At 41.5% G+C, this 72,089-nt stretch overlaps 3 protein-coding genes and 2 pseudogenes across 3 annotated transcripts; all 5 read left to right on the top strand.

The window, feature by feature from the left end:
• The first annotated feature begins 3,424 nt into the window (after positions 1-3,424).
• Positions 3,425-4,206, top strand: LOC129553737 (olfactory receptor 5B2-like; annotated as a pseudogene).
• Positions 4,207-16,968: 12,762 nt separating this feature from the next.
• On the top strand, positions 16,969-17,910 carry LOC129554172 (olfactory receptor 5B3-like). Its single transcript, XM_055422788.2, has one exon. The coding sequence runs from the start codon at positions 16,969-16,971 to the stop codon at positions 17,908-17,910; it is 942 nt and encodes a 313-aa protein (XP_055278763.1).
• An 11,466-nt stretch (positions 17,911-29,376) lies between these two features.
• LOC129554171 (olfactory receptor 5B3-like) lies at positions 29,377-30,324 on the top strand. Its single transcript, XM_055422787.2, has one exon. The coding sequence runs from the start codon at positions 29,380-29,382 to the stop codon at positions 30,322-30,324; it is 945 nt and encodes a 314-aa protein (XP_055278762.2). The 5' UTR covers positions 29,377-29,379.
• An 11,065-nt stretch (positions 30,325-41,389) lies between these two features.
• Positions 41,390-47,347, top strand: LOC129553741 (olfactory receptor 5B3-like; annotated as a pseudogene).
• Positions 47,348-68,202: 20,855 nt separating this feature from the next.
• On the top strand, positions 68,203-69,144 carry LOC129554170 (olfactory receptor 5B3-like). The gene has a single exon (XM_055422786.2). It carries the CDS (start codon positions 68,206-68,208, stop codon positions 69,142-69,144), a length of 939 nt encoding a protein of 312 aa, XP_055278761.2. The 5' UTR covers positions 68,203-68,205.
• Positions 69,145-72,089: the final 2,945 nt, after the last annotated feature.

Raw genomic sequence — 72,089 nt, 5'->3', positions numbered from 1 at the left:
AACTCGTCGCATGAGGTGGCCAAAGTAGTGGAGTTTCAGCTTTAGCATCAGTCCCTCCAATGAACACCCAGGATTGATCTCCTTTAGAATGGACTGGTTGGATCTCCTTGCAGTCCAAGGGATTCTCAAGAGTCTTCTCCAATGCCACTGTTCAAAAGCATCCATTCTTCGGCGATCAGCTTTCTTCATAGTCCAACTCTCACACCCATACATGACCACTGGGAAAACCATAGCCTTGACTAGACAGACCTTGGTTGGCAAAGTAATGTCTCTGCTTTTTAATATGCTATCTAGTTTAGAACGGTTTTATATCTTGATTGCAGTAACGTATAACCATACACATTAGGCCAAAATTTAAAATCTATATGCAAAAACTGTAGCTTTTAATATTTGTGAATTACGTATTTAGAAAAACTCAAGAGGAAAGAACAATACCAAAGTATGCATACACACTCATATGCAATAAGGTCCCCACAGGGTGCTCAGTTGCTTCTTCCCTGGGAAGGTGGGCTGAGGAGCTGTAGGTGGTCCCATGGGGGCATCCCCGGAGAGCTCCATGTCTCTGTAATTCACTCCTGGTTCCCTTGCGCCAGCCTCTGGTGCAACAACACTCCAAGCAGCATCAGTTTAGAGGGGACTGACTGCATGCCAAGCTCCTTGGTCATCGTACACTCAGCCGAATGTTAATCATTGTCCTTGCACACAGGTCTCCCTCCTACCTGAGGAATTGCTATGAGCCTACAACCATGGCCAAGAAAACCACCTCTATGTAAAAATTATGTCAGCCTTCCCTAATTTGCTACTTACAGAGACTAGATCTGTAAATTATGTGAGAGAAGTTATTTTAGTATGTTTGTCTTACAAATGAGGGGCGGCTAAGTGACTCCTTCCAGGGCACAGTAAGAACGGATGACGGATTTGAGCTTTGAACTCGGGCTCCTCCGTCTTTGTTAGTTTGTTTCCTCCTTATTTCTCTGCTTTAGAGAATTTGGAGGAGAAGGCAATGGCAAGCCACTCCAGTACTATTGCCTAGAAAATCCCATGGATGGAGGAGCCTGGTAGGCTGCAGTCCGTGGGGTCGCTAAGGGTCGGACACGACTGAGCGACTTCACTTTCACTTTTCACTTTCCACTTTCACACATTGGAGAAGGAAATGGCAACCCACTCCAGTGTTCTTGCCTGGAGAATCCCAGGGACGGGGGAGCCTGGTGGGCTTCCGTCTATGGGGTCACACAGAGTCGGACACGACTGAAGTGACTTAGCAGCAGTAGCAGCAGAGAATTTGGAACCTTTTGAGCACTACCTAAAACACAGATCCTCTTTCATTACTGATGAACTATTTTATGGCTGAATTTCTCACTTCACACTCACTATTCAAAATTGATTGTCCCTTCTCGTCAAGGATGAAGGTAAGCTGTTATATTCCATGCATATCAATGTGTGTGTGTGCTCAGTCTCTTGGTCATGTTTGACTCTTTGCGACCCCATGACTATAACCTGCCAGGCTCCTCTGTCCAGGGAATTTTTCTTTATTTCAATTTTATTTTATTTATTTATTTTAATTGGAGGCTAATTACTTTACATTATTGTATTGGTTTTGCCATACATTGACATGAATCTGCCCCGGGTGGACATATGTTCCCCATCTTGAACCCCCCTCCCACCTCCCTCCCTATCCCATCCCTCTGGTTCATCCCAGTACTCTGAAGTGGTTGCCATTTCCTGTTCCAGGGGATTTTCCTAACCCAGGGATTTTTAGTAAAAAGTGTAATCCATGTAAAAGGTGTGGGGAAACTATGCATACAATGAATTATTAGGGCACAGGAACAGATGCTTTGAGTATTTTTATAATAGTATGTAAGTAGAACCTGGAGTATAAATGTCAAAACATTAGTTAGTAAGAGATTTGGTGATAATTATGAATCCTGCTGCTTCCTGAATAAGTGAAAGTGAAAGTCGCTCAGTCATGTCTGACTTTTTGTGACCCCCATGGACTAAACAGTCCATGGAATTCTCTAGGCCAGAATACTGGAGTGGATAGCCATTCCTTCTCCAGGAGATCTTCCCAACCTAGGAATCGAACAGGGGTCTCCTGCATTGCAGGTGGATTCTTTACCAACTGAGCTATAAGGGAAGCCCTGAATAAAGAGAAGTTAAAAAAATAAGATACATGATACATTGATTGTGTAGGCATTAATTTCAGCTGGTCTCCCATTGGAGGTTTAAAACAAAAGCATGTGTGTGAAGTGATCACTTTTAAAATGCACAGGGAACCAAATGATCCCTAGCAAGATCAAACTGCAGTGTAACCTTTTCCCAATAACCTCATCCTTATTATTACAGGCAACTTTAAGTATGCTGACAATGGAGTGTATAAATGCACACATATTTTTTATTATATTGAAACTGGATTTCAATCTTGAATCCTGAAATTTCTTCATACAATGAAATTGTAGAATATCACATAACTTCTCAAATCTCTAATTCTTGCAGTGGTAAAATAAACATAATAACACTATCCACTGTACCCACATATATACATACACACACATACATATACACATACATAGAGGTGTGTGCATGCTAAATTGCTTCAGTTGTGTCCAACTCTTCGTGACCCTATAGACTGTAGCCCGCCAGGCTCCTCTCTCCATGGGATTCTCCAGGCAAGAATACTGGAATGGGTTGCCATTTCCTTCTCCAGGGGATCTTCCCAACCTAGGGATCAAACCCACGTCTTTCAGTCGCTCAGTCGTGTCCGACTCTCCGCGACCCCACGAATCACAGCACGCCAGGCCTCCCTGTCCATCTCCAACTCCCGGAGTACACTCAAACTCATGTCCACAGAGTCGGTGATGCCATCCAGCCATCTCATTCTCTGTCGTCCCCTTCTCCTCCCGCCGCCAACCTTTCCCAGCATCAGAGTCTTTTCCAGTGAGTCAGCTCGTCGCATGAGCATGGGTAGGTGGGTTCTTTACCACTAGTGGCCACATGCATGGGGAACACATGTACACCCGGGGCAGATTCATGCCAATGTATGGCAAAACCAATAAAATAATGTAAAGTAATTAGCCTCCAATTAAAATAAATAAATTAAAAAATAATAAAAATAAATAAATAAGAAAATAAATGTAAACTCTTAGCATTAAATCAAGATAATTTTGAAGTACAAATTATTAATGACATAAGGCACCAGGTAATCAGGCACTTCCGTTTCATTACAATTTATTATTTTGGGGGTCACTTTTCCCTTTATTTCTCATCACCACAGGACATCTCATGATCCCCAAAGAGCACGGATGGGAACAAGACGGAAGTGACTGTGTTCATCCTCCTCGGGCCGTCCCGTGCCCCCGGGCTCCAGAGCCTCCTGTCAATCAGGCTCACTCTCATTTACCTCGTCACTCTGGCCGGAGACCTGGGAATGGTCACGCTGATCCTCCTGGACTCTCGTCTGCACACTCCTGTGTACTTTTTCCCCAGTGACCTGTCTCTGGTGGGCTTCGGCCACTCCTCGGCTGTCACTCCGAAAGCCATGGCGGGGTTACCTATAGGAGACAAGTCCATCTCCTACAATGCATGTGCTGCTCAGCTGTTCTTCTTTGTCGCCTTTGCCACTGTGGAAAATTATCTTTTGGCCCCAATGGCCTATGATCGCTACGCAGCTGTGTGCAGACCTCTGCATTATACCACAACCATGACAACAAGTGTGTGTGCGCATCTGGCCATAGGGTCCTACATCTGTGGGTTTCTAAATGCCTGCTTCCATGTTGGAGACATATTCAGTCTTACTTTCTGTAAGTCCAACACAGTCCATCATTTCTTCTGTGATGTTCCAGCTGTCCTGGCTCTCTCTTGCTCTGAAAAACACATTAGCGAGGTGGTTCTTGTTTTTATGTCGAGCTTTAGCGTCTCTTTTGCCCTTCTGGTTATACTGATTTCCTACCTGTTCATATTTGTAAACATCTTGAAGATGTCAGCTCAGGGTCACCAAAAGGCTTTGTCCACCTGCGCTTCCCACTTCACCTCTGTCTCCGTCTTCTACGGGACGGTCATCTTCATGTACTTACAGCCCAGCTCCAGCCACTCCATGGACACAGACAAAGTGGCCTCTGTGTTCTATGCCATGGTTATCCCCATGCTGAACCCTGTGGTCTACAGCCTGAGGAACAGGGAGGTCAAGAGTGCATTCAAGAAGGTGGTTGAGAAGACGAGTATTTCTGTAGGGCGGGATTGTAGCATTGTCGTAAGCACAGCAACCTTATTTAACTCCTCTCAGACTTTCCCCGTGTAACTTGCTGCTTTTCAAGTCCACACTGCATTTACATTTTTGAGGTGACATCTTTATCTCTTTAAAAATCTGTCATCCAGCAAAAAATAAAACAGATTTAAAATCTAAAACCTGAATGAGAATGACTAATGGGAAGCTTTAGAAATTTTAGGACCTGCTTGTCAAAGCTTATTGATGCTATTTGATTTATTCACCTGTTTCACTTACATTTTGTTGACTACCTGTCAATGCAAACATACATGTTAAAAAACAGGAGTACAGTCAAGCCCATAAACAAAGGTGCAGGTGTGTGTCTCATGTGGGCGCATACACACTGGAAAGGGAAATTTGTTAAAGGTAAATGAAGCGTGGCTGGCATAAGAAAGAACAAAATAATGCCGTTTGCAGCAACACAGAGATTGTCATAGTGAGTGAAGCAATTCAGACAAAGAAAGACAAACATATGTCATTTGTACGTGAAACCAGAAAAAAAAAAAATGGCAAAATGGACTCATTTACAGAAAAGAAACAGGTTCTCAGGCTTGAAAAACAGACTCATGGTTACTAGGAGGGAATGGGGAAGGGAGGGATAAATTGATCAATTGGAACTGACATATACACACTGCTGCTGCTGCTGCTGCTAAGTCACTTGAGTCGTGTCCGACTCTGTGTGACCCCATAGATGGAAGCCCACCAGGCTCCCCCGGCCCTGGGATTCTCCAGGCAAGAACACTGGAGTGGGTTGCCATTTCCTTCTCCAATGCATGAAAGTGAAGAGGGAAAGTGAAGTCGCTCAGTTGTGTCTGAGCCTTAGCGACCCCACGGACTGCAGACTACCAGGTTCCTCCATCTATGGGCTTTTCTAGGCAAGAGTACTGGAGTGGCTTGCCATTGCCTTCTCCGATATACACACTACTATACGTAAAATAGACAGCTAATAAGAACCTACTGGGAAATAGATGGAAAAACAGTGGAAACAGTGTCAGACTTTGTTTTTTTTGGGCTCCAAAATCACTGCAGATGCTGATTGCAGCCATGAAATTAAAAGACGCTTGCTCCTTGGAAGGAAAGTTATGACCAACCTTGATAGTATATTAAAAAGCAGAGACATTACTTTGCCGACCAAGGTCCGTCTAGTCAAGGCAATGGTTTTTCCCGTGGTCATATATGGATGTGAGAGTTGGACTGTGAAGAAAGCTGATCGCCGAAGAATCGATGCTTTTGAACTGTGGTGTTGGAGAAGACTCTTGAGAGTCCCTTATACTGCAAGGAGATCCAACCAGTCCATTCTAAAGGAGATCAATCCTGGATGTTCATTGGAGGGACTGATGCTAAAGCTGAAGCTCCAATACTTTGGCCACCTCATGAGACGAGTTGACTCACTGGAAAAGACTCTGATGCTGGGAAAGGTTGGGGGCGGGAGGAGAAGGGGACGACGGAGAATGAGATGGCTGGATGGCATCACCGACTCTGTGGACATGAGTTTGAGTGTACTCCGGGAGTTGGTGATGGACAGGGAGGCCTGGCGTGCTGTGATTCATGGGGTCGCGGAGAGTCGGACACGACTGAGCGACTGAACTGACTGACTGACTGACTGACTGTATAGCACAACTCTACTTAACATTCTGTACTGACCTATATGCGAAAAGAATCAACAAAAAGTAGACATATGTAGATGCATGACTGACTCACTATTCTATATAACAGAAACTAACAAAATATTGTAAACCAACCATACTTCAGTAAAACTTCCTTTAAATGAAAAAATGGACTGTGGCTAGTTTTTAATAAAAATAATTTTAGCAGTTATTTGACATTAAATATAAAATTATATCTATTTGTAGTTATTTCTTTTGTTGAATAACTGTTCTGTGATTCTGAATAGGAGAAAAATCATTATTTTAAATGAAATTATGTACTCTTTTGGCACATTTTATTAAGAGATACATAAATATCTTGAATTAATATTTCTTCTTGACTGAATCACAACACATTCACACAACAATTTTCAATAAGATAAAATAATCAGTCCAAATCCAGAGCTTACCCTAATGGTGTTCTACATGCTACTGGTTTGGACAAGTGGATAATGAGCTGAATGCATCATTATAGTACTATGAAGAGTATTTTCATTTTCCTGAAACTCCTCTTTTTAAATTTTAATTTTACATTGGAATGTGAAGCTAGTGATAAAGATTCTGCCTACCAATGCAGGAGGTTCAGGAGACATGGGCTCTATCCAAGGAAGATCCCCTGGAGGAGGAAATGACAACCCACTCCGGTATTCTTGCCTGGACAATTCCATGGACAGAGAGCCTGGCGGGCTACAGTCCGTGGATGAGCAGAGTCGAACACGACTGAGCAAGTGAACACACACGTAGTTGATTTACAATATTGTGTTGGTTTCTGGTGCACAGCAAAGCAGTTCAGTTTACGCACATTCTTTTTAAGATTGTTTTCCTATAGAATTTATTACAGAATACTGAGTAGAATTGCAGGGCTATACAGTAGGTCCTGGTTGATTATCTGCTTCGCATATATTAGTGCATTCATACTAAGTCGTTTCAGTCATGTCTGACTCTTTGTGACCCCGTGGACTGTAGCCCACCTGGTTCCCCTGTCCTGGGATTCTCCAGGCAAGAATACTGGGGTGGGTTGCCATGACCTCCTCCAGGGGATCTTCCCCACCCAGGGATCGAACCTGTGTCTCTTACGTCTCCTGCGTTGGCAGGCAGGTTCCTTACTTCTAGCACGACCTGGGAAGCCCCATACATAGTAGTGTGTGTATGTTAATCCCAAACTCCTAATTTATTACCCCACTACATCTTTACATTTTGATAACCGTAAGCTTGTTTTCAAAGTTTGTAAGTCTGTTTTGTAAATAAGTTCATTGGTATATGCCGGGAACCAGCAAGGGAAATCCTACCCGTGGCAAAGGTCAACTGGGGAAGAGGCCTGACAGTCAAAGGCTAATCAGGACTCGAGGAACCCCCTGGACTTACCCGAGCATCTACCCCAAAGAAAACCGGAGTCTGACTGCCTTACTATCTTACGTCTCTTACCAAGTCCTCTGATACTTACGGGGGCTTCCCCCCAACCACCTTTCTCTGAAAACATTACTTCAGAGCTGTAGTTAAAAAGTTCTCCTCAGCTTAATAGGAGTGTTCCAATCCAAGCCCTCTGATAGCTTTCTAACTTGCCTGACAAGTTTGTCCGGGCTCTTACAACTACGAATGTGACTGTTTACAGCCTCCCAGCCATGCAAGGACAGAAAGTCTAATATTCTAAATACAGGAATCTGTTGAAGAAGTTAAAATCATTAGAATAGTACTAAAAAAGACTTCATTGTTGAATCAATGCTTGCTGCAAAGTTTCCATATTTTCTATTGTATCCTTGGAAATATATTAATCACATATAGAGAAAATAAGTAGTAGCCTTTGATTTAACCACATCAGATCTTAAGTTAATAAATTCTTTTCTTGTAGCTCACTACACCCTTGCCTTATAGGAATGTAACCTTGTCATGTGTCTTTGGAGAATAGCGCCTGGCTTTAGGAAAATCACCTTGACAGAATATAAGGCTTTTTCTAGCTACCTAACCTTTGTTAGAAGAGAGGGCCATGAACTGTTAGCAGGCCCCCTGGCCAGAAGATGATGTAAAACCACCTAAAACTTTTGTATATCACGAGACATACAAAAATAAGCCCTGATCCTGATAAGCGTCAAGACTGCTGACCCTGCGTGATTTTGGCATGACTCTATACCTCTCTTTCTCTATTTTTTATGAGCGCAACTTAGGGTATAAAAGCAGCACTGGAAAATAAAGTTTTGGGCCTTGCTCACTGAAGCTCGGTCTCCCCGTGTCGTTTTTTCTCCTTTTCTCTATTCTCCTTTCTCTGGTTGAGATCCCTGGAGCGCTGGGCCCTCTGCGTTTACTTATCTGCCTGGGCTTCTAAGACCCACTCGAGGGGTGCCCTGGTGGGGTGCCTCCAGTGATTCGAGAGGGCGCCTGCGGCCTACGTAAGCAGAGCAAACCCCGTGCTGGGGTTTTATTGGTTTCCAGCGTAAACCAGGGAATCATCAGCCCCGTCTCTCTCTCTCTCTCTCTCTCACTGACGCCGACACCGTTCACCCCCCGAGGATGCCCTGGGTCCGTATCGAGGCAGGTGCCCGATAGGTATAATCATTTTTTAAGATTCCACTTGTGAGTGGAATAAGATCCCACACCTATTTTTCTCTGTCTGACTAACTTCAGTTAGTGTGACACTCTCTAGGTCCAGCCATGTTGCTGCAGATGACATTCTTTCTTCCTTTTTCAATGACTGAGAGATAGTCCACTGTGTATACCTGCCACATCTTCTTTATCCATTCATCTGTCAATGGGCATTTGGGTCGTCATCATGTCCTGGCTACTGTAAATAGCGTCACACTGAACACTGGAGTGTATGCGTCTTGTTTTCTCTGAAATGTGCCCAGCAGTGGGATTGCAGGATCATGTGCTAGTTCTGTTTTAGCTTTCTGAGGAACCTCCACCTCTTCCTTGTCGAGTACGAATTTGCATTCCCATTGAGTGTGGGAGGATCCCCTTTTCTCCACATCCTCTCCAGATGTTTTGCTGATGTTTTGTTTCATTCTGACCAGTATGAGAATCTAAAAAACAAATGACACAAAACAAAAACAAACTCAGAGAAATAACTGACGGCTGCTCGTGGGGTGGGAGAAAGGGTGCAAGAGAGGGCAAACCTCCAGCGATGAAAGCCGGGAGCCGCAAGAGCGTAATACACAGCACAGCAAATATGGTGAATGATGTTACGACACCTTTGAAAAATGACAGAAGAAATAAATTTAGATTTAAAAACTTAAATGATGGTAGAAATGTAAAATAATTTCAATGCATTGCTGGTAAGAAATAGAAATAGTAGAACACTTCAAAAAATATCTTCACAATTTTTCATTCAAATAAACACATACTCACCCTATAATTAAGCAACCCATCTCCTAGATATTTATCCAAATGATGTGAAAGCTTGTGTTCAACTATCTTAAGCAACTGTTTATATCAGTTTTATTTGTAATCACCAGACCCTTGGACCAACACAAATGTTCCTCAGCTATCAAGTAGGATAAACAACCTGTGATGTCCATTGTGCAGAATATGATTCTGCAATAAAGATTCCGTTACGACAAGTAATACCAAGAGTGAATCTCAAATGCTAAGTGAAAGATGACCAACTCAGAGTACATATGCCAGGATTACAGTTAAGGATATTCTTGCAAAGGCAAAATTCTCTGATTGTCAGGGGCAGTGGATAGGAAAATGTGTTCATCCAAAGAAATTTATAACGATTTACTCAGGTGATAATGGTTCCTTGACAGTAAATTTGACAAAAGTCTTAGAACTGTACACTAAAATTTTGGATATTACTGTATGTAAATTATACGTTCATAATAAATTGACCAAAATAACAAGGAAAAAGAAGTAGTAAAAAACATGTGTGTACAAAGGAAATAATCAGCATGGTCCCCATAGACACTTTAATTGCGCCTTTCCTGGGAAAGCAGGATGAGAAACTGTAGCTGGGCCCACGAGGGAAATTCCTGGAGAGCGCTGCCTCTCTATAACACCCTCCACGTCCCCAGCACTAGCCTTTGAGATCCCAGGCTCCATGTGGCCTCATTCTAGAGGGACGGCTCTGCATTCGGCCATCACTTATTCATCTTCATACTTGTCAGGACACGGAAGCTTTATCCCGGAATTTGATATGTGCCTGTACCCATAGTCAGGGAAACACCCCAAGATAAAAGCGAAATTGACTGGCTCTTAAAGGATAATCTCTTCCTGGAATTTGCTACTTACAGAAACAATTCTGTGAATTATATGACAGAAGCAATCTTATGATGTTTATTGTTCAAAGGAGGAGGAGCTAAGGAGACAGAAAGAATGCATAGGAGGTTCGGGAATTAAACCATGTTAATATTCTGTCTTCCATTTTCCTGCCTTAGAGACTTTGGAATCATAAGACCATTATTGGAAGGAGAGCTCCTCTGACAGTATTTCTGCATCACTCCACAGCTGATAATCTGATTTCCACTCACTATGCAGAACCGACGATTCCTTCTCTCCCAGCACACAGGTAAACATCTATACTACATAAACATTTTCAGTTAGAAGTGTGATTCATGCCAGAGGAATGGGGAAGCTATTCTCACTTTAAGTTATTAGAGGACAAACGTAAATGTTTTCAAGGTTTTCCTGAAATATCGAGGTGAGACTGGGACGCAGACGTCAAGCTTCCATCAGTAGAATTTACTGGTGCCCAGGATACGTCATCCTGCTTTCCGAAAGACAGGACAGGAAAATAACCTAGATAGGTTCTCTGACTGATTGAAGGGTAATTTCATCTTGTTCATCAAATATTGTCCTCTCAATAAAGGTAAGAAACAAATCAATATTAACAAATGAACAAAAACCATTTGGAGGTAAAAAATCCTTATGCTACTGAGTCCAAGCTTGCTTGGCTTGCCGCAGGAAAAGTCAATGAATCTGAGCTGAGGTGTTGGGACTAGGAAGGGACTTTATCTGGAACTGGCTGGTGGAGAAGACAGCAAGCTAGTGTCTCAAATAATCATCTTGCCGGGGGCCTGGTGGCCAGGCTCTTTTATGGATCAGAGATTTGCGGGGCAAAGGGGAGGTGAGGAAACAAAGTAAACAGACCATTTAATTCCTGCAAATATTCCTAGACTGGCAAGCCTCAGGTAGGGGGACGTGTTCATTTCACCTCCTTAAGTCATCTCATGGCTGGTGTGAAGTGGAATCTCTCCTGTCATACAGGCTAACAAGGAAGCCACATCTACCCATGATTCTGGCTTCCAAAAGTGAATGTTGGGGCCAAGACATCTAGCAGCATGTGAGGGGCAATGGGACTGCACCTGGGGATGCAAAGGACTCAGGAGCGTGGCATCCTTCACGGGCGGTCACGGTCAGGTTATCTCTCTGAGGCAGGCCACTGTGCTTGTCTATAATAACAAAAGCAGCAAAATAAGGGTTAAAGTCACAGAAGCAGATCCAGTGTAAAATCAAAATTAACCCTTCCTGCTTACACTTAAACTGTAACAGTACCTGGGCTTCCCTGGTGGCTCATAAATAAGAAGCTGCCTGCCAAATGAATTCTTCAGTACCATTTCTCTAGATTCCATATATATGTGTTAAAATACGTTATTTATCTTTCTCTTTCTGACTCAATTCACTCTGTATAATAGGTTCTAAGTTCATCCACCTCATTAGAGCTGACTCAAATGTGTTCCTTTTATGGCTGAGTAATATTCCATTGTGTATATATCCACAACTTCTTTATCCATTCTTCTGCCGATGGACATCTAGGTTGCTTCCGTGCTCTAGCTATTGCTAATGTGCTGCAGTGAACACTGGGAGAAACAGATGCAGAGAACAGAATTATGGACCCGGGGAGAGGGGAGGAGAGGGTGAGAAGTATGGAGAGAGCAACATGGAAGCTTCCATCAGCACGTGTGAAATAGATGGCCAAGGGGAATGTGCTGTGTGGCTCAGGAAACTCAAACAGGGGCTCTGTGTCAACCTAGAGGGGTGGGGCGGGGCGGGAGATGGGATGCAGGTTCAAGAGCGAGGGGATGTATGTGCACCTGTGGCTGACTCATGCTGAGGTTTGACAGAAAACAACAAAGTTCTGTAAAGCAATAATCCTTCATTAAAAAATAAATTTAAAAAAAAGCTGCCTGCCAAAGCAGGAGATGGGGTTCAACCTTTGGGTCAAGAAGATCCCCGGAGAAGGAAATGGCAGCCCACTTCAGTGTTCTTGCCTGGGGAAGTCCATGGACAGAGGAGCCGGAGGGCACCAAGTGTTGAACACATCTTACCGACTAAACAACAGCAACATAGAAGTGTCTAAGAGGAATTAACAAAATCCAGACTGCAGTTTGACCTTTTCTTCATAATCTCACGCTTATTATCACTAGAATGTGTACACAGGTTAGCAGTGAATGGCTAAAAGCATAGACTTTTGATTTGACCAAAAGTGGATTTAACTCTTGAATCTTGACTCTCATACTAGCTGTGCAACTTTAGAGCAACACATAAATTCTTAAGCCTTTAATTTCCTAATGGTAAAATAGAAATCATAATGCTACATACCTTACACACACACACACACACACTCACAACACTCATTTATCTATAAAGAACTGGTTGGTAACAGAACATAGTACATGCTAAAAGTGGTCATGTGTGTTTGGGTTGGTAAACATAATATCTTCAAGGTACAGACTTTTTAAATGAAGTTGCAAAAGTTTTAAGAGGAAAATGTTCAATTCAGCTCAGTCGCTCAGTCGTGTCCAACTCTTTGCGACCCCATGGACTGCAGCACGCCACACTTCCCTGTCCATCACAAACTCCCAGAGCTTACTCAGACTCATGTCCATTGAGTCGGTGATGCCATCCAACTGTCTCATCCTCTATCGTCCCCTTCTCCTCCCACCTTCAACCTTGCCCAGAATCAGGGTCTTTTCCAATGAGTCGGTTCTTTGCGTCGGGTGGCCAAAGTATTGGAGTTTCAGCTTCAGCCCTTCCAATGACTATTCAGGATTGATTTCCTTTAGCATGGACTGGATGGATCTCCTTGCTGTCCAAGGGACTCTCAAGAGTCTTCTTCAACACCGCAGTTGAAAAGCATCAATTCTTTGGTGCTCAGCTTTCTTTGTAGTCCAAGTCTCACATGACTACTGGAAAAACCATAGCTTTGACTAGACAGACCTTTGTTGACAAAGTAATGTCTCCGCTTTTCAATATGCTGTCTAGGTTGGTCATAGCTTTACTTCCAAGGAGCAAACGTCTTTTAACTTCATGGCTGCAGTCACCATCTGCAGTGATTTTGGAGTCAAAAAATGAAGTCACTCGCTGTTTCCACTGTTTCCCCATCTGTTTGCCATGAAGAGATGGGACCAGATGCCATGATCTTGGTTTTCTGAATGTTGAGCTTCAAGCCAATTTTTTCACTCTCCTCATTCACTTTCATCAAGAGGCTCTTGAGTTCTTCGCTTTCTGCCATGAGGATGGTGTCATCTGCAGATCTGAGGTTATTGATATTTCTCCCGGCAATCTTGATTCCAGTTTGTGCTTCATATAGCCCAGCATTTCTCATGATGTACTCTGCATATAAGTTAAATAAGCAGGGTGACAATATACAGCCTTGATGTACTCCTTTCCCAATTTGGAACCAGTCTGTTGCTCCATGTCCAGTTTTAACTGTTGCTTCTTGACCTGCATACAGATTTCTCAGGAGTTAGGTAAGATGGTCTGGTATTCCCATCTCTTTCAGAATTTTCCACAGTTTGTGGTGATCCACACAGTCAAAGGCTTTGGCATAGTCAATAAAGCAGAACTTGATATTTTTCTGGAACTCTCTTGCTTTTTTGATGATCCAACGAATGTTGGCAATTTGATCTCAGGTTCCTCTGTCTTTTCTAAATCCAGCTTGAACGTCTGGAAATTCATGGTTCACGTACTGTTGAAGCCTGGTTTGGAGAATTTTGAGCATTACTTTACTAGCTTGTGAGATGAGTGCAATTGTGCAGTTGTTTGAGCATTCTTTGGCATTGCCTTTCTTTGGGGTTGAAAGGAAAACTGACCTTTCCCAGTCCTGTGGCCACTGCTGAGTTTTCCAGATTTGCTGGCATATTGAGTGCAGCACTTTCACAGCAGCATCTTTTAAGATTTGAAGTGGCTCAACCAGAATTTCATTACCCCTACTTGCTTGTTCATAGTGATGCTTCCCAAGGTCCACTTGACTTCACATTCCAGGATGTCTGGCTCTAGGTGAGTGATCACACCGTCATTGTTACCTGGGTCATGAAGATCTTTTTTGTACCGTTCTTCTGTGTATTCTTGTCACTTTTTCTTAATATCTTCTGCTTCTGTTAGGTCCATACCATTTCTGTCCTTTATTGTTCCCATCTTTGCCTGGAATGTTCCCTTGGTATTCTAATTTTCTTGAAGACATCTCTAGTCTTTCCCATTCTATTGTATTTTTTTGCAGTGATAGCTGAGGAAGGCTTTCTTATCTCTCCTTGCTATTCCTTGGAACTCTGCATTCAAATGGGTATCTTTCCTTTTCTCTTTTGCCTTTAGCTTCTCTTCTTTTATCAGCTATTTGTAAGGCCTCCTCAGACTACGATTTTGCCTTTAGACATTACTTTTTCTTGGGGATGGTCTTGATCGCTGCCTCCTATACAATGTCACGAACCTCTGTCCGTAGTTCTTCAGGCACTCTATCAGATCTAATCCCTTGAATCTATTTGTCACTTCCACGTATAATCATAAGGGATCTGATGTAGGTCATACCTTTGTTAATAGCAGAAGATAGATGCCCTTGCAAAGGCTTCCAATTCAGAGAAAAGTGTTTAAAATACTGTTCCTACACCAGAAGAGATTCTAATGAAATATTTTACAGCATGGCGCTTGCCACCAAAATTGTGTTGGGAGAAGAACCAAACCTGGCTCCCTGCTGAAACTGTTTCTTTGGCTTGTTTTCTGCATTTGTTACTATAATCATGCATAAAGGCCTGCCCCAGAGAACCCTGCCCCTCTGCCTGACTCAAACTGCAGTGCCTTGTTGAGAACCCTGTCCACCTGTGGATGGCCGGAAGGCAGACAGTCACACGTCCCCTGCCTGAGGCCTGCCACTCTCGGGGGCATTTATGAGGCCAAAGCCCTTCTCATTTTGCTTCCTCACCTCTGCCCCATCTCCAGTGTGGAAGAGCGTGGCATCCAAGCCCCAGTTAGATGATTATTTTCAGTCATTTGTTTGCGTCTTCTCAGTCAGCTGGCTTTCCGAATAAAGTCACATTCCTTTCCTCAACACCTTGTCTCTCAGATTCATCGGCCGGTCGCATGGTGAGCAGAGCAAGCTTAGAGTCAGTAACAGCAGCTCTAGAGAATGAAGACAGCCCGCAAACAAGGGACTTTCCATGCTAGATCTCTGCGGTTCTGCTTTGAGACGACAGTAAAAAGAGAAAGAATGAGTTTTTAAAAAGGACTCTTTCAAGTAAGGTATGTATTTCGAGGAAGAAATTAAGCCAAAGAATGGGTTACATGTGATTACTGAAGCAGTCAATCATATAGGCAAAGCAGGGATAGCCAGAGAAACACTGGAGAAAACAGAACAATCTCAGTGGCCCTTGTGTGTGAAAAAAGGCAAATTGAAGGTGCAGGCTGTAAGGCTAAAACTTGTGCATTCCTGAAGCCCTCCAGGTCACCACCCAATTTTCGCAAACTAATATGTCGAAAAGCATCCCATCCTCGTAACAGTATAATAACTATTAGTCTTAGACTGTGCTAACCATCCAGAATTTTATTTTTTAATGTATTACTTCATTTAATTTTCACAGCAATGCTATAAAGTAGGGTCATAATGGTCCTAATTTTGCAGATGGAAATACGAGCTTCGGGTGAGTTAGGTTAGAGTTACTGCCGGGTAGTAAAAGGCAGGGCTAGTTCTACCTCATCTCCGACCCTCAGCTCCACACACAGCGCTCCGTCTTCCCCTCAGAACTGCCTGCTGCTTGCACAGCCCCTGCCGCTTCCGTTATCTTGTCACATGCACTCTGCACGCACTTCTCAGTGACTTCTCTGAAACGTCAAACACTGAGTTCAGAACGATCTGATTTAAACACAAGAAAGACCAGTATTTCGGGAGCCACTCCGTGTGGGTTCAGAGATTGCCTTGGTTGCAAAGCATGCCTTGTTAATTAACACTCATTTAAAAACAAACATGATTACTCAACCTCTAATGCATTATAATTTAAATGAGGGCAATATCATATCAAGATATGACATTGTTGAAAGGACATAATTAATATATATTTAGAGTCGGACAAGGCTTGCTGACTGAATGACACAATGAAAAGTGTCTACAGAAGTTCCTGACAGAGGAACAGCATGCAAGGGCAAGCTTTTACTAGGCTTGGGAAAGAGTGATTTGGCAGAGGTATTTATTCTGGACTAGTTATTTATCAAGTCAGTTTTCTTCTTTGAGAGTTTTTATTTGATATTTATACTTTCGGCTGTGCTGGTCTTCGTTGCTGCAGGGGCTTTTCTCTGCTTGTGGAGAGCAGGGCTGCCCTCTAGCTGGGGTCCACCAGTTTCTTGCTGTTATGGCTTCTTGTGTTGTGAGCGCAGGCCACAGGGTGCACAGGCTTCATAGCTGCAGCGCGTGGGCCCAGTAGTCTGGCTCCTGGGCCACAGAGCTCAGGCTCAGTAGCTGTGGTGCGTGGGCTTAGCGGCCCGCAACATGTGAGATCCACCTTCATCAGGAAGAGAACCCGTGTCTCCCGCATTGGCAGGTGGACTCTTTGCCACTGAGCCGCCAAGGAAGCCCCTATCAAGCTAATTTTCTGCATCTCAGCTTACAAACTCATGCACTTTAAAAACTGAGGAGATTATCTGTGACGACCCTTCAGATTCAACAGCATGTAAATCTCTGTGGAATGAATGGACTAAGTCTTGTTGACAAGTGCATCTTTGTCTGGAGTGTATTGAAATACAAGCTATCACTGTAATAAAATAATACTGTAGTGAAATATTGCATGTACACTTTTCAACTGAAGCTTCTTTGTCTGTCACTGCTTCCATTTTCTCATAGCCACAGAGCGCTTTGGAGTTCTCTTCATGATGAAGAACACGACAGGAGTGACACATTTCATTCTCCTAGGACTAACCAGTGACCCAGAACTACAAGTTCCCCTCTTTATAATGTTCACCCTCATCTACCTCACCACTCTGATTGGGAACCTGGGGATCATTATGTTGATTCTACTGGACTCGCGTCTCCACACGCCCATGTACTTTTTCCTCAGTAACCTGTCTCTGGTGGACTTTTTATACTCTTCCGCTGTGACTCCCACAGTCCTGGCTGGATTCATTCCAGGAGACAAGGTCATCTCCTACGACGCGTGTGCTGCTCAGATGTTCTTTTTCGCAGCCTTTGCCACTGTGGAAAATTACCTTTTGGCCTCAATGGCCTATGATCGCTATGCAGCCGTGTGCAAACCCCTACATTACTCCACCACCATGACAAGAAGTGTGTGCGCTGGTCTGGCCGCAGGCTCCTATGTCTGTGGCTTCCTGAACGCCTCCATCCAGACTGGAGACACATTTAGTCTCTCTTTCTGTACGTTTAATGTGGTCCATCACTTTTTCTGTGATATTCCAGCCGTCATGGTTCTCTCTTGTTCTGATAGACATATTAGTGAACTCGTTCTAGTTTATGTAGTGGGCTTCAATGTCTTTTTTGCTCTCCTGGTTATCTTGATATCCTATATATTCATATTTATCACCATCTTAAAGATGCCCTCATCTGCAGGGTACCAGAAGGCTTTTTCCACCTGTGCCTCCCACTTCACTGCCGTATCCATCTTCCATGGAACAATTATCTTCATGTACTTACAGCCCAGCTCTGGTCATTCCATGGACACGGACAAAATGGCCTCTGTGTTCTATGCTATGATCATTCCGTTGCTGAACCCTGTGGTCTACAGCCTGAGGAACAAGGAGGTAAAGAGTGCATTTATGAAGGTTGTTGTAGAGGCGAAATTGTCCCGAGGATTATGATTTCAACAAGGTAAAATGACATCCTGACCAATAAAAGGTCTCTTGTCCTGAAAAGAAAAAAGAAACACTATGTCCAGAAAAATAATACTTGAATAAGACTGGCTAAGGGCTTCCCTGGTGGCTCAGAGGTTAAAGCGTCTGCCTCCAATGCGGGAGACCCGGGTTTGATCCCTGGGTCGGGAAGATCCCCTGGAGAAGGAAACGGTAACCCACTTCAGTATTCTTGCCTGGAGAATCCCATGGATGGAGAAATCTGGTAGGCTACAGTCCACGGGGTTACATAGAGTTGGACACGACTGTGCGACGGAACGGAAGATGTCTTGTGGCTGACTAGTTTAAAACCTTATTAAGGACATTGGTTTATTCATTTATTGTTCATGCTTTTTTAACTAAAATATTTAATTCATGTATTAGAATATACATATGTGTGTAGTAGATATGTATTTCTTTGGTTAAATGCTAAACTGTTAATTTAGCATTTAATTTAAATGTTAAATTTGAAAATAAAATGTTATACTATTAAATACAAGTATATGATTCGGGGGAGCACATCTTATCAAGAGATAAATAAAGCATCTTAAATATATTAATATTTGTATCTTGACTGAGTCATTTGATAGAACCAACATGCTCATTTTTACAGTTTTCAAAGGATAATGTAGCCAGAGTGTAAGAAAAGTGGAGAAAATGAAAAGTATTTAAAGCCCAAGATTTCTTTTTGAAATATTTATCTATTTATTTGGCTAGTTGTGGGTCTTAGTTGCAGCACTCTGGATCTTTGGTTGTGGTGCATGGGACTGGTAGTTATGGCACGTGGGTTTAGCTGTCCTGTGGCATTTGCGATTTAGTTCCTTGACCATGGATTGAACCCACGTCCCCTGCATTGTAAGGCAGATTCTTAACCACTGGACTACCAGAGAAGTCCCTTAAACACAAGATTTTAATGCTGAATATGCTTGCTTATATTAGAGTTTCACTTCTAGATCCTCTTTCTTCAGAGGTAGGAAGTATATATACACATGGTTTGTATGTATTCATCAGTTCAGTTCAGTCGCTCAGCTGTGTCCAACTCCTTGAGACCCCATGGACTTCAGCACACCACGCTTCACTGTTCATCGCCAACTCCCGGGGCTTGCTCAAACTCATGTCAATTGAGTCGGTGATGCCATCCAACTATCTCATCCTCTGTCATCCCCTTCTCCTCCTGCCTTCAATCTTCCCCAGCATCAGGGTCTTTTTCAATGAGTCATTTATTTGCATCAGGAGGCCAAAGTATGTACTCATAATTACACATTTCTCTACCTCTCCATCATACCACATCAATTAAACATGAGTGCTCACTGATATCTCCGACTCTAATCTATTTCATCCCCTTTCTTATCTGTAACTTCCATCTCTGACAGTGGGAAATTTGACTCCCAACAATTTCCATTCATTAATTTATTCGTGTGACTCCAATTTAAAAGAAAAGCAGTTCAAAAATTGGAGATCTATACTCTCTTGAGAAACAACTTGAGTAATTAAAGAACAGTATTTTACAGTTTTTTTTTCATTTTTTCCCTTGAAATTCCCTATGAGCACACTGTTTTCCAATGTTAGCTTATTTTTTCCCTTCTCTTCAATGAGGCTAAGTCACTTGTAGTACAATTAATTTTTTTAACAATCTGTGTTCACTCCTGTGATTCTCCTGTGCTCCTGGCCAATTCTTTTAAATTCGTATATATTAAATTTCACTCTATGCTAAGTATAGTTCTGTGGGTTTTAACAAACTTATAACTGTGTGTTCACCAGCCCAGTACCATGAAGCGCACTTGCCTGCAGGCATGAAGTCATTTCAGTTGTATCCTACTGCTTGCAACCCTATGGACCATAGCCCCAGGCTCCTCTGTTCATGGGATTCTCTAAGCAAGAATACTAGTGTGAGTTGACATGACTTTCTCCAGTGGATCTTCCCAACCCAGGGATCAAATCCGCATCCCTCACATCTCCTACACTGGCAGGCAGGCTGTTTACCAGTAGTGCCCCCTGGGAAACCCAAAGAATATTTCAGTTCAGTTCAGTTCAGTTGCTCAGTCATGTCCGACTCTTTGCGACCCCATGAATCACAGCACACCAGGCCTCCCTGTCCATCACCAACTCCCGGAGTTCACTCAAACTCACGTCCATCGAGTCAGTGATGCCACCCAGCCATCTCATTCTCTGTCATCCCCTTCTCCTCCCACCCCAAATCCTTCCCAGCATCAGAGTCTTTTCCAGTGAGTCAACTCGTCGCACGAGGTGGCCAAAGTATTGGAGTTTCAGCCCTAGCATCAGTCCTTCCAATGAACACCCAGGACCGATCTCCTTTAGAATGGACTGGTTGGATCTCCTTGCAGTCCAAGGGACCCTCAAGAGTCTTCTCCAACACCACAGTTCAAAAGCATCAATTCTTCAGCGATCAGCTTTCTTTATAGTCCAACTCTCACATCCATACATGACTACTGGAAAAACCATAGCTTTGATTAGATGGACCTTTGATGGCAAAGTAATGTCTCTGCTTTTTAATATGCTGTCTAGGTTGATCATAGCTTTTCTTCCAAAGAGCAAGTGTCTTTTAATTTCATGGCTGCAGTCACCACCTGCAGTGATTTTGGAGCCCCCAAAAATAAAGTCTCTCACTGTTTCCACTGTTTCCCCATCTATTTGCCATGAAGTGATGGGACTGGGTGCCATGATCTTAGTTTTCTGAATATTGAGTTTTAAGCCAATTTTTCACTCTCCTCTTTCACTTTCATCAAGAGGTTCTTTAGTTCTTCTTCACTTTTTGCCATGAGGGTGGTGTCATCTGCATATCTGAGGTTATTGATATTTCTCCCGGCAATCTTGATTCCAGCTTGTGTTTCATCCAGTCTAGCATTTTTCATGATGTATTCTGCATAGAAGTTAAATAAGCAGGGTGACAATATACACTTTTGACATGCTCCTTTCCCAATTTGGAACCAGTCTGTTTGGAACCAATCTGGAGCCATGTCCAGTTCTAGCTGTTGCTTCTTGACCTGCATACAGATTTCTCATGAGTCAGGTCGGTGGTCTGATATTTCCATCTTTTTAAGAATTTTCCACAGTTTGTTGTGATCCACACAGTCAAAAGCTTTGGCATAGTCAATAAAACAGAAGTAGGTGTTTTTCTGAAATTCTCTAGCTTTTTCAGTGATCCAGCAGATTTTGGCAATTTGATCTCTGGTTCCCCTGCCTTTTCTAAATCCAGTTTGGACATCTTGAAGTTCACAATTCACATACTATTGAAGCCTGGCTCAGAGAATTTTGAGCATTACTTTGCTAGCTTGCGAGATGAGTGCAATTGTGCGGTAGTATGAGCATTCTTTGGCATTGCCTTTTTTGGGGATTAGAATGAAAACTGACCCTTTTCAGTCCTGTGGCCACTGTTGAGTTTTCCAAATTTGCTGGCATATTGAATGCAGCACTTTCACAGCATCATCTTTTAGAATTTGAAATAGTTCCTGGAATGCAAAAGTAGGAAGTCAAGAAATACCTGAAGTAACAGGCAAATTTGGCCTTGGAATACACAATGAAGCAGGGCAAAGGCTAATAGAGTTTTGCCAAGAGAACGTACTGGTCATAGCAAACACCCTCTTCCAACAACATAAGAGGAGAATCCACATGTGGACATCACCAGATGGTCAATACCAAAACCAGATTGATTGTATTCTATGCAGCCAAAGATGTAGAAACTTTATACATATGTATTTTTACTATAAAGTGAACAATTGTTCTAAATTTTGACATATGTGCAGAGATAGCTGGAGGAGAATGAGAGGAATAGGAAGGGAACTCATGATGACAATTTTTCTTGTTATCTGTCATTGTATAAGAAGGTGTCTGCTGCTGCTGCTGCTAAGTCACTTCAGTCGTGTCCGACTCTGTGTGACCCCATAGACGTAAGCCCACCAGGCTCCCCCGTCCTTGGGATTCTCCAGGCAAGAACACTGGAGTGGGTTGCCATTTCCTTCTCCAAGAAGGTGTCTATGTAAGCTTAAATTTAATATTTATAGCTTTGTGAAATAAGTATACTGGATATTATATGGACAGGACTTTTAACAGGAGTGAAACTAGGATTCAAGGACTGGCAAATAATATTCCCAAAACCAACTCCATCTAAGTTGCTAATTGGTCACACCTTATCTGTACAATCCAGGAAAATTACTAAAGTCCATGCAGTACCCTTGGGTAAATAGTCTCTGGGTATCTTCTCCTAAATGATTATCCTACACTTATAATCGGACAAACTGTTCCTTCTAATTCTTCTCTTAAGTTTCCATATTTTCTCACTTTACCTCTCTCCCTCTTCTCTCTCTCATTCCTTCATTCAATCTATAAATGAGTTTTTGATTGTGACTTATACTTTGTTAGTACTATAATGTGATCATATTTTTTATTTATAGCATTTCTATTACTTTATACTTTTATCAATACAATCCATTGTCTGCTATGTTAGTTCTAAGAGCATTAATAGTACTAATAATAACAGCAGTACTATGAGGAATAGTAGATTTCTGTACTACTATGGCTTAATTTACTCCACTCATCTAATTTAAATGGGGAAAATGTTACTGTTCTGATTGTCTGGATGAGAAAAGTGACTCTCACAAAAGTTATTTAATTTGAACTGCATATTTAAGAGGACAATTAAGATTATGGATTTTGGACAATTTAGACAATTCTGCGTGTATTCTAACATAATTTGAGAGCTGGAAATAAATGAAAGAAAAATAAGTGGTTATCATTCAGCAACACACAATATGAAAAGGAAACCAAGAAATCTTCAAAATAAAATACATATTAATAAAATGTGCAGAGATTAAGGAACATACTTTTAAAAAATGTATCAAAGAATAACTCTCATGAGAAATTTTAAGATATTTTGGGCTAAATGAAAATGATAACACAACTTATCAGAATTTGTGGGATACAGAAATAGTATTTAGAAGGAAATTTACAGCACTGAGTGTATATACTGGGGAATAAAAGAGAGATTTAAAATGCATAATCTAAGCTTCCACCTTAGGAAACAAGAAAAGAAGAACAAATTAAATCCAAAGTAATCAAACAAAAATAAATAAAAAGAATCAGAGCAGAAATCTGGTGGGTCAGATGGAAAAGATTCAGCCAGCAATGCAGGAGACCCAGCTTCAATCCCTGGGTCAGGAAGATCCCCTGGAGAAGGAAATGGCAACACACTCTGGTATTCTTGCCTGGAGAATCCCATGGACAGGGGATCCTGGTAGACTACGTTCTGTGGGGCCACGAAGAGTCAGACGTGACCAAGTGACTAACACTTTCAGAGCAGAAATCAATGAAAGTGAAAACAGGAAATCAATAAGAGAAAATCAATGAAACTAAAAGCTATTTCTTAGAAAAGATTGATAAAATCAATAAGCATCAAACCAGACTTACTAAAACACAAAGAAAGAGGACACAAATTATTCACATCAGAAATGAAAGCTGGGATATCACTTCAGATTCTATGGGCATTAGAATGATAACAAAAGAATAGTAGGAAGAACTCTGTGCCCACAGATTTAGGTACCTAGATGAAACTGACTAATTCCTTGAAAACCACAGTTTGCCAAAATCACACAAGAAGACACAGACAATCTCAGTAAGCCTGTATCTATTTAAGAAGTTGAACTAGCAATTAACAATTTTCCAGAACAGAAATTTTCAGGCCAGTTTATTGAATTCCACCAACCATTTAGAAAAATTATACTAATCCTTTGCAACCTTTTTCGGAGGGTGGAAGCAGAGGGAATGTTTCTTAAATCATTGTATGAATCCAGCAATATCCTAATAACAAAACAAAACAAAGGTATTACAACCAAAAAAGACCAATATCTTTCATAAACATATATGTAAAAATCCTCAAAAGATATTAACAGATCAAAGTCAATGGGTAAAAAGAATTATACATCATAGCCACCTGGGATTTATCACAGGCATGTAAGATTGTCTATCATTTGAAAATCAATTAATGTAATCCATCAAATAAAGAAGCTTAAAATGCATTATCATATCAACAGATAAATAAAAAACTTTTAACAAAATCCAATATCCACTCATGATGAAAAAGTCTCAGTAAATAAGAACAGAATACTTTGGCCACCTGATGGGAACAGCCAACTCATTGGAGAAGACCCTGATGCTGGGAAAGATTGAAGGCAGGAGGAGAAGGGGGTGACAGAGAATGAGATGGTTGGATGGCATCATCAGCTTAATAGAGTTGAGTTTGAGCAAACTCCAGGAGATAGTGAAGAACAGGGATGCCTGGTGTACTGCAGTCCACACACATAAAGTCAGACATGACAGAGCAACTTAACAGCAACAAAATAGAAAAGTTTAGGTAGCTCAACGTGATAAAGACTATCTACAAAATGTCTATAGCTACCATTGACCCTAATGGTGAGAAAATAGGTTTCTCACTGAGATCAGGAATGTCCTTTTATACCATGTCTTTTAGCTTTGTGCTGGAAGTCCTAGCTAATGTAATATAAGAAAGTGATATAAAAGGGAGATAGATTGGGAAAGAAGAAATAGAAACTGTCTTTGTTCACAGATAATGTGATCATTGATGTCGAAAATCAGAAAGAATTGACAAACGACTCTTGGGACTAATAAATGATTAGCAAGGCTATAAGATGCAAGGCTGAGATGCAAAATTTTATCACTTTTCTACGTACTTTCATTTACTTTAAATCATATTTAGATTATTTAAAATATCTAATACAACACAAATGCAGTGGAAATAGTGGCTGTCACCTAAAAAATTCATTTTGCTTTTTGGAAACTTTTAGAATTTCCTTTGAAATATTTTCAATGTAATGCACTGGTCTGTACAGGGACAATGAGAGACAAGAGGGGTACCATCAGAGAACCTCCAGGAGGGTGATTTGGAGGAGAAAAGAAATCCACCTGACTACAGTTCTAACTTTCTTATGGACTTATCAGAACTAAGGCACAATATATTCTCTCTCTGACACACATCATATTTGTCTGCCCATGGTAAACTTGAGAAAACACAGATATTATTTATCAACTTTGTAATATTTCTCATAGCCTAACATTTAGTTGTACCACATAAAAGAATGGAAAGGACACAAACGTAATAAAAATGTGACAGATAAAAACAAATCCATTTTTAGAGATATATTTCAAGGGTCAAAAATCAAAATAAACATAATTTTTGTACTCTTGATCTTAATTTTTTTAATGACAGAAGAAAAGATATCAAGATTGCAAATACATGCATGTGCTAGTCAACATATCAAATTATGTCCTGTGCACAGTTTGTTTCTTTTTTATATCACGTAGGATGAGGAGAAGGGATTGCACACAGTTGGGCCCTCACAGGTGCTCTATTCTCCTGAGAGACGTGTGCCTGTACGATTTTCTTCTTTTTCTCATTCATTAGTCTCTGATATTCCATCTTGACTCCACTTGACATTGTCTTAAAAGGACCAGACTGTAGGCAGATCCCATTTGATCATCACTTACTGAAATGAATGTTTATGCTTTTAGTATATACCAGCTTCTTCCCAAACTGAATATTTGCAGTGAGTCTGAAACCATAGACAAGGAAAATACTGTAAGATAAAAGTTAAATTTATTCATGTTGAAAAAGTTAAACCTTCTTAAGATATTTTATAAAATTTACTTTCATCTGTTACAGAAGAAAAAATTGCAAAGTCTGTGGGAGAGAGAATTTTATTATCTCTATATCAGAAGTAAAATTAAGATCCACAGAAGGTAAATACTTTTCTGCGTACCCAGAAAAATCCACAGTAGATGTAATACTTAAATCCAAAAGCTTCTAGCTCAGGGGTAATGATCTTTTCTTTGTCTCTTCAGCTTCAAGGAACTTGGAACTTTTTGACTATTACATAAAAAAGAATTTCTCCTATATTTTTTATACATTCTTCTAAGGCTGAATTTCTTATTTCAGATCCACATTTCAGTATTGTCTTTTCCTTCTTTTCAACAGCAAGATAAGGGTCTATATTCAATATACACTTCTAATGAAAAATGCAATTGATGCAGAAGCAGTGAAAAACCTACATGTTCTCTGAGTCTTTGACCTCGTATCTGGTTGTTTGAGCAGCTTTTCTGAAACACTGGTGTAAGTGTAGAATTCAAATGCATAGCATTTTAACCAGCAGAAAGTAAATGAATATTTATGGGATTCCGTGCTGCTTTCCTTGTGCTGTGCTCTGCTTAGTCACTCAGTCGTATCCAACTCTTTGCCACCCCATGGACTGTAGCCCACCAGGTACCTTTGTCCGTGGGGATTCTCCAGGCAAGAATACTGGAAGAGGTTGCCATGCCCTCCTCCAGGCTGCTTTCCTTAAGTGGAAAGACCTGTGATGGGCTTCCCCAGTGGCTCTGCCGTAAAGAAGCCACCTGCTATACAGGAGACTCAGGAGATGTGGGTTCCATCCCTGACTGGGGAAGATCCCCTGGAGGAGGTCATGGCGACCCACTCCAGTACACTTGCCTGGAAAATCCCATGGACAGAGGAACCTGATGGGATACAGTCCATAGGCTCGCAAAGAGTCAGACACGACTGAAGCTACTGAGCAAGCACTCATGCAAGGAGCTATAACGACAGGTTGATTGAGTGGGTTGCAAATTCTTTTTGTTCATCACATGTTAACTTGTCATCGAAGGGACAGATAGTCAAACATGGTGCGATGGCACTTCTTTAAAAACCAGAAAGTTTTGGGTACATCATGAAAGTACTGAGATCCTTACTGCATTTTCACTATCATTTCCCCACAATCCCACCCTTTCACTACTTGCTTATCTAGAAAAAAATTTGTCAATGCAGTGATTCAGTATACAGGCTGCTGCTGCTGCTGCTGCTGCTGCTGAGTCACTTCAGTCGTGTCCGACTCTGTGTGACCCCTTAGATGGAAGCCCACCAGGCTCCCCCATCCCTGGGATTCTCCAGGCAAGAACACTGGAGTGGGTTGCCATTTCCTTCTCCAATGTGTGAAAGTGAAAAGTGAAAGTGAAGTCGCTCAGTCGTGTCCGACCCTTAGAGACCCCATGGACTGCAGCTTACCAGGCTCCTCCATCCATGGGATTTTCTAGGCAAGAGTACTGGAGTGGCTTGCCATTGCCTTCTCAGCAATGTACAGGCATTGGGCTCAATTAGACTTGAGTTTGTATGTTGGATAGCTCGTACTATTTGTGAAATTTTAAGAAATCCCATTTTAACTATAAATTAGATTGTGTGTGTATGAGTGTGTGTGCATACAGTCTGCATCTTTCTGCTAATATCTGTCTATTTATCTATCATCTATTATCAGTACCATCTGTTATCTATATGTCTATCTCTCCATCTATGAAACAGACTACAAGTAAGTAGTGAATTTAAACTGTTCGCTCACTTCAGGAGATCTGTTCGTCATCACAGAACACAGCGATTTACATGTGTGTGTAGATCTAGAGGAGTACATCTATATCTACACATCTTATTTTACCGTGTGGGTAAGGTTTTGACAAACACAAATAATTTAAGGGGCAGACATGTAAAATAATGTGTTTCAGGGCTGAAAGGAAGATGGTAGAGAATGGTGGTTGCCATATCTATTAGTGAGCAAGCACAAATCTTCGTATTTTAAAAGGAGATTTGAGAAAGGAATCCATTCTTCAGTTCAGTTCAGTTCAGTCGCTCAGTCGTGTCTGACTCTTTGCGACCCCATGAATCACAGCACACCAGGCCTCCCTGTCCATCACCAACTCCCGGAGTTCACTCAAACTCATGTCCATCGAGTCGGTGATGCCATCCAGCCATCTCATTCTCTGTCGTCCCCTTCTCCTCCCACCCCCAATCCCTCCCAGCATCAGAGTCTTTTCCAGTGAGTCAACTCGTCGCATGAGGTGGCCAAAGTATTGGAGTTTCAGCTTTAGCATCAGTCCTTCCAATGAACACCCAGGATTGATCTACTGAACTGAAGAATGGATTCCTTTCTCAAATCTCCTTTTAAAATACGAAGATTTGTGCTTGCTCACAAATAGATATGCAGGTTAGTCTCACCCTCCAAACTATGACTTTTCACCCCTCCACACCTCAGTATCTCTTTTCCAGTTAACTGTTGTTAGGAATGTCAGCAAGATCGAGTCTAAGATAGAAGGAGTGCACTTTCAACAGACGCTAAACTGTGGGTCTGAAGAAAGACATTAACAAAAAGAGGATTTGAAGATGCCTGAGTTCTCACCTAAAATGACTGACCCAGCCAAGAGGACAGACTGAGAAATACAGGGTGAAGCAAAGTATCCGAGTGGACAGTGTGTGGGAAAAGGCATATTAAAGATTAAGGTTATTGGACTTCAAAGCCCACCCGTCTGCTCCTGTCACCTGAACGTCCTAAACCAACCTAGAGACCTACTGATCTATGCTAATCCATAATATTACAGCTAGCACTCATCAGAGCTGTGTTTCAGACCCACATGGCGCTGTTTTCATGCATCATTTCTTCTCACTTTACAATAATCCCTTAAGGTAGGTCTCAACACCACCTTCATTTTCTGACAGATAAAATGAGATGCAGGGGTGAGTTAGGGCCAGCGTCTCCTCGGTAGGAAACAGTAGGTCTGCTGTGTCTAACACGTGCTTTCTCAGAGTGAGGCTTCCCTGCCCAATGCTGCACCGTCTCTTTGGACCCGGCTTTGTTTGTTGCATTTACCTCTAATGCTGCATTAGCCCACATCTGAATGGGCTTATCTACTGTGCATTTATTTGTGTGTAACTCAACAATACTGCTCTATGCATTATATTCAGGACAGTAAAGATAACTAAACATAAACTGAATGAAGCAAAAATCAATTCAAAATTTTTAATGGCATTTAGATTGAGAACCACTCAGGGTCTAAAGCATGGCTTTATTCATTAATAGCATAACATCTGTGTAACCTTGAGTAAATTATTCTGTCTCTTTGTTGTCAACTTGCCATATACACCAATGAGAAAAATATCTAATCAGTCATAGAACTGATAAGAGAATTAAATGAATATGTACATATAAAGCATTGAATAAGTGAGCACTATAAAAGTGTAAACTATTATAAGACTCAAAATAACTGATTTAGGAGATGGATTCATTGTCGGCATATGAACTTAGAAAACTTTAGTTCTAGCTGCAACCCAATTTACTCACATACGCAAACAAGAACTTGAGAAGGTGATCCACAAAGACCCTTCCTCTTCAAAAGTCTACTACAGTGTAGATAAGATATCATTAAACTGAGCTGGCATGCCTATGTTACAAAAACGGTAAATACTGATGAAAAACTGATCATTCTAATAAAATAATGCTTGTGCATTTCAACTTCCGTGCAACTGCTTTTTGTTCATCCATGTGTTCCTTTATTTCTCTTTGCCACAGAGCATCTTGTGATTCTCAAATCACATTCATGGAAAATAATACAGAGGGAGCTGATTTCATCCTGCTTGGACTCACCAATGACCCACAACTGCAGGTCCCTCTCTTCGTAATCTTCACCTTCATTTACCTCACCACTCTGATTGGGAATCTGGGGATGACCACGTTGATCCTGCTGGACTCTCATCTCCACATCCCCATGTACTTTCTCCTCAGTAACCTGTCTCTGGTGGACTTTTGTTACTCCTCCACCATCACCCCAAAGGTGATGGCTGGGCTCCTCATAGGAGACAAGACCATCTCCCACCGTGCATGTGCTGCTCAGATGTTCTTTTTTGTAGCCTTTGCCACTGTGGAAAATTACCTGTTGGCCTCAATGGCTTATGATCGCTATGCAGCCGTGTGCAAACCCCTACATTACACCACCACCATGGCCACAAGTGTGTGTGCACGACTGGCCATAGGTTCTTACATCTTTGGTATTCTGACTGCTGCTATCGATGTTGGGGACACATTCTATCTCTCTTTTTGTATGTCCAATGTTGTCCATCACTTTTTCTGTGATATTCCAGCAGTCATGTCTCTGACTTGTTCAGAGAAAGACATTAATGAGTTGATTCTTTTTCTTATTTCGAGCTTTAATATCTTTTTTGCACTTCTTGTTATTTTGATTTCCTACTTGCTCATATTTGTCACCATTTTGAAGATGCAGTCAGGTGAAGGATACCAGAAGGCTTTATCCACCTGTGCTTCCCACCTTGGTGCAGTTTCCATATTTTATGGGACCGTCATCTTCATGTACTTACAGCCCAGCTCCAGCCACTCCATGGACACAGACAAAATTGCATCTGTATTCTATACGATGCTCATCCCCATGCTGAACCCTGTGGTCTATAGCCTAAGGAACAGAGAAGTCAAGAATGCATTCAAAAAGGTTATTGAGAAGGCAAAGTATTCTCTAGGTTTAACCTTTTAATCGTGTGAAATGCACAGAAGTTATTTCATCTCTCTTAGACCTACTCTATGTCAAAACTCAATGTTCACAGCCATGTAGGGACTTGAACATAAAATTTTGTCAAATATTGTTTATTTCTTTAGTTTTGGAACAGGTCCAAGCATTCAAAATGCAGAAATATGATAATCATTTTGAATAAAATATTTTAATAAAGTAAATGTGGTTTTGGACACGTTTTAATAAGATTAAATAATAACATCATCTTAGAAGCTAATGTTTGACTTGTCACTGGGGATTTTGATAAGAGAAATCATGTTCACATGACAGTTTCCAAAAGATAAACAGTCTTGTTAGACTAAAAGTGGAGGAAATGTTAAGACTGTTTTTCATTAACTTTATGACTACCATCTCTCTACTCTATGTTAAAAATAGTGCAGTGATATTATTAAGGCTATTTTCTTTCATCTTCTTTTCCTTTTGTCAGAAATGCTTTGACGTGGCTGATTTCCCCGTAATACTTAAGCTGAGCTATTACCTTGTCTTATCTCTCTCCTACCCGCTCTCCCCCTTTACTCACACCGATTTCTTGCTATTCCTGGACAGTGCCATGCATGCCCCTGCCTCAGAAGCTTTGTATTTGCCTGTTCTCTGCATGGAATACTTCTCAAATCATTGCAGATTGCTTGTTAGATGTCTTCTGTTTCGGGCAGCCGTTCAGTCACCTCGTTCTCTTTAAGGCTTCTTCCTCGGCCTGCTTTATTCTCCAGAGCTGCCATCAACACTCAGCTATTTCATTTGTTCACCTGTTCGTCTGTGTCCCTCAGCGTGAATGAAAGCTCCCTGTGAGCTCTAGCTTAATCTAGCAATTTAACTGGAAATAAAGCTTTGAATCTTAGAAGTTATTCTGTTTAGCATTAACAACTCATTAAATTTCAAGTTGTATTGGTGGAAGTAAGTCACAAAAACTCTATAAACTTCACGAGAGAGAAGGCACCCTAACAACCACTTGATAATTACTTCAAATTTTGTAATAAATTGGCATTGCCTGTCACAACAAATACTTGACGCATGAACCAAAAAGCTGTCTACAGGTATAACTACTGTCTTGATCCAAAGGAATTTCCCAAAGTTTATTATTTATGTTGTCATTGTTTTTCTTATTGTTTCTGTGGATTTTGAATAATAAGAATAATACTAATGATGATGATGATTAGGTAGACAGACAGACAGACAGATAGACTTAGATAGATAGCATATTTGTTAGTTCTTGCCTTCCAGGAATTGTGGTATTTGCTGTTTCTTGTTGTTGCTATTTAGTCGCTAAGTCACATCTGACTTTTTGCACCCCGTGGACTATATAGCCCGCCAGGTTCCTCTGTCTATGGGATTTTCCAGGTAAGAATACTAGAGTGGGTTGCCACTTCCTTCTCCAAAGGATCTTCCTGACCCAGAGATTGAACCACATCTCCTGCACTGACAGGCAGATTTTTTACCACTGAGCCACCACGGAGGCCCATGCATGATATTTGCTATAGAACTTATCTAATTTAATACTAACCACAACTCTGTGAGGCATGTTCTATTATTATCCCTGTTTACAGGTAGTTGAGGCACCTGAGACTTAAAGTTGAGTAATTGTCCCAAGGTCAGCAAGCACGGGCTAGAGTGGGGCTCCATGCTGGAGCTCTTCATCATCATAAACACAGTCTCTTGCTGTGATCTGCTACCTATTCCATATAATCACTCAATCTGAAGTTTATTGCTACCGCACTTTTCTTTTTCCTTTTGCTCAGTAAAGAAAAGATAAAGTTTCAACCTGTAGAGATAGGAAGCCATGTATTTTGCAGCCCTGATGCGCTCGTACTCTGCAATGTGTGCAGCGCGTACGACTCACATACTCCTAGTTGTATGTGAGAAATGAAGTACCCAGATTAAACGGACAGCATCTCTTAAACATTTTAGAACTGTTGCGTGGGTGTGTGTGAGAAAAAATATTGAGAAAAATTGCACTGGTGGCCAAGAGATATGGATTCACATATCAGTTCAGTTCAGTTCAGTCGCTCAGTCGTGTCCGACTCTCCGCGACCCCATGAATCACAGCACGCCAGGCCTCCCTCTCCATCACCAACTCCCAGAGTTCACTCAAACTCATTATCAGCCTTTGTTTTCTTTCTCTTGTCTTATTGCACTGGCTTGAACCATCAATGCCAGGTTTATTTGTTTTTTATATCAAATTTGGCCACCTGATGTGAAAAACTGACTCCTTGGAAAAGACTCTGATGCTGGGAAAGATGGAAGGCAGGAGGAGAAGGAGACGACAGAGGATGAAATGGTTGATGGCATCACCGACTCAATGGACATGAGTTTGAGCAAGCTCGGGGAGTTGGTGATGGACAGGGAGGCCTGGCATGTGGCAGTCCATGGGGGTCGCAAAGAGTTGGAAATGACTCAGTGACTGAACTGAACTTAATCCAAATTTGCTACTATGAGTTCTCCTTGGATACTTCTTTCCGAGCCTATGGAATATAATTTTGTTTTACATGTCTTAGTTAACATTTTTATTTATTCACTTAATTTTTCTAGTTTTATCGAGATGTACCTGACTCATGACAAAAATTTAAAGCATACAAAATGATTTGATGTATGTATATATAGTGAAATGATTGCTACAATTACTTAACATCCATCACCTGACATAGTTACCAGATTTTTTCCTTGTGATGAGAATGTGTAAGATGTAGTCTATTAGCAACTTTCAGACGTACAGAACAGTACTGCTAACTGAAGTCACCATGTTGTACATTACATCCCAGGACTTATTTGCCGTGCAACTGGAAGCTTGTGCCTTTTGACCACCCCCACCCCAGTTCCACCACCCTTCACCCTCACCTCCAGTGCCCCTACCCTCTATCCCTTGCCTCTGAAAGCCACAAATATCTATTTCCTTGTGTTTGAGTTTTTTAGATTCTCCTTATAAGTGAGATCAGATGGCGTTTGTCTTTCTCTGGCTGATTTATTCACTTCCAGTAAACTGTTGAAAAGAAATGATGAGAATGAAAATCCCTTTCCTGTTCTTGACTTTAGGGAAATTTTCAGTCTCTGAGCTTTCATTATGCACAGATAACTTTTTACCAGGTTAAGGGAGTTCCCTCTGATTCCTAGTTCGTTAAGAGTTGTTTTTTTATTTTTTTAGTCCCCCCTAAAGTCAGGAATGAATACTGGATTTTGTCCAAAATCAATTTCTGCATCCGTTAGAATGATCAGTTTTATTTTTTGCTTATTAATGTGGCAAATTATACTGATTGCTTTTGAAATGTAAACTGTTAATTTTCTCTGAGAGAAACCATACTTGATTGCAGTGTACTAATACTTTTATTGTCAAAGAAAGCAGAGGATGTTCCTGAGTATTATTGGCTCGTTAAAAAGGTCACCAAGGGTATTGCCTCAAGTCATAGGCTAGTTTTAAAAGGCATTAGGAGTTCTGAGTCACCTAAATTCCTCTGCTAAAAAGAGACTACAGAGAGAGACATAAGCCGTGGACGGAAGACAGAGGCAAAGAAGAAATCTGAGATGCTTCCGTCTTCTGAGAAATATGTTCTGAAGGAGGCACTCCCACTATGAATTCAACCCTGAGGATGTGGATCTGGTGGGAGATGGCTCAGGCTGAGGGCAGCAAGGCCTGAAGAGGGCGGATGAGGGTGTGCTTTCAGGAGTGACGGTGGCCCCGCGGTATTTGAAACAGGTGATCCCCTGTTTCTTTGGAAGAGCTTTCACTTCCTTCCTCCCTCTTCCGGACTCTGTTCTGTTTCCCACCTCCTGGGCTGCTGCTCCTCAGCCTCCTTTGCTGGCTCCTTGTTTCTGAATGTCAGAGTCATCCAGGAATTAGCCATAGGTCTCCCTCTCCCTCTGTGGCCACTCCTTGGGTAATTTCATCCCATCTTGCTTGAGGTATTTGAATAAAATTCAGACTCTTTGTCATGATCCAAAATTCAACCAGGTTGGGCACCCAACTGCCTCTAGGACTACACTTACCTCCTCCTCCCCCTAGTCCAAAGCACTTACTATTCTTTCAACATATCAGACATGTTCTTATATCAGGATCTTTATTTACGTATTAAAGGATCTGCTCTTCCCTTTTCTTGGAATGTGTTTTTCCAGATCTTGTCATGGCCCACTCCCTAATTCTATTTGATTCTCAGCTCAAATACTTGAAACAAGCCTTCCTCAACCCCTGAACTTCCTTACTTAAAATAGCTATTCTAACCTGTGATGCTGTCTATCACCTGACCCTACTTTTCCTGTCACAGGCCTTCCTGTCCCCACGTATTAAAGCCAGCGCTATATGTCCATCTATCTCATGCACAATGAAGCAACATCCAGGAAACCAGCAGTCCTGCGTTTTTCCTTTTGACTTACTATGTATTCAAGAAACATTTGTTTGGTGAATAAATAACAAATATTTGCTGATGCTTTATGCATTAGGTTTTACAAATCATTTCTACTCAATGTATGGATTTTTTTTCCACAGATATTTCTCTTGCAATTGTGTTAACCTACACTTAGATGTCAGGGTTTTCTATTAATTTATTCACAAAGCTTAAACTTGCTTTTCTCAGGGATAGCGAACACAAAAGAACAAGAATGTTATAAAACTTGATTGCCTGTGTCTTGCACAAAATATTTATACTTTCTAAATCTAATGAGATGAATTATTGATTAAACTCCATTTTTGCTTCTCAAGCCTTAAAAATCCTTAAATTTTTTTTTTCAGTTTCTCTCTTTAGTTTGTGAGTGTATTAAAGGCATGGACTGGGAATTATTCATTCTTTTAGTCCCAGGGCCAGAGTCAGACCCTGGTGAATAGAAGGTTTATAATAGATGTTCGTTGAAAAGGACAGAGGAGTGATTCAGGGAAATACAATAATTTAAGTACAGATTTATTTCTTTCTTCTGTAAAAATTGCCAAGGTTTTCATAAAAGTTTGTGATTCCCTATCTTCTTAATTAGTTGTCTTTTGTGTCCCAAATTTGATCTTAATTTAATTTCTCACGCTAACTCCCATCCTGCGTTTAAGTCTATTTCTAACCAACCCAGCTTCCCCATTTCTCACTGCAGATGGAGCGATATCTTAGAATGAATGCACCTTCTACAGGATCTATAAGACAGAGGAAACAGATGCTCAGGACCGGTCCACAAGGGTGAGGCCCAACTCAAACCAAGTGGTTGAGGTCTCACCATCACGGTTCTTATGCCATCAAATATGGGCTCGATGGAATCACAATGAAGAGAGAAAGTTACAGCTCTGCCTCAGTGATACTTATGCAGCCTGGAAGATTCTGGCATGGCGGTTTGGTAGGCAAGACAGCCTTTATTCCTTAAAATTAAATTTAAAGCGTGCTTTTTTTCTCCCTAGAGTGATAGTCACTGTAAAATGTTAAAATGACATTATCAGATGTAGTATTAATCACTCTATTTTATTTATGAAGCAAAACCACCATTTTGGTTACATGCTGCTGTATAACAACCCTCAAAAGTAAGGGACTTAAAGTAATAATAGTCATTTTATTGTTATCCCTCAGAGTTCTCGGAGTTGACAGTGCAGCCAGGCAGTTTTCACTCAGATACCTGCTGTCAGAGCTGAGGCTGGGATCAGCTGGAGTCTCACTCCCTCATGTGGTGGGTGCCTGGCAAGAAGACTCAGAGGCTTGTTGGCTGGAACACCTGGGACACCTTGCGTGTCTCTCTCTGACTCTCTGTGGTCTCTCCAGCAGGGCGACCTCAGAGTAGAGGGACTTCTTCCATGCTAATTCAGGCCCTGGAGTGCATTCTTGGGGGAGTGCTACAGGAAAGTGTACTGGGTTTTCTAAGAGCCTCGGGGATCACACAGCACCACTCTGGGATCCTCTGTTAGTCAAAGCCACCCCCTCAGTCCTCCAGGCTCAGGGGGAGGGCACCTCTTGATGAGGAAGTGGCAAGTCCTTCAAGAGCACGTGGGGACGAAATGTTGTCGCATCCATTCTTGGGAAACCTAACCTGCCACGGCTGCTGTTAATGTTTCGCTGACTCTCCTCCCAGGCATCAACTTCTTCATATTCTGTTTTATACAAGTGGATTTTAATGGTGAACACCATTATAAAACCTTATTTGTTTGTATTAGATCAATTGTTATATTGCAGGTTAGTAAAATGTCTTGTCACACAGTGAGTTAGCAGCAGACTTGAGCCAGATCTGAAGCCTCTTGAGGATAAATCTAGGTCTCATGCTGGTCCACGTGGAATAAACAAAGCAGAGGTCATGTGACGGTTCCTGTTGGAGCTATGGGATAGGGTGGATTCTGAGGTACTCAAGGAAGGATGTTAAGAGGATGTTTGGTAACCCATAGAAAAGCAGGTGGATTTTACACCTGCTTTTTAGCAATGTAGTTTGAAGGAATTGGTAACAACTGTCCTCAGAGATGCACTAACCACTGCATAAAATTTACATTATGGAATGCTACCCTGCAATTCAAATATTCCACTATAGATATCAAGTAACAACATAGATGGACCTCAGACTGCATTATTCTAGGTGGAAGAGGTCACAAAGACTGCATATGCCATGATTCTAGTTAAGGACACATTCGCAAAGGCAAATTTATGTGGAAAAATTATGGGTTATGAGGGGCAATGGGTTGGTGACTAGGTTAACTGCAAAGAAACTCAGGGAAATTTATCGTGGGTGACTATGGGAGTGGTTACCTGACTCTACATTTGATCAGATTCTTAGAGTTATACAGTAAAATGTATGCATCTTATGTTTGAAAATTAGGGAGAAATACTGTAGATGTTCTCATGGAGACAGCCCTTGAGAGCATCATGTCTCTGTAAGTCACTCCTGGTTCCCATGTGTTAGCTTCTGAAATCCAACTTGACTCTAATGACCTCCCTTTAGAGGAACCAGACTGTGGTCCTAGGCCCTGTGATCACCCTGTATTCATCTAAGTGTTAATAGTTGTTTGTACATGCAGGTCTTCTTCTGGTTGTTAGGATTTCCTATGACCCTGCAGCCATAGCCAAGGAAACACTCCAAGGTAAAACTGAAATTGAGTAAATATAATAAGCTTTACTTATATTCTGTATAATTTAATTATATTAAAACTATAAACCCTACTCTCAAGTTATTTTAGAGACATTTCTTTATTTGCTATTTACAAACACAATTCTGTGGAAAAGTAATTCTATTACATTTATTTTACAAATGAAGAGGTAAATGATTTCTCCAAGAGCACAGACAGAATGCATGGAGAATTCTGAACTTGAACCCATGTTAACGTAGTTTCCACTATTATTCCCTGACTTAGAGACCTAGAAATCTTTGAACGCCATTTGAGAGAACTTCTCTAACAGTTCAGTTCAGTTCAGTTCAGTCGCTCAGTCGTGTCCGACTCTTCGTGACCCCATGAATCACAGCACGCCAGGCCTCCCTGTCCATCACCAAATCCCAGAGTTCACTCAAACTCATGTCCACAGAGTCGGTGATGCCATCCAGCCATCTCATTCTCTGTCGTCCCCTTCTCCTCCCACCCCCAACCTTTCCCAGCATCAGAGTCTTTTCCAGTGAGTCAACTCGTCGCATGAGGTGGCCAAAGTATTGCAGCTTCAGCTTTAGCATCAGTCCTTCCAATGAACACCCAGGATTGATCTCCCTTAGAATGGACTGGTTGGATCTCCTGGCGGTACAAGGGACTCTCAAGAGTCTTCTCCAACACCACAGTTCAAAAGCATCAATTCTTCGGCGATCAGCTTTCTTCACAGTCCAACTCTCACATCCATACATGACCACGGGAAAAACCATAGCCTTGACTAGACGGACTTTTGTTGGCAAAGTAATGTCTCTGCTTTTTAATATACTATCAAGGTTGGTCATAACTTTCCTTCCAAGGAGTAAGCATCTTTTAATTTCATGGTTGCAATCAGCATCTGCAGTGATTTTGGAGCCCAAAAAAATAAAGTCTGACACTGTTTCCACTGTTTTTCCATCTATTTCCCATGAAGTGATGGGACCAGATGACATGATCTTTTTTTCTGAATGTTGAGCTTCAAGCCAACCTTTTAACTCTCCTCTTTCACTTTCATCAAGAGGCTTCTTAGTTCCTCTTCACTTTCTGCCATAAGGGTAGTGTCATCTGCATATCTGAGATTATTGATATTTCTCCCAGCAATCTTGATTCCAGGTTGTGCTTCTTCCAGCCCAGCGTTCCTCATGATGTACTCTGCATATAAGTTAAATAAGCAAGGTGACAATATACAGCCTTGACGCACTCCTTTTCCTATTTGTAACCAGTCTGTTGTTCCATGTACAGTTCTAACTGTTGCTTCCTGACCTGCATACAGGTTTCTCAAGAGGCAGGTCAGGTGGTCTGGGATTCCCATCTCTTTCAGAATGTTCCACAGTTTATTGTGATCCACACAGTCAAAGGCTTTGGCATAGTCAATGAAGCAGAAAAATAGATATTTTTCTGGAACTCTCTTGCTTTCTCCATGATCCAGTGGATGTTGGCAATTTGATCTCTGGTGCCTCTGCCTTTTCGAAAACCTGCTTGAACATCTGGGAGTTCATGGTTCACATATTGCTGAAGCCTGGCTTGGAGAATTTTGAGCGTAACTTTACTAGCGTGTGAGATGAGTGCAATTGTGTGGTAGTTAGAGCATTCTTTGGCATTGCCTTTCTTTGAGACTGGAATGAAGACTGACCTCTTCCAGTCCTGTGGCCACTGCTGAGTTTTCCAAATTTGCTGGCATATTGAGTGCAGCACTTTCACAGCATCATCTTTCAGGATTTGAAATAGCTCAACTGGAATTCCATCACCTCCACTAGCTTTGTTCGTAGTGATGCTTTCTAAGGCCCACTTGACTTCACATTCCAAGATGTCTGGCTCTAGGTCAGTGATCACGTTATCGTGACTATCTTGGTGTTGAAGATCTTTTTTGTACAGTTCTTCTATGTATTCTTGCCACCTCTTCTTAATCTCTTCTGCTTCTGTTAGGTGCATACCATTTCTGTCCTTTATCGAGCCCATCTTTGCATGAAATGTTCCCTTGGAAACTCTAATTTTCTTGAAGCGGTCTCTTGTTTTTCCTATTCTGTTGTTTTCCTCTATTTCTTTACATTGATCACTGAGGAAGGCTTTCTTATCTCTCCTTGCTAATCTTTGGAACTCTGCATTCAGATGCTTATATCTCTCCTTTTCTCCTTTGCTTTTCACTTCTCTTCTTTTCACAGCTATTTGTAAGGCCTCCTCAGACAGCCATTTTGCTTTTCTGCATTTCTTTTCCATGGGGATGGTCTTGGTCCCTGTCTCCTGTACAATGTCACGAACCTCCGTCCAGAGTTCATCAGGCACTCTGTCTATCAGATCTAGTCCCTTAAATCTATTTTTCACTTCTACTGTATAATCATAAGGGATTTGATTTAGGTCATATCTGAATGGTCTAGTGGTTTTCCCTACTTTCTTCAATTTCAGTCTGAATTTGGCAATAAGGAGTTCATGATCTGAGCCACAGTCAGCTCCTAGTCTTGTTTTTGCTAACTGTATACAGCTTCTCCATCTTTGGCTGCAAAGAATATAATCAATCTGATTTCGGTGTTGACCATCTGTTGATGTCCATGTGTAGAGTCTTCTCTTGTGTTGTTGGAAGAGGGTGTTTGCTATGACCAGTGCGTTCTCTTGACAAAACTCTATTAGCCTTTGCCCTGCTTCATTCCAGTATTTATGCATTACTCCATGGCTGAATTCTCTATTCCAAACAACTCTTTAGGATTGGCTGCTGCTTGTTTTCAAGCAGCAAGGTAAGCTTCTATACTCAATTGTTGTTTAGTCACTAGGTTGCATCCAATCCTTTACAACCTCATGGACTGTAGCCCACCAGGCTCCTCTGTCCACGGGATTTTCCAGGCAAGAATATTGGAGTGGGCTGCCATTCCCTTCTCCAAAGGGACCTTCCCGACCTAGGGGTTGAACTCATGTCTCCTGCACTGTTAGGTAGATTCTTTACTGCATTATACAATTTCAGGGAAAACTGTAATTCATGCAAAAGCAGTGTGGCAGCTACACCCAGTGATTTACTAAGCACAGATACATTAACAGACATTTCGAACAATTTTTTAAACATTGAGGAGTTTTAAGAAACTGCATATTAAATATCAAATATTAAATATCAGTAGGAAGTTAGGTGATACTTAGAAACACTATCATGATGTTCCTCTAAAAAGATTATTGAAAAAAATAGTCTAGGTGATGCTCCGATTAGGTACTAATTTCATCCTGTTCACTATATGTGAGCCTCTTATTAGAGGCACAGAAAAAACAAGGAGAATAATATGACCCTTCTTTAAATTATAGAAGAGACCAAAGCAAGTTAGTAAGATCCAAAGTTCATTTTAATATTTTCCCAGAATTTTACTTTTAATATTTCTAGCATAGCAACCCATGTCGGCAGTGATGTGGATAAAAACATAGGCTTTGGGTTAGGTTTTGATGGGTTTAGATCTTGAGTCATCCTCGTATCAGCTGTGTAATTGTAGAGCACCAGACTCCTTCAGAAACCCTCAATTCTCCAACAGCAAAATAAGAAAAGAACACTACCTACCTTGCACACAAACACACTTTTATGTATTACGCTCTTAGCATTTGCTGCAGAACATATATATAATAGCATGATTGCGTATGTTAAGTTTGGCAAGCATAAAGCCTTCACGGGCTAGGCTTGTAAAGTGAAGTTACCAAAGGTTTAGGAGGAAACTGATAGAGAATAGGAGGTAGCATAGATGGCTGTCTGTCCAAAGGATTCTGATTCAAATAAAAGGAATTAAAGTGCTATTCCTACACAAGAACAGATTCACATAAAATATTTAACAACTTGGGGTTTGCTGCTAAAACAGACCTGCAGGGTAAAGGCAAGCCACAAATAATTATTCACCTTCCATCTGTGGTGCAAATATGGGATTACTGTACTGAAAAAAAGAATGAGTTTAAGAAAAGGAGACTCTTTAAACACAAGTTAAAATATGTATTTCAAGGAATATTTTTTTAAAGAAAACTGGCGACATGAAACTACCAAATGAGGCAATTGTATGAGTGGAGCAGGAGCAGAGCGAAACTTATTGGAGGGTATAGAAAGTCTCAGTGACTTTATGGTGGGACAAAAGGCAAAGGGAAGAAGAAGCGCCAAGATTTCACAGCTCACACATAAAGCGCCACATATTGCACCCACCTTGCCAAATCAATGTAGAAACCATCATTCTATCCTAATAATGTTATAGCTGACACTAAGCAGGCCATGATAAACAGGTTTACTCATTGGTTTTCAATGCAATATCTCATTTAATTATTTGATAACATCTTGAGTTAGATCTAACTACAGTTTTTATTTTGTAGTCCCCTTTAGGTTCAGAGGACTTCTGTTAGGATTCATGATTTCTGGATAGCAAACAGTAGGGCTGATCTGCACCTCATCCCAGAGTCCAAGCTCTGTATGTGATGTTATGCTTTCCCCGCAGAATCACCTTTACTGGTTACATAAGTCTCTACTGGTCCAGTTACCCCACCACATACACTGTGCATATGAGTCTCAGTAACTACACTGTGAAACTCCAAACACTGGATTTGAACCAGTGGAACGAATGAGCAATTTTAAATTAAGCTAAATTTGATTTAAATTTAACTTAATTACAGTTAAATTTACTTATTTACATTTAAATACTTCGGCCACCTGATGTGAAGAGCTGACTCACTGGAAAGGACCTTGATGCTGGGAAAGATTGAAACCAGGAGGAGAAGGGGACGACAGAGGATGAGATGGTTGGATGGCATCACTGACTTAACGGACATGAGTTTGAGTAAGCTCAGAAAGATGATGAAGGACAGGGAAACCTGGTGAGCTGTAGACCACGGGGTCACAAAGAGTCAGACACAACTGAGGGACTGAACAACAACAATTTGATTTAAATTCAATTAAGACCATTTTGCTTAGGAATCACTCTATTTGAATCAGAAACTTGGCTTGCCATCAATACTTACATAAATATGAATCAAGTCAGTCAGTCCTAAAAGAAATCAACCCCGAATATACATTGGAAGGAGTGATTCTGAAGTTGAAACTCCAATAATTTGACCACCTGGTTTGAAGAGTTGACTTACTGGAAAAGACTCTAACTCTGAGGAAGATTGAAGGCAAAAGGAAAAGGCGGTGGGAAAGGATGAGAACATTAGATAATACAGATTCAATAGGCATGAATATGAACAAATTCTGGGAGACAGTGAAGGACAGGGGAGCCTGGCATGCTGAGGTCCATGGGGTCACAAGAAGTTGGACACAACTTAGCAAAACTGAACAACAATCAGTTCAGTTCAGTTCAGTTCAGTCACTCAGTTGTGTCCAACTCTCCGCGACCCCATGAATCACAGCACGCCAGGCCTCCCTGTCCATCACCAACTCCCGGAGTCCACTCAAACTCATGTCCACAGAGTCGATGATGCCATCCAGCTGTCTCATTCTCGGTCGTCCCCTTCTCCTCCCACCCCCAACCCTTCCCAGCATCAGAGTCTTTTCCAGTGAGTCAACTCGTCGCACGAGGTGGCCAAAGTATTGCAGTTTCAGCTTTAGCATCAGTCCTTCCAATGAACATACAGGATCGATCTCCCTTAGAATGGACTGGTTGGATCTCTTTGCAGCACAAGGGACTCTCAAGAGTCTTCTCTAACACCACAGTTCAAAAGCATCCATTCTTCGGCGATCAGCTTTCTTCACAGTCCAACTCTCACATCCATACATGACCACGGGAAAAACCATAGCCTTGACTAGACGGACCTTGGTTGGCAAAGTGATGTCTCTGCTTTTTAATATATTATCAAGGTTGGTCATAACTTTCCTTCCAAGGAGTAAGCGTCTTTTAATTTCATAGTTGCAATCAGCATCTGCAGTGATTTTAGAGCCCAAAAAAATAAAGTGTGACACTGTTTCCACTGTTTTTCCATCTATTTCCCATGAAGTGATGAGACCAGATGCCATGATCTTCGTTTTCTGAATGTTGAGCTTCAAACCAACCTTTTCACTTTCCTCTTTCACTTTCATCAAGAGGCTTTTGAGTTCCTCTTCACTTTCTGCCATAAGGGTAGTATCATCTGCATATCTGAGATTATTGCTATTTCTCCCGGTAATCTTGATTCCAGCTTGTGCTTCTTCCAGCCCAGCGTTCCTCATGATGTACTCTGCATATAAGTTAAATAAGCAAGGTGACAATATACAGCCTTGTCGCACTCCTTTTCCTATTTGGAACCAGTCCGTTGTTCCATGTCCAGTTCTGACTGTTGCTTCCTGACCTGCATACAGGTTTCTCAAGAGGCAGGTCAGGTGGTCTGGGATTCCCATCTCTTTTAGAATGTTCCACAGATTATTGTGATCCATACAGTCAAAGGCTTTGGCATAGTCAATAAAGCAGAAATAGATGTATTTCTGGAACTCTCTTGCTTTCTCCATGATCCAGCGGATGTTGGCAATTTGATCTCTGGTGCCTCTGCCTTTTCTAAAACCTACTTGAACATCTGGGAGTTCACAGTTCACATATTGCTGAAGCCTGGCTTGGAGAATTTTGAGCATCACTTTACTAGTGTGTGAGATGAGTGCAATTGTGCAGTAGTTTGAGCATTCTTTGGCATTGCCTTTCTTTGGGATTGGAATGAAGACTGACCTTTTCCAGTCCTGTGGCCACTGCTGAGTTTTCCAAATTTGCTGGCATATTGAGTGCAGCACTTTCACAGCATCATCTTTCAAGATTTGAAATAGCTCTACTGGAATTCCATCACTTCCACTAGCTTTGTTCATAGTGATGCTTTCTAAGGCCCACTTGACTTCACATTCCAAGATGTCTGGCTCTAGGTCAGTGATCACGTTATCATGATTATCTTGGTCGTGAATATCTTTTTTGTACAGTTCTTCTATGTTCTTGCCACCTCTTCTTAATCTCTTCTGCTTCTGTTAGGTCCATACCATTTCTGTCTTTTATCGAGCCCATCTTTGCATGAAATGTTCCCTTGGAATCTCTAATTTTCTTGAAGAGATCTCTTGTTTTTCCTATTCTGTTGTTTTCCTCTATTTCTTTGCACTGATCACTGAGGAAGGCTTTCTTATCGCTCCTTGCTATTCTTTGGAACTCTGCATTCAGATGCTTATATCTTTCCTTTTCTCCTTTGCTTTTCACTTCTCTTCTTTTCACAGCTATTTGTAAGGCCTCCTCAGACAGCCATTTTGCTTGTTTGCATTTCTTTTCCATGGGGATGGTCTTGGTCCATGTCTCCTGTACAATGTCACAAACCTCCGTCCATAGTTCATCAGGCACTCTATCTATCAGATCTAGTCCCTTAAATCTATTTCTCACTTCCACTGTATAATCATAAGGGATTTGATTTAGGTCATATCTGAATGGTACTGAAATCATAATCACAGGAAACTAGTTTTTCTGATCACATGGACCACAGCCGAATGTGGTCCACTGGAGAAGGGAATGGCAAACCACTTCAGTATACTTGCCTTGAGAACCCCATGAACAGTATCAAAGGGAAAAATGATAGGCTACTGAATGAGGAATTTCCCAGGTCGGTAGGTGCCCAGTATGCTACTGGAGATCAGTGGAGAAATAACTCCAGAAGGAATAAAGGGATGGAGCCAAAGCAAAACCAATACCCAGTTGTGGATGTGACCGGTGATAGAAGCAAGGTCCGATGCTGTAAAGAGCAATATTGCATAGGAACCTGGAATGTTAGGTCCATGAATCAAGGCAAATTGGAAGTGGTCAAACAGGAGATGGCAAGAGTGAACGTCGACATTCTAGGAATCAGTGAACTAAAATGGACTGGAATGGGTGAATTTAACTCGGATGACCATTATATCTACTACTGTGGGCAGGAATCCCTTAGAAGAAATGGAGTAGCCATCATGGTCGACAAAAGAGTCCGAAATGCAGTACTTGGATGCAATCTTAAAAACGACAGAATGATTTCTGTTCGTTTCCAAGGCAAACCATTCAATATTGCAGTAATCCAGGCCTATGCCCCAACCAGTAATGCTAAAGAAGCCAAAGTTGAACGGTTCTATGAAGACCTACAAGACCTTTTAGAACTAACACCCAAAAAAGATGTCCTTTTCATTATAGGGGACTGGAATGCAAAAGTAGGAAGTCAAGAAACACCTGGAGTAACAGGCAAATTTGGCCTTGGAGCACGGAATGAAGAGGGGCAAAGGCTAATAGAGTTTTGTCAAGAGAATGCACTGGTCACAGCAAACACCCTCTTCCAACAACACAAGAGAAGACTCTACACATGGACATCACCAGATGGTCAACACCGAAATCAGATTGATTATATTCTTTGCAACCAAAGATGGAGAAGCTCTGTGCAGTCAGCACAAACGAGACCAGGAGCTGACTGCGGCTCAGATCATGAACAACAATAACAGCAACAAAATATGAATAAATTACTCACCATCTTGTTCCGCACTATTTAAATGAAGATAAAAACTAACCAACCTCTGGAAATTGTTGAGATGTATCAATGAGTGGATATATATTCAAAGTGTCTAGAGCTATTATGGCAGTTGAGTAATGTAATAGTGTAAGCTTTTACTAGGATAGAAAAAACTGAATTAGCAGAGACAGAGCATCCCAGATATGTCATCTTGGACAAATCATTAAAATTTTCCTAATCTCCGTTTGCAAATATACAAAATTTTAAAACTAGAGAGATAGGGTCTCTGTTAGTTTGGGAAAGTTTACAATTTAATAGTTTTTAAATCTAGATAATTAATGTATTAGATCTTGTAGTTAGATATCAACAATCTTTAAATATGTATTAGCTATAATGAAACAAGCATGTGGTATGGACGACAGAGGATGAGACGGCTGGATGGCATCACCGACTCGATGGACATGAGTTTGAGTGAACTCCGGGCGTTGGGGATGGACAGGGAGGCCTGGCGTGCTGCAGTCCATGGGGTCACGAAGAGTCGGACACGACTGAGCTACTGGACTGAGCTGAACTGATAGAAACATTTCAGTTTCACTGCAATTTTTATTCCACTTCACACTCTTGTCCTTACTTTCACTTGCTACAGGACATCTCATGATTCCCAAAGAACACTGACGGACAATAGGATGGAAGTGACACAATTTGTCCTCATGTCCAACTCTGAATCCCCATGGACTGTAGCCCGCCAGGCTCCTCTGTCCATGGGAGTCTCCAGGCAAGAAGACTGGAGTGGGTTGCCGTGCCCTCCTCCAGAGGATCTTCCCAATCCGGGTTTTGAACCCGGGTCTCCTGCACTGCAGGCGTAGTCTTTACTGCCTTATCCACCAGGGAGGCCTCTTTACAGTTTACAAGGTCACCTCCTATAATGCTTGTGCTGCTCAGACGTTCTTTTCTGCAGCCTTTGCCACCCTGGAGAATTGCTTTTTGACATCAGCAGCCTGTGATCACTATGCAGCAGTGTGTGAACCCCTAAATTACACCACCACCATGACAGTACCTGTGCACACATCTGATCATGGGCTGCTGTTTGTGCTTCCATCCATGCTGGGAAAGCATTCTGTCTCTCTGTCTGTAGATCCAATGTGGTCCATCACCTTTTCTGTGATATTCCAGCCGTCATGGCTCTGTCTTGTTCTGATAGGCATGTAAGGGAGAGGGTTCCTGTTTATATAGCCAGCTTCAACATCTTTTTTGTTCTCTTGGTTATCTTCATATCCTACATATTCATATTTATCACCGTTCTAAAGAGGCACTCCTCTGCAAGGTACCAGAAGGCTTTATCCACCTGTGCCTCCCACTCACTGCAGTCTCATCTTCTATGGGGCACTCATTTTCCAGCACTTACAGCCCAGCTCCAGCCATTCAATGGACACTGAGAACATGGCATCTGTGTTCTATGGCAGGGCCATCCCCAAGATCAATTCTGTGGTCTCTAGCCTGAGGAACAAGGAAGTCAAGAGTGCCTTCAAGAAGGTTCTTCAGTAGGCAAAATTGACTCTAGGCTTGTGATTTTTGATGTCATAGGATTCATGGAAACCTTGTTTTATTTTTCTCAGGTCTTCTCCATGTACGCAATCCCATTTAAAGGCCACACTGAATTAAATTCCTGTGGGATATCTTTCTCAAGAAAAATTTATGTCCAGAATTATAAAACCTGAATGCAAATGGCTAAGATGAAGCACAGCATATCTTGTGTCCCACTTGTCAAAAACTTTGTCGCGGAGGTTTTGGACTAAATAACTCATCCTATGTGCATGTCCGCTACCACATGCCACTCTAAAGGTACATGTGAAACAGGCACACGTGAGCCCATGAACAGAGGTCCACGTACGTGCCTCACATGGATGCACATATACAGGAGTGTGAAATTTGCCATATATGATGGAATGTGCCTGGTTTTTTTATTTAAATAATTCAAGTAATTAATTGGAGTATCAAAACATCAATTTAAGTTTAATGTCTATTTCTTTTGTTGAATTTCATAAGTGTTGTAACACTGATAAATGTTATAAGTATCCTAAATTGAAAATAAAATCATAAATTTTAAATAAAATATTGGCTTTTTCACCAGCACATTTTATCTATAGATTCATAAGTATACAACATTAAGTTAATTTTTATGAGTTGACTGAGTCATTTTATACAATCAACATGTTCACATTAAATTTTCCAAAAGAATAGAAGAGCCAGAGTCCAATAAAAATGGAAAAAAACATTTTTAATTAGAAAATCACTGCATATAAGTTGTAAGTGATTGAAATTATTCTGAATGTTCTATACAAATACAAACATGACATATCTGTCAGTATGTTTCTCATCTTGGAACCATTTCTAATTATTATTTTAAACGATTCTTTAAGAACTATTTTAGGTTAAATAAAATTATCAAATTCTGAAAGAGATGGGAATACCAGACCACCTGAACTGCCTCTTGAGAAACCTGTATGCAGGTCAGGAAGCAACAGTTAGAACTGGACATGGAACAACAGACTGGTTCCAAATAGGAAAAGGAGTACATCAAGGCTGTATATTGTCACCTTGCTTATTTAACTTATATGCAGAGTACATCATGAGGAATGCTGGGCTGGAAGAAGCACAAGCTGGAATCAAGATTGCTGGGAGAAATATCAATAATCTCAGATATGCAGATGACACTACCCTTATGGCAGAAAGTGAAGAGGAACTCAAAAGCCTCTTGATGAAAGTGAAAGAGGAGAGTGAAAAGGTTGGCTTGAAGCTCAACATTCAGAAAACAAAGATCATGGTATCTGGTCCCATCACCTCATCGGAAATAGATGGAAAAACAGTGGAAACAGTGTCAGACTTTATTTTTGGGGGCTCCAAAATCACGGCGGATGCTGATTGCAACCATGAAATTAAAAGACGCTTACTCCTTGGAAGGAAAGTTATGATCAACCTTGATAATATATTAAAAAGCAGAGACATTACTTTGCCAACCAAGGTCCATCTAGTCAAGGCTATGGTTTTTCCCGTGGTCATGTATGGATGTGAGAGTTGGACTGTGAAGAAAGCTGATCGCCGAAGAATGGATGCTTTTGAACTGTGGTGTTGGAGAAGACTCTTGAGAGTCCCTTGTACCGCAAGGAGATCCAACCAGTCCAATCTAAGGGAGATCGATCCTGGGTGTTCATTGGAAGGACTGATGCTAAAGTTGAAACTGCAATACTTTGGCCACCTCATGCGACGAGTTGACTCACTGGAAAAGACTCTGATGCTGGGAAGGGTTGGGGGCGGGAGGAGAAGGGGACGACAGAGAATGAGATGGCTGGATGGCATCACCGACTCTGTGGACATGAGTTTGAGTGGACTCCGGGAGTTGGTGATGGACAGGGAGGCCTGGCGTGCTGTGATTCATGGGGTCGTGGAGAGTTGGACATGACTGAGCGACTGAACTGAACTGAAAATTATCAAAAATAGAACCAAATGTTTCTATGTAATATTGTGGCAGGCTGAAAATAGTCTGCCTAAAGATCCAAGGCTTAATTACTGGAATCTGTGAATACTAATTTATATGACAAGAAAAATGACTATTTAGAATGACTATGAAGAATTTTAATTTGAGAGGTTATCCTGAATTATCTCTGTATATCCTAAACCCTAAGGAAATCCCATGTATTATTGTAGGAAGGAGTTAGAGAGGATAGGCTTCTGGGAAAATGCAGGAAGAGAATACAGAAAGACAGGGAACATGGGTGCTTATCTAGGCAACAACTGCACAGGCAGAATCTGTCTGGTGTGAAAATTTGGGAACTCTGCACTCTGAAGCTTGCAACCTTCACAGGAAGATTTGGATGATACATTTTAGTTGATTTCAGCTCTTAGAGACCCATTTCCCACCCCTGTGGTGTTACAGGCAGCTGTGTTTGTGTTCTTAGAGCAGCTGGCAGCAACCAGGGTGCAAAAAGGACTCTCCTCGTCCCAATATTGGGAATTTGTGCCCTGCTTTCTGAATGTTGCTTCTAATCACAAAGTTGCAAACAAAGAGATAGGCAGCCATTGTTGCTGCAATAGAGATCTCCTCAAGAAAATTAGAGATACCAAGGGAACATTCCATGCAAAGATAGGCACTATAAAGGACAGAAATGGTATGGATCTAACAGAAGCAAAAGAGATTAAGACGAGGTAGCAAGAATACACAGAACTGAAATGAAATGAAAGTTGCTCAATCATGTCCAATTCTTTGTGACCCCATGACTATACAGTCCATGGAATTCTCCAGGCCAGAATACTGGAGTGGGTAGCTGTTCCCTTCTCTGGGGGATCTTCCCAACCTAGGGATACAACCCACGTCTCCATGATTGCAGGCAGATTCCTTACAATCTGAGCCACAAGGGAAACCCAACAATACTGGAGTGGGCAGCCTATCCCTTCTTCAGCAGCAATTCCCGACCAGGAATTGAACCAGGGACTCCTGCATTGCAGGTGGATTCTTTACCAATTGAACTACCAGTGAAGGCCAGAATACACAGAACTATACAGAAAAGATTTCAATGACCCAGATAACCATGATGGTGTGATCAGTAACCTAGAGCCTGACATCTTGGAGTGCAAAGCCAAGTGGGCCTTAGGAAGCATCACTGAGAACAAGGCTAGTGGAGGTGATGGAATTCCAGCTGAGCTATTAAAAATCCTAAAAGATGATGCTGTGAAAGTGCTGCACTCAATATGCCAGCAAATCTGGAAAACTCAGCAGTGGCCACAGAACTGGAAAAGGTCAGTTTTCATTCCAGTCCCAAAGAAAGACAATGCCAAAGAATGGTCAAATTACCGCACAATTGCACTCATTTCACACACTAGGAAAGCAATGCTCAAAATTCTCCAAGCTAGGCTTCAACAGTACACAATCCGAGAACTCCAAGATGTTCAAGATGGATTTAGAAAAGGCAGACAAACCAAATATCAAATTGCCAACATCCACTGGATCATAGAAAAAGCAAGAGGATTCCAGAAAAACATCTACTTCTGCTTCATTGACTATGCTAAAGCTTTTGACTCTGTGGATCCAAACAAACTAATGAAAACTTTTCAAGAGATGGGAATACCATACCACCATACCGGCCTTCTGAGAAATCTGTATGCAGGTCAAGAAGCAACAATTAGAACAATGGGCTGTTTCCAAATTGGGAAAGGAGTACGTCAAGGCTGTATATTGTCACCCTGCTTATTTAACTTATGTGCAGAGTACATCATGAGAAACGCTGGGCTGGATTAAGCACAAGCTGAAATAAAGATTGCTGAAAGAAATATCAGTAACCTCACATATGCAGATGACACCACCTTTATGGCAGAAAAAGAAGAGGAACTAAAGAGCCTCTTGATGAAGTTAAAACAGGAGAGTGAAAACGTTGGCATAAAACTCAACATTCAAAAGACTAAGATCATGGCATGCGGTTCCATCACTTCAAGGCAAATAGGTGGGGAAACATTGGAAACAATGACAGACTTCATTTTCTTAGGATCCAAAATCACTGCAGATGGTGACTGCAGCCATGAAATTAAAAGACGCTTGCTCCTTGGAAGTAAAGTTATGACCAACCTAGAAAGTATATCGAAAAAGTGGAGGCATCACTTTGCTAACACAGGTCTATCTAGTCAAAGCTATGGTTTTTCCAGCAGTCATGGATGGATGTGAGAATTGAACCATAAAGAAGGCTGAGCACTGAAGAATTGATGCTTTTGAACTGTGGTGTTGGAGAAGACTGTTGAGAGTCCCTTGGACTGCAAGGAGATCAGACCAGTCAATCCTAATGGAAATCAACCCTGAATATTCATTGGAAGAACTGATGCTGAAGCTGAATTCCAATACTTGGCCACCTGATGCAAAGAACTGACACATTGGAAAAGACCCCAATGCTGGGAAAGATTGAAGGCAGGAGGAGAGGGAAGGCAGAGGATGAGATGGTAGAATGACATCACTGACTGGATGGACATGAGTTTGAGTGAACTCCAGGAGATGGTGAGGGACAGAGAATGCCATGCAGGAGTCCATGGGGCTGCAAAGAGTCATACATGACTGAGTGACTGAGCAACAACCCCTTCAGCTGGAGTGATTTCCAAGGAATTAAAAAGATGTGTGTGTGTTAGTCACTCAGTCACGTTCAACTCTATGTGACCCCATGGACTGTAGCCTGCCAGGATCCTCTGTCCATGGGATTCTCCAGGCAAGAATACTGGAGTGGGTTGCCATTCTCATCTCCTGGGGATCTTCCCACTCCAGGGATTGAACCTGGGTCTCCTGCACTGCAGGCAGACGCTTCACCATCTGAGCCACCCAGGAGCTGCATTAAAAAATGCAGTGCTCTTTTTATTTGCTCACATTATTTTCTCTTTTTCCCCTCTTGAGAGCCCTAAATTAAAACCTAGGACATTCAAAAGTGACTTCCTATATGGGGACACTGGAAAGTGACCAGAGTTACCCAGGAAAAGTTCAGAAAAGACCTGAGAAGACCTTAAGTTTACATGCCAGGCTGATTCTTGGCATCCTACAACAATGAAAAAGTAGAAACAAGAAACAAAAAAAAATAACAGAAGGCACCAAACCCTGCGGAAAGAAGAGAATCTTACGTCCAGAATCGGTGGATTAAAGTGCTTAGTGTTAGACACTGATAACAACGGATCACTAGGCAAACAAACAAGAAAGCCCGTCCCATTCAAAGGGAAAAAATAAACAGAAACTGTCTCTGAAAAAGACAAAAACATTGAAACAGTTGTCTTTAAAATGCTCAAAGAATGGAAGGAAGATGTGCAAAAAGTCAAGAAAGCAACATGTGACCAAAATGGAAATCTCAATAAAGAAATAGAAAACCTAACAGGAAAAGCTATCCCTGAGGAAACCACATGTTACTCTAACAAGAAAAAATTTAAATTAGATGACACAAATCTGGTCAAAGAACTGAAGGATACCAAGTCTGAAAATTCAAAGGAAAGCATGAGAACAATGTCTCACCAAATAGAGAACATCAATATAAATATACAAATTATTTCAAAAACCAAATAAAAATTTTAAGTTGAAAATAAATGAAATACAAAATTTATGAAAGTTGATTAGTAACAAATTTAATCTGACAGAATAAAAAATTAAAGAGTTTTAAAATATCCAGTCTGAGGAACAAAAATTCAAAAGTAATGAAGAAAAGTAAACAGTCTCAGGGAAAAACAGGATACTATCAAGAGTACCAATATATGTATAAAGGGGGATCCTAAAAGAAGAAACTGCAAAAAGAATATTTGAAGAAGTGATGCCCAAAACGTTCCCAAGTCTGAGGGAAGAATGAAATATAAATAGATTCAGATATTTTAGCAAAGTGAGACTTAAAATATTAACGACAAAATTATTAACATATTTATAACATTACATATAATTTGTTATTGCTTTAAGAATTCACCTGCGATGCAGGAGACCCTGGTTCATTTTCTAGGTTGGGAAGATCCCCTGGAGAAGGGATAGGCTGCCCACTGCAGTATTCTTGGGCTTCCCTGGTGGCTCAGTTGATAAAAAAATCCACCTGCAATGCGGGAGACCTGGGTTTGACCCCTGGGTTGGGAAGATTCCCTGGAGGAGGTCATGGCAACGCATTCCAGTATTCTTGCCTGGAGAGTCCCCATGGACAGAGGAACCTAGCAGGCCACAGTCCAGGGGGTTGCAAAGAGTTAGACACAACTGAGTAACTAAGTATAGCACATCACATTGTAATTCTTGGTGCTTAAAAGTTTTTAAATCAAACGTTATATATTTAAGTCTATTGCAGTATGCCTTTAATTCTCCCTGTCATGTTAATCATTCTTTTTTTTCTTCTTACAAGATTACATTGCTTTACACAGGCATTTATTTTCCTAACTAAATTTCCATCTTAATAAATTATCTAAAAGTAATGCATTTTACATGATAATTTTAATTGAGGAAACATGTACAGCATGGAAAAAGATGTAATTTTAGGCCTGCTCACCCAGCCCTGTGGGAGCAGGCACACACAGTCCGGCCATACTGCAGCAGCCGGGCCTTGGCTGATAGGGAGCCCCGCAGTGACATGGAATAGGCTTTTGTCTACTAAAAATAAAACTGCTCTAAGAGGAACAAGATGGCGGAGGAGTAGATGGACATGGAATACATCTCCCTCCACAGATACATCAGTAATACATCTTCAACACAGAAGTGCATGCAGAACGCCAGCTGAGAGCAGACAGGAGTGCCTGACCAGAAGAAAAGAATATATAGACCCAGGCAAAACTCAAGATCAAGCCCTGACCCTTTGGAGTAGGGGCACTGACTCCAAGACCCTAGACTACCAGAGAACTAACCCTCAGTCAGTTCAGTTCAGTTCAGTCGCTCAGTCGTGTCCGACTCTCCGCGACCCCATGAATCACACCACGCCAGGCCTCCCTGTCCATCACCAACTCCCAGAGTTCACTCAAACCCATGTCCACAGAGTCGGTGATGCCATCCAGCCATCTCATTCTCTGTCGTCCCAGTCTCCTCCCACCCGAATCCCTCCCAGCATCAGAGTCTTTTCCAGTGAGTCAACTCGTCGCATCAGGTGGCGAAAGTATTGGAGTTTCAGCTTCAGCATCAGTCCTTCCAATGAACACCCAGGATTGATCTCCTTTAGAATGGACTGATTGGATCTCCTTGTAGTCCAAGGGACTCTCAAGAGTCTTCTCCAACACCACAGTTCAAAAGCATCAATTCTTTGGCAATCAGCTTTCTTCACAGTCCAATTCTCAGATCCACACATGACCACTGGAAAACTTACATTACCATGTGTAAAATAGATAGCCAAAGGGAATTTGCTGTATGGCTCAGGAAACTCAAACAGGGGCTCTGTATCAACCTAGAGGGGTGGAATGGGGAGGGAGACAGGAGGGAGGTTCAACAGGGAGGGGATATATGTATACTTATGGCTGATTCATGTTGAGGTTTGGCAGAAAACAAAAAAATTCTGTAAAGCAATTATCCTTCAATAAAAATATAAATTAAAAAGAAAAGAAATGCAATTTTATTAAAAACAAGAACAAACAAAAAGGCAATAAGAAATCAATACTCAGATCTTTGGAACTATTTTCATAAAGGTTAATTTTTTAAAATATAAAACCTGCTTCATTTTCATATGTGAAAGGACAAGGTGAAATTTAACTTTAAAAAACTAAATATATAATATTTATATACATTATATATACTAACATAGTCTATTTCCATAAGTCAAAATATTTATACTAACACTATAGTCTCAGACACCAAAATATAACTCTACACACTATAACGGTAGGTCTATCTCATGTCTGTCTGTACTTGTGTGGGTTTCATGAGTTTCTCATGAATGACATGGATGTCTGCATATGCTAACATATGCATGTAAATGTACATGTTCTTGTGGGAGTGTGGGTGGACATGCTTATTAAGAAGAATTTCTGTAATATGAACTCTATGTTCATGAGTGATTTTTCTTAACCTATTACTCCTAGATCTGATTTTTTTTTTAAGATTTTGCTCTGTAGACTTAATCAACAGCTGGAGAAACTGCCGTAAGTATTTAGAAATGTGTGTGGTAGACAAGAAAATATTTTCCCCAGATAGTTGGAGGTGGATAAAGTTGTCTTCAGTTCAGTTCAGTCACTCAGTTGTGTCCGACTCTTTGTGACCCCATGAATCACAGCACGCCAGGCCTCCCTGTCCATCGCCAACTCCCGGACTTCACTCAAACTCATGTCCACAGAGTCAGTGATGCCATCCAGCCATCTCATTCTCTGTCGTCCCCTTCTCCTCCCGCCCCCAATCCCTCCCAGCATCAGAGTCTTTTCCAGTGAGTCAACTCGTCGCATGAGGTGGCCAAAGTATTGCAGTTTCAGCTTCAGCATCAGTCCTTCCAATGAACACCCAGGACTGATCTCCTTTAGAATGGACTGGTTGGATCTCCTTGCAGTCCAAGGGACTCTCAAGAGTCTTCTCCAGCACCACAGTTCAAAAGCATCAATACTTCGGCGATCAGCTTTCTTCACAGTCCAACTCTCACATCCATACAAGACCACGAGAAGAACCATAGCTTTGACTAGATGGACCTTTGTTGGCAAAGTAATGTCTCTGCTTTTTAATATGCTATCCAAGTTGGTCATAACTTTCCTTCCAAGGAGTAAGCGTCTTTTAATTTCCTGGCTGCAGTCAGCATCTGCAGTGATTTTGGAGCCCAAAAAAATAAAGTGTGACACTGTTTCCACTGTTTCCCCATCTATTTCCCATGAAGTGATGGGACCAGATGCCATGATCTTTGTTTTCTGAATGTTGAGCTTCAAGCCAACCTTTTCACTCTCCTCTTTCACTTTCATCAAGAGGCTTTTGAGTTCCTCTTCACTTTCTGCCATAAGGGTGGTGTCATCTGCATATCTGAGGTTATTGATATTTCTCCCGGCAATCTTGATTCCAGCTTGTGCTTCTTCCAGCCCAGCGTTCCTCATGATGCACTCTGCATATAAGTTAAATAGGCAGGGTGACAGTATACAGCCTTGAAGTACTTCTTTTCCTATTTGGGACCAGTGTGTTGTTCCATGACCAGTCTAACTGTTGCTTCCTGTAGGTTTAATGTAATTAAATCACAAATCCTGTGGAAGACGTCGCGTTTCCCGCGCCGCCCGTCAGGCTGCAGAGCGGCGGGTCCGCGTGGGGCCGGCGGGGCGGCACGGGGACGCCGCTGCATCCGAGCCCGCGGGCGGCGGGAGCCGGGCTGCAGGGCGTGCCGGCGCGGTCCCGCGGCGGACGCAGACAGCCGTGCGGCGGGGCGGCCTGGCGGGGCGGCCTGGCATCCTTCGCAGCGCGCCCTCGGGATGGAGAGAAGCGCGCGGAGACGAGGCCGCTGAGCCGCCACAGGGACGTGGCCGCCGCGCTGCGGGGGCCGTCCGGGCGCCGCGCCCGCGGACGGGGAGCCCGAGCGCGGCCCCGGCGGGACGGCCGCCACGGGCCCGGCTCCCGGGCGGAGGCCGCCCTCACCTCGGAGAGGCGCCGCGGGGCAGGCGCGCGGGCGCGTGGAGGCGGCGGTCCCGCCGCACCGCGCGGCCTCCCCAGGTGCCCGAGCAGGATTAGCAGAGACCAGAGCGACGCTGCTGAAGGCCAGGCTCTGCCCTGCCCGGCCATCGGAGAACCCCGCGGGGCGCACTCGGTCACCGCTGTAGGGTTTTCCGTGGAGAGCAACTGGGAATTCTGTGCTGCTCTGTAGCAATGGGAGAATAATAAATGAAAGGAAGGCTCCATTGAAATCAGTTATCATCACCACCCTGTGCTTTATTTCAGTATTAAAATAAGTTCTTTCCAGGAGTGTTTAGATTCAAAGCTTGACCACAGCAGCTAAAATTGTAAGTTGTTTAAAGGTCATAGAGTATCCCAGTTAGAAGACTTTGGAGATAACGCGTCCCAACCTCCTAACTTCATTTTCACTCAGCAGTGGCCAACTCTATGACCCCATGAACATTAGCCCGCCAGGCTCCTCTGTCCATGGTATTCTCCAGGCAAGAATACTGGAGTGCGTTGCCATGTCCTTCTCCATCTTAACTTTACAGAAGACTGAATTAAGGTAAAGACAAGAAAAGAAAGAATTTATGCTATTTCATCAGGTTGGTTGCTAACTAGAACAGCTCTGGCTCCCAATTCAAAGCTTCCAAAACAAAAACAAAAATTATTCTTTAGAGTAAACTTAGTAAAATAAATATGAAATTGGATTAATTTTACTTCAGCTAACTTTTTTTGCCTTTCCATTGTGTCAAGAACAGTGTTGTATGTAGCCTAAAATGTTCTCACTATACTGTACAGTAAATATGGTATATAATTTACTCCATAGTGGAAAACAGTAGAAATTCGTGCCAGGGAATAAAGACATCTATAAAATAACAGTTTTTAACTTTTGCTAAATTCATGGAGCTTTTAACTTTTGCATTCAAATGTCCCTGATCTGGATTCATGTTCAGTTCAGTTCAGTCGCTCAGTCATGTCCGACTCTTTGCGACCCCATGAATCACAGCACACCAGGCCTCCCTGTCCATCGCCAACTCCCGGAGTTCACTCAAACTCATGTCCATCGAGTCAGTGATGCCATCCAGCCATCTCATTCTCTGTCGTCCCCTTCTCCTCCTGCCCCCAATCCCTCCCAGCATCAGAGTCTTTTCCAGTGAGACAACTCATCGCATAAGGTGGCCAAAGTATTAGAGTTTCAGCTTTAGCATCAGTCCTTCCAGTGAACACCCAGGATTGATCTCCTTTAGAATGGACTGGTTGGATCTCCTTGCAGTCCAAGGGACTCTCAAGAGTCTTCTTCAACACCACAGTTCAAAAGCATCAATTCTTCGGCGATCAGCTTTCTTTATAGTCCAACTCTCATATCCATACATGACCACTGGAAAAACCATAGCCTTGACTAGATGGACCTTTGTTGGCAAAGTAATGTCTCTACTTTTTAATATACTATCTCAGTTGGTCATAACTTTCCTTCCAAGGAGTAAGCATCTTTTAATTTCCTGGCTGCAATCAGCATCTGCAGTGATTTTGGAGCCCAAAAAAATAAAGTCTGACAGTTTCCACTGTTTCCCCATCTATTTCCCATTAAGTGATGGGACCAGATGCCATGATCTTTATTTTCTGAATGTTGAGCTTCAAGCCAACCTTTTCACTCTCCTCTTTCACTTTCATCAAGAGGCTTTTGAGTTCCTCTTCACTTTCTGCCATAAGGGTAGTGTCATCTGCATATCTGAGGTTATTGATATTTCTCCCGGCAATCTTGATAGTATATTAAAAAGCAGAGACATTACTTTGCCAACCAAGGTTCGTCTAGTCAAGGCTATGGTTTTTCCCGTGGTCATGTGTGGATGTGAGAGTTGAACTGTGAAGAAAGCTGAGCGCCGAAGAATTGATGCTTTTGAACTGTGGTGCTGGAGAAGATTCTTGAGAGTCCCTTGGACTGCAAGGAGATCCAACCAGTCCATTCTAAAGGAGATCAATCCTGGGTGTTCATTGGAAGGACTGATGCTAAAGCTGAAACTCCAATACTTTGGCCACCTCATGTGACGAGTTGACTCACTGGATTCATGTTATAACCATATTTAAAGATGCAGCTTCCAGCATCACCATGCATGGAACTGATGAACTTCTTTTCTGGTGGCATGCAACAGCACTTGGCTGTCAATTATCCCATCAATTTTTCCCAGCAGCCAACTAGGTTGGCAACAAAAACTCAAACTATGTAAGTTGTTAGATATTATAATTCATACAGAGGGTTTGCTCTATCTGTATTGGAGAGGTGGATAACCTAAGATGTGACTTGCCAATAAGGGTGAAATCAAAGGACTGATAACATCTTTCATGTCGTTTGTTTTCCCCACAAACTCCTTCTTTTCCATGATTTTAAACATGGTGGTCTGGGATAGACTCATTCACAAAAATCAGAGTTTTAAGCAAGTGCCTGGACGGAGTAGGGGAGCGGCCTTGAGTATGCTTGGGGGAAGGGCACAGCCCAGGCAATGAAAATGAAAATGTTACTCCCTCAGTCCTGTCCCTCTCTTTGCAACCCCATGGACTGCAGTCTGTCAGGCTCCTCTGCCCCTGGAATTCTCCAGGCAAGAGTCCTGGAGTGGGTGCCATCCCTTCTCCAGTGGCTCTTCCCAACCCAGGGATCAAACCCGTGTCTCCTGCGTTGCAGGCAGATTCTTCACCCTCTGAGCCACAAAGGAAGCCCATAACCCAGGCAGAGGAAACAGCAAATACATGGCACTGGAATTTAAACATGCCAAGATTGTTCCAAGAACACGAGAAAACCAATAAGGCTGCAGTTGAAACGTGAGAGAAGTACAGCAGTGTGAAGCTAAAATGACTTTACACACTACTTTAAGTTATTAAACTTTATTCTGAAAGAGATTGGAAAGCATCATAGGATTTGAACCCAAAGTGACCTAATCTGAATTCTTTGACAGAATCACTCTGGTAGGTCTGTAGGTACTTGTATTTAGCAAGATAAAGATGAAAGTTGCAAAATAGATTATAGGCTATTATATTATTCCAGGTAAGAAAAGATGATTACTTAGACCAAGGTGGTAATGAGAGAGATAATAAAAAGTTGTTCAGTTTTGGATATATTTCAAAAGTAGAACTGGCTAGATTTACTGATACATATTGATGGTAGAGAGAGGGGTCAATGCTGACTAGTGGTTTTGAATAATGATACAAAGAATGTGGGAAAGGAGCAGATACTTGGGACAAAGAGAAAGAGAAATCATCATTAAGTCCGAGATTCCTTTCGGCCATCCCAGTAAGAGGATGGCATCAACAGCACTGATACAGAAGCCTGGAGCTCAGAAGAGAAGGCCAGATGCCTCAGTTCAGCTCGGTCGCTCAGACGTGTCCGACTCTTCGTGACCCCGTGGACTGCAGCACGCCTGGCCTCCCTGTCCACCACCAACTCCCGGAGTTTGCTCAAGCTCCTGTCTAAGTCGGTGATGCTATCCAGCCATCTCATCCTCTGTCATCTCCTTCTCCTCCTAGAGAGGATGCCTCAGATTAATTTGAACTTTCTTAGGCTTCCCTAGTGGCTCAGTTGGTAAAGAATCCACATGCAATGCAGGAGATCTCCTGCAATGCTAAAGACCTGAGTTTGATCTCTGGGTCAGGAAAGTCCCGTGGAGAAGGAAATGGCAACCCACTCCAGTATTCTTGCCTGAGAAATCCCACGGACAGAGGAACCTGGTGGGCTACAAACCATAGTGTCACAAGAGTCAGACACAATTTAGCAGATAAACCACCACCATTAAATCTCTTGAAATTTCTGATGGCTCAACATACACGTGTAATATTAAATCCATCACATTAAAACACCAAAGGGAGCTTTCCTTGTGAGTCAGTGATAAAAAACCAAAACAAACAAAAAAAACCTTACCTGTCAGTGCAGGAGACACGAGTTCAATCCCTGATCCAGAAAGACCCCACATGTTGCTGAGCAACAAAGCCCATGTACCCCAACTGCTGAGTCTGTGCTCTCGAACCTAGGAGCCACAGTACTGAGCCCACGTGCCACAGTACTGAAGCCAGAGCCCCCTAGAGCCCACGCTCTGCAGCAAGAGACGTCTCCTCAGTGAGAAGCCCTCGAACTGCAACTGGAGTTGCCCCTGCTTGCCACGACTAGAGAAAGCCCACGCAGCAGTGAAGACCCAGCACTGTCAAAGATAAATAAATAAATGAAATTTCTCAGAAGTATCAAAGAAAGCCTTTAGACAGACTAGAACTCGATTGCTCTAAGGCCTAAAGAGTAAAGAGATTTAGTGGCAAAGGGAACATAGGGGAGGAGACAGCTACTGCTGCCTGAGATAGCTGGCCTGTCCCAGGACACAGAGATTCTGGTTACACAGAGGGGGTGAAGAGAAAGGTTACGTGTGCATCAGCTTGTGCTGATGGCTGACTGCAATCCCAGAGTGGAATGATATCAGAAGTTGGGCGGGAGTGGAGCTGGGATCAGTAAAGGAGAGGCAGAGATGTGTGGGCATGAGTTCGTAGGCGCTGAGGGCTAATATGACAACCCTGAGCTTCGTGCTGAGTGACAGCAATGGATATAACAATGAGGTGAGTCCTCTGGTCTCAGGCTGAAAATAGGGATTGGAAGGTGATTAGACAGGCCAGGGTCATGACCGAAGCATGGAGATTTCTGGGCAAAGGTCACGCCTGCAGTTAGTGGAGTGACAGAGCAGGGTGACTAGGATATCCTGTTGATTCCTTAAATACTGCTCACTTGAGTAATAGTGTAGATAAAAATTTCTCAAATCCTGGAAATAAAAATTGTTATAGGAATCAATATAAAACTCCCCACCCACTTTCTCCTCTACATGGGAAGTCTTAGGTTTTAGTACAACATTCCCCCGGAGGAAAAATAAAGGTAAAGCTTGTTAGTCAAGATTACTACTATGATCACATTCCTTAAAAGGGAAAATTGAGATTGGAATAGTTTAAATAACTTGTTCAAAGTCAAGCAAGCTTATACTTAGCCAAGCAGAGACTCAAGGTCTTTCTGTGCTTTTCTCAGTGTCCCATGATAAATATATGTTGTAAATATATAGATATAAATATATAAAATATCAACATAAATATTTAGAAGTTCTAATAGGACCTCTATAGTGTTTAGGCAAAAACTTTCAATTGTATAAAACAGATAAAAGAAATATTCCAAGAACTTAAACCCCAGGTCTGAATAAATCAAGGGATAAATGGCTTCCTTAATGCATTTTCTTGACTATGTCTATTTATGCAAATTTATGCACGTAGGAGATTTCATCCAGTTGATTTGTAGGCTTACCTGACTGCCTGAACAATACAGCATGCAAATCCAGCACCTTCATACGTGAGTTGACCTCAAATCAGAAACTCAGTTAATGAAAGCAAGTAAACATTCTATTGTGATGCTTTTCTTTAGTGTTTGACCAAAAGGTTTAAAGTTCCCTAGCTGCAGGAAGAAACTGGAGGAAAAAAGGTGGTTTTAGCCTTGAAAGCAGTGAACAAGAGTTCTACTCCTGCGTCTCGTCCTCACTCTTCCTAAATAAGTCACTTAACCTCTTTGAGCTTCCGCATCTTTATCTATAAAATAGAAATAATAAAAAGGCAGTCCCAACAACATCTCGCCTGAAGACTACTGCTATGATAAGAAAACCCCCACAACACTTCGCACTTGGCAAGGGGCGGTCATCACAACCGTAATCATCACCAGTGTTACTTACGGCTGTTTTTCCCTGGACACTGTTACTGCTCTTAGCAACATCACAGTTTGGGGGAAGGTCATTGTTGCTGCTGGACAGCTATTAACAAATCAGAAGGAAAATAAGTGGCAAAAGTAACTCTGATTCTTGGGCTGCACTTTCTAATATGAGGACAATTAGAGTGATGTGGGAACCAGGAGGGAGTTATGTAGTCACAGGATTCTCAGGGGACAAAAACCCTATGAGGGCTACAAATCTTGTTATCTCACCTAACTAGGGAACATGTGATTGACCTGTCAATGGGGATCCAGCGCTGCCTGTTGAGGGAGACCGTGAGTATGTTCACTATTTGCAGGAATTCTCTTTGTTGTTGTTTATCAGTTGCAAAGCCGTGTCTGACACTTTATGACCCCATGGCTGCAGAATGCCAGGCTTTATGGGGTTTGCTCAAACTCAAGTCCATTGAGTCGGTGATTCCATCCAACCATCTCATCCTCTGTCACCCCCTTCTCCTCCTGCCCTCAATTCTTTCTGATGTTGCACTAATTCAACCACAGCATGACCTCCAGAGCTGCAATTTGACATGAATATTGGGGGACAGAGACACAGGCTCTGTCGTTAAATAAGACATAGTGGACCCATGGAGTTATCAGTTCACTTAATTCACCTTAAATGTTTGTACAGTGAGAAGAAATATCAGCTCATTAAACTGTTTACTAATCCCAGATGGATATAAACTGTAACTGTGAGACATGGGACTATATACCCATGCAAAATTAAATCATTCTTGCATACACGATGCTTAATCTTAGTGAAGAAGATAGGCATCAAATAAGGAAATAACCTAAGCCTATGAATATATATAGAAAAACATATATTTATATAGCATATACAATTTTGTGTATATGCATATATATGTAACATTATGTATAGGATAAGCAAGTAACTGTACATGGAAAAATAAGAGAGACATGAAGAAATCTGACGGGACAGAATGCTTTCTAAGGGAAAGTTAACATGTCAGCCAGGCCTAAAAATGACAAAGAACCAGTGTGGGAAAAATCATTCCATGGAAAACGAAAAGCACGGGATCACAACTCCAAATTTCAAGGAAGCTGTCAGAATCTAAAAGAAGTCTATGTGGCTGCAGCATAGGTAGCAAGGCCTCTTCCTCAGCACTTAACATTTCAGCACTTTCCCAGAATAAAACCCGAGTAAAAGAAAAGAAAAACACCCATTCCCTAAATCGAAACTGTCATCAGGATTATTGGTCTGCATCACTGTCCCGTGATAGGTGGGTTAAAAGGAAGGCACTAATGTCATCCTGCCAGAAGCAATGAACTTTGGGATCCACAGTTAGTTTGAAATTGGAAACTATTTGTTCTCACTAACTTGGGAATCTGTTTCTTTGGGAGAAAAGCCATCACCATGCCTTGAAGAGTATCCATCATGTCAAAAAATTAGAGCAAGTAGTTTTAAGAACCCATGATAGCATTAGTACTCTACTAAGTGAGAGCCGGGGTGAGTGGGAAATCTCTCTACCTCCTGCTTAATACAGCTCTGAACCTAAAACTGGTCTTTAAAGCATCTGTAAAAAAAAATTAAGATATTGGTACATTGCTAAAAGGGCTTCCTGGTTGGTTCAGCAGTAAAGAATTCTACTGCAATGCAGGAGAAGCAGGTTTAATCCCTGGGTCAGCAAGATCCCCTCAAGAAGGGAATGGCAACCCACTCCAGTATTTTTGCCTGGGAAATTTCATGGATAGAGGATCCTAGCAGGCTACAGTCCATGGGGTTGCAAGAGTTAGACGCAGCTTAGCGACTTAACAACACTGGTAAAAAATCAAGTTACATCATTACATCCAGGGCACGTATTTGACATAAACATGGGAGTATAGAGACACAGGCTCAAACATTAAACAAGCAAAATGAATCCCAAACTTACTGCAACCCCTCATTCCTTAAATCTTTACACCATTGTTAAGAATGACCCATTCATTCAACTATTTCTTGATCCCAAATGAGTATCAGCCACAGTCTGGCTCCTAGGAAGACATATTTATTCAAAACTCCAATATTAGTCTTACTAGTCTCATGTGCTTAAGTTTAGTGGAGAAGACAAACATGAAACAAACACAAATAAGCATATAGTTATACATTGAAAGAGGTGTCCATATGACAGTGAATAGTAAAAATCTACTGTGAATTGAATGGTCAGAATATTTTCTCAGGAGAATCAACGTCTCAGCCAATGCCTGAAGGATAAGTAAAAGCAGCGTGGCAAAGACTGCCCAAGAAAAGAGAAAAGTTATGGTAAGGCCCCGAGTTGTCAAAGAAGTTGGCAGAATCTAAGGAAGACAGAGTGACTGCTGCACAGTTAATCTGCTCCTTGGCAGTTTCTTTCCGTTGTTTTTTCCAGAACAAAATATGTATGCAAAATTTTCTAGTTTTGGTGTCAGGATAATGCTGGAATGAGACAGAGATTGAGAATGAGATTGGAAGTATTTATTTCTCTTCAATTTTTTGGAATAGTTTGAGAAAGATAAGTATTTAACTCTATTTAACTGTTTGGTAGAATTCATCTGTAATGCTCTCTGGTCCTGGACTTTTGTCTGATAGGAATTTCTTATTATTATTCATTCCATTTCATTACTAGTGATCAGTCTTTTCAGATTTTCTATTTCTTCTTGCTTCGGTCTTAGAATATTGTATGTTTCTTGGAATTTCTCACTTCCTCCAGGTTGATGAACTTTTTGACATATAATTGTTGGTAGTAATCTTTTGTGGATCCTTTGGATTTGTGTGTTGTCTATTGTAACGTTCTTTCATTTCTGATTTCATTTATTTGGGCCCTTTATTTTTCTTAATGAGTCCTGCTAAAGGTTTATCAATTTCGTTTATCTCTTCAAAGAACCAGCTTTTATTTTCATTGATATTTTCTGTTGTTTTTTTAGTCTTTATTTACTCTTGCTCTGATCTTATTTCCTCCCTTCTACTAATCTGGGCTTTATTTGTTCTTCTTCCTCTCGTTCCTTTAAGTATAAACTTAGATTCTCTTCTTGAGACTTTTCTTTTTTCCTGAGGTAGGCCTGTATTGTTATGCATTTTCCTCTTAGAACTGCTTTTGCTGCATCGTGTAGATTTCAGAACATTGTGTTTCCATTTCCACTTCTCTCAAGGCATTTTTTTATGTCCTGTCTAGTTTCTTTGTTGGTTCATTGGTTATTTAGAAGCACGTTGCTTATCTTCCACGTGCTAATGTTTTCTTCTGGCTTCTTTCACAACCACAATGGCGTGACACTAGAATCCACTTACAAGAAGAGGCTATGAGGGGAAATAGGTCAGAGATAGGGTTGACCACAAAGAAGTTTAGGAAAACTTATAATGAGTGATTGTGGACATGACTCAGCAAATCAACATCAACAGCAACAACAATTGTGGTAGTGGCTACATGATGCTACATTTGACCAAAGTCTTAAAACCATAAACTAAAAAGTATGCATATTACTGTTGTCAGTTATATGTCAATTTTAAACGGGGGCTATAACAAGAAATATAACAAGTAATACCAATGAATGTATTGACCCTCAAAATATCCAGCTTAGCCCCACAGGAAGTCAAATCGCTTCCTCCTCTGGAAAGTGGGATGACGAGTTGTAGAGGCCCTCTTGCTCTCCCAGGAGGTCATCCCTGGAGAGACGGATGTCTCTGTAATTCCCTGCTGGTTCCCACACATTAGTCTCTGAAATCCCACCCTGACTCCATTCAACATCATTTCAGGGGAGCATACTGCACGCTGAGCCCCTGTCAACACCATTTATTAATCTGCATGTTAATAAATGTGTGTTGTTAGTCTGGCAGGTCCTCAGCTGACCTAAGGATTGTGTGTGAGCCTTCAATCATCAGGGAAAATACCCCAAGGTAAAAATTATACTAGCAACCTTAAAACAATATAACCTCTTAGTGTTTTATAGACCTCCCTTTATTTGCCATTTACAGAGGCAATTTTGTGAATTATGTGGGAGAAGTAATTTAATTGTATTTATTTTATAAATAGGGAGGACATAAGTGGCTCCTCCAAGGGCACAGAAAGAATGCACGGTAGATTCAGAACCTGAACACATAATAGTGTTCTTTTCCTCCTCTTCCCTCCCTTAGACACCTTGGAACATTTCTACCACTGCCTCAGAGATGACTTCTCTAACAGCATTTATGCATTATTTCATGGCTAAATTTCTGACTTCAAACTTACTATTCAGGATTTACTGTCCTATTTTGTCAAGGAGTAAGGTAAGTATCTATAGTCCATATACACCTTTAAATTTAAAATATTTAAAACAAAAAGCTTGACACCAAAATAGATCTACAAGCTAAAGGTAACCCACAAACTATGAGCTTTCAACCCTCTACATCTGTAATTCAACTATTGGATAAACAGTAATAAGAAAAAAGAATAAAAGGATGCTACTTCAACTTAAGCTGATATACAAGTTAAAAAAAAATTAAGCAAAAAATGGCTCACATGGACTGACCAGAGCAGACAATTATACAGGCAGAGCATGAACAGAAGGTAATATATTGGAAAGCACCAAAAAATTGAATGGACCTAAGTGGTGTGTGGGCAAAAAGCAAAATGAAGAGGAGATTACAAGACCTCAAAACTCATCCTCACCTGGGGCCCTGCACACCATCACCTGCCTTTCTCAAACCAGCACAGAAAACCACGATTCCTTGTTAACAGTAATAGTATCTTCTTCAGACTGTGCTGAACACTCAGCTTTTTGCTCATTGTTTTCCATGCACTATCTAACTTAATTCTCAAACTAACACCTTGAGTTAGGTCTCCTTACTATCTTAATTTTTCAGTTGGAGAATAACTGGTTAGGAATGTCAGTTGATGACCAAAGACTCAGGCTGTTAACTTAGTGTTCTTCTCAGAGTCCAGGCTCTATACCCAATGCTGTGTCTTCCTCTGAGAACTGCCTCTGCTGGCTGTGCATGCCCCGACTCCTCCAGTTACCCCATTGAGTACACTACGCATGTAAATCTCAGTTACTTCTCTGTGCAACCTCTAACACTGAGTTTGGACCAATGAAGACAGTAAATAATTTAAACAGAGCTAAATTCAGTCTAATTTAAATTTAGTAAAGAGACATCAAACTCGAGAAAAGCTTTATCTGAGAACAGAATTTGACTTGCCAATGAATATTTGTGAAAACACAAATTACTCATCCTCTTGTGTCTACAGCGAGTCGTGGCATATAAACAGCAAAGAAGTGTATGAATTTAATAGGCTAGGAAAAAGCTGAATGTCATGGTTATTGATTCCAAAATGATCGTGTTTTGACACATTTAAAATAATTAAAAACCGGAGAGACGGTTCACTCCGATCCCTCATTCAGTACTTTGGAATTCTAGATGAATAACACACTGAATTTCGCTCTTAAGTGCATGCTTTAGATGTGGAGAATCCTGAAGCACGTATCATTTCTGTAATGAAAAAGTGTTCATGAGATATAAGCATTTCAGCTTCACCGTTACTGCAATCTTAACTAAATTTGACACTCTATTCCTTTGTTTCTCTTTGCTTTAGGACATCTGATTCTTAAATAACCCGGATGGAGAACACGACAGAAGTGACACAGTTCATTCTCCTAGGACTGACCGGCGCCGAAAATCTGCAAGTTCCCCTCTTTATAATATTTGTTCTCATTTACTTGATCAACGTGGTTGGAAACATGGGCATAATCCTGTTGGTGCTCTTGGACTCTCATCTCCACACGCCCATGTACTTTTTCCTGAGTAACCTGTCTCTGGTGGACTTGGGTTACTCTACAGCTGTCATTCCCACAGTCCTGGCTGGATTCCTTAAAGGCGACGGGGTCATCTCCTATAATGTGTGTGCTGCTCAGATGTTCTTCTTTGCAGCCTTTGCCACTATGGAAAATTTCCTCTTGGCAGCAATGGCCTATGACCGCTATGCAGCAGTGTGCTCGCCCCTCCGTTACACCACAACGATGACGACAAGCATGTGTGCTGGTCTGTCCACAGGTTCCTGTGTCTGTGGCCTCCTGAATGCCTCCATCCACGTTGGAATCACCTTCAGTCTCTCTTTCTGTAGGTCCAATGTGGTCCACCACTTTTTCTGCGATGTTCCACCAGTCATGGCTCTCTCTTGCTCAGATAGGTATGTTGGTGAGATGGTTCTTGTTTATGTATCCAGTTTCAACGTCTTCTTTGCTCTCCTGGTTATCTTAGTATCCTACATATTCATATTTATCACCATTCTGAAGATGTACTCCTCTGCAGGATACCAGAAGGCTTCATCCACCTGTGCCTCCCACCTCACGGCAGTCTCCATCTTCTATGGTACGGTTATCACAATGTACTTGCAGCCCAGCTCCAGTCATTCCATGGACACTGACAAAATTGCGTCCGTGTTCTATACCATGATCATCCCCATGCTGAACCCTTTGGTCTATAGTCTGAGGAACAAGGAGGTCAAGAGTGCTTTCAAGAAGATGATTGCGAAGGCAAGACTGTCTCGAAGACTGTGATTTTAGCATTTTAGAATACATAATGATCCAGTCACATGCAGAAATTAAGTCCTGAATAATACCCTTATTTTTTTCTAAAGTATATTGTCTAGAATAAGGAAACGTTGTGTTCAGAAATCTAACAACTAAATGAGGATGGCCAAAGAGAAGCATAAAACATTTTGGTTCTGCTTGTCAAAAAGCTTGTTAAGGATATTTACATGTTCAGCATGCATTTACCTACCACATGCACTTCAGCATGCAGGTAAAGCAGGAAAACAAGCAAGCCCATGAACTGAAGTGCATGCCTGTGCCCTGCAGACACACACACATGTAGGAGAAAATTAGCAAGGGATAGATGAACAGTGTTTGCTTTTATTGAAAATAATGTGAATATTGACCTAGTGCATTAAAATATAAATTTATATCTAATATTACTTACTTTAGCTGAATAGCTGTTCTAAAAGTCCTAGCCTGAGAAAAAAATAATCAACTTTTGATGAAACTATGTGCTTATTTTGTTGGCATAGTTTACTGACAGATGTGTAAACATACCATCTTAAGTGAATTAATAATTGTCTTGATCGGGTCATTTTATTAAGCTGCATTTTCACATCACAGTTTTCAAAAGGATACAATAGCCACAGTACAAGAAAAATGAAGGAAAAATAATATAATAATTTTTAAGTTTTTTCATCCATGACTACCAACATTCACATTTTTTAAAAAATGCATTGAGAAAGCAATTACATTGTATATTTTTCTGTTTGCAGTTGCTTTAAAATAAGTTAATGCCGCTTGTTAATTCGCTTTAAATGGTTTATAGCATTATATAAGTTTCATATCATTCTTGTTACTGTTTAGTCACTAGGTCATGTCCAACTCTTGCAACCCCGTGGACTACATGGCCCACCAGGCTCCTCTGTCCATGGGATTTCCCAGGCAAGAATACTAGATTTGGTTGCCATTTCCTTCTCCAGGAGCTCTTCCTGACCCAGGGATCGCACCCATATCTCCTGCATTGGCAGATGGATTCTTTACCACTGGAACCACCAGGGAAATCTCAAGTTTCATGTGTGCAATGTTATATCTTCACTTCTGTATACAGTTCAGTGCATTCATCACTAAAAGTTTAGTTTCTGCTCATCACCACACAGTTTACTCCCTTTAACCATTTCACCCTGCCCCCAGCCCTCTTCACCTCCAAAAGCACTATTCTATTGTCTCTATTTGTGTATTTGTTTTTATTTGGTTTATTTTGTTCAGCCATAAAGAGAATTAAAATTTGCCATTTACTATATCATGGATGGACCTAGAGGGTATTATGCTAAGTAAAATAAGTCAGAGAAAGAAAGACAAATACTGCATATTTTCAATTACAAGTGGAATAAAACAATAAAACAAATCAATGAATGTAACAAAATTGAAACAGACTCACAGATGCAGAGACCAAACTATTGTTTACTAGTGTGGAGAGGCCAGCGAAAAGGGGCAAGATAGAGGAAGGAGATTCAGAAGTATAAACTGGGATATAGTTTTGGAAAGTTGTACTTTTCTAAGAATTTGTCCATTTCTTCCAAGTTGTCCATTTTATTAACAATAACCCTGTATGCGAGACAGCAAAAGAGACACAGGTGTATAGAACAGTCTTTGGGACTCTGTGGGAGAGGGCGAGGGTGGGATGATTTGGGAGAATGGCATTGAAACGTGTATATTATCATATGTGAAATGAATCGCCAGTCCAGGTTCGATGCATGATACAGGATGCTCGGGGCTGGTGCACTGGGATGACCCAGAGGGATGGGATGGGGAGGGAGGTGGGAGGGGGGTTCAGGAAGGGGAACACATGTACACCTGGAGCAGATTCATGTCAATGTATGGCAAAACCAATACACTAATGTAAAGTAATTAGCCTCCAATTAAAATAAATAAATTTTAAAAAAGAAGTATAAACTGGGATATAATATAGAGCACATGGAATAGAGCCAATATTTCATAACTTTAAATTGAATATAATCTGGAAGCCTATTGAATCACTGCTGTATACCAAAAACTAATATAGTATTGCAGATCAACTGTACTTCAATGCAAAATAATGAAATGAATAAAATAAAGAGTATTAATAGCCAAGCCATTCCTTGGACCCAAGACAACCCTTGAATCTACATTGAGTGGTTCCTAAGACTATGATCTGCATTGTTCAGCCTCTCAGTCATGTCCGACTGCAGCATGCCAGGTCTCCCTGTCCTTCACCAACTCCCAGAGCTTGCTCAAACTCATGTCCATTGATTCGGTGATGCCATCCAACCATCTCATCCTCTGTTGTCCCCTTCTCCCCCTGCCCATAATCTGTCCCAGCATCAGGGTCTTTTCCAGTGAGTCAATTCTTCATATCAGGTGGCCAATGTATTGGAGCTTCATCATCAGTCCTTCCAATGAATATCCAGGGTTGATTGGCTATAAGTATATTTAGATCGAATTTAATTTAACAAAATTTTCAGCTTCACCTTGTCAAGGGTTCACACTGAAGTAAAAGATATGCACATAGAGCATGTCTAGAAGAACTGATCAACGGGGGCGTGTCCATCAACCGAGGTGACTCTGAAAGGAAGGCGTGGCGTTGTGCATGGAGGACAGACTCTGGGGGGAGGCACACACCAGTCTTCCGTTGTCTCCCTAAGGCCTTGTGAAAGTGAGAGCGAAGTTGCGCGGTCCTGCCCAACTCTTTGTGACCCCACGGACTATAACCTACCAGGCTCCTCCGCCCATGGGATTCTCCAGGCAAGAATAGTGGACTGGGTTGTCATGCCCTCGCCAGAGAATCTTCCTGATCCAGGGATCAAACCCACGTCCCTTATATCTCCTGCATTGGCAGTCAGGTTCTTTAGAACTAGAGCCACATGGAAAGCTCTCATTTTACTAGACATATGTCCAAATCCACTAGAGAAAGAAATGGCAACCCACTC

The sequence above is a fragment of the Moschus berezovskii genome, chromosome 14 (genome assembly GCF_049115385.1).
Source record: "Moschus berezovskii isolate FMDL1 chromosome 14, NW_MosBer_1.0, whole genome shotgun sequence".
NCBI lineage: Eukaryota > Metazoa > Chordata > Mammalia > Artiodactyla > Moschidae > Moschus > Moschus berezovskii.
The sequence above is the reverse complement of the archived record's forward strand: the minus strand, read 5'-3'. Positions and strand labels throughout refer to the sequence as shown.

What these genes read in the sequence shown, in the direction of transcription:
- LOC129554170 (XM_055422786.2), top strand. Translation starts at nt 68,206, where the DNA reads ATGGAGAACACGACAGAAGTGACACAGTTCATTCTCCTAGGACTGACC.
- LOC129554171 (XM_055422787.2), top strand. Translation starts at nt 29,380, where the DNA reads ATGGAAAATAATACAGAGGGAGCTGATTTCATCCTGCTTGGACTCACC.
- LOC129554172 (XM_055422788.2), top strand. Translation starts at nt 16,969, where the DNA reads ATGATGAAGAACACGACAGGAGTGACACATTTCATTCTCCTAGGACTA.